This window comes from Camelus ferus, chromosome 12, assembly GCF_009834535.1.
Source record: "Camelus ferus isolate YT-003-E chromosome 12, BCGSAC_Cfer_1.0, whole genome shotgun sequence".
Taxonomy (NCBI): domain Eukaryota; kingdom Metazoa; phylum Chordata; class Mammalia; order Artiodactyla; family Camelidae; genus Camelus; species Camelus ferus.
In genome coordinates, this window is record NC_045707.1 from 49,681,625 (window position 1) to 49,753,713 (window position 72,089).

Here is a 72,089-nt window from a genome sequence, read left to right on the forward strand (position 1 = left end):
CCAGTTCTGTAACAGAAAGAATATAAACGCTCACTTATTTCAAATGCTTCTATATGCAAAGAAAAACACTTAACAGATATAAGGCCAATTATTAACAGTAGGCAGTAAGATTGGAGAAAGGAAACTTTCACATACTACTTTCCACACTTCTATGGTGTTAGACTTTTTACAATAGGCATCACTTGCAATACTTCTGTAAGGAAAAAAAATCTGCTAGCAGAACAAGTTTTACTACCAAAAACTCAATTATGTATTTTGTTTCATTTAATCACATATTCCTGTTGTTTTTGTTGCAATAACTAGGACAGTAACACCATCTGAATAAAAATTAATAAAATAAAATTAATAACCTAGACTGTTAAAATGCTGAAGTCCATTCAGTAATTAACAGATTGCATTCTTACCAAGTATAAATGATATTCATGGTATACTCAGAAAGAAATAAGCCTTGTTAAGGTTTAAATCTAGAAGGGGAGTTAACTGGTTTTGCAGTCTGCAGGTTCTGATTGTAAGATACGATCCACCCATTCTATATGTCATCATCTATATCAAAAAAACATTGCAGGAAAATTTTTTAAATTGCCTTTAGAAATGTTTTTTAAAAGTACTTTGGAATTTTAGATGAAAGGTAAGGTCACATTTGGTTAAAGCCTTGCCTGCTTTGGATATAATTGGATAATAGCAATTGGTCAGGCTTGTGCATTAAGAGGAGTAATCTATAGCCATAAAAAATGAAATAATGCTATTTGCAGCAATGTGGATGTACCCAGAGATTATAATACTAAGTGAAGTAAGTCAGAAAGAGAAAGACAAATATCATATGATATCACTTATATGTAGAATCTAAAATATTATACAAATGTAATTATGTGCAAAACAGAAACAGACTCACAGACACAGAAAAGAAACGTATGGTTACCAAAGGGGAAAAGGGACGGAGGAGGGATAAATTAGGAGTTTGGGATCAGCAGATATAAACTACTACATATAAAATAAACAAGGTCCTACTGTATAGCACAGGGAACTACTTTCAGCATCCTGTAATAAACTAGAATGGAAAAGGGTATGAAAAAGAATACATACGTATATGTATATGTATAACTGAATCACTTTGCTATAAACCAGAAACTAACACAACATTGTAAATCAACAGTACTTCAATGAAAAGAGACAAATAGTCTAGCAGCTATATATAGTGTAAATTAGAGGAGCAAAGAATGGTAGCAGGAAGGTCCATTAGAATTGTCCTAGAATAAACCAGGAAAAAGGCAGCAAAGGGGATAAATAATGGTAAAGAAGGAAGCATTTGTCCAGTCTTTCCCATAGGATCTGGCCTGTGGTAACCAAATAGTACAGGAAGACAGTGATGATTTTAATAATTAGGAAACATACAGGAATTACTGTGGAGATGAAAACTAGTAGAAACTACAGGGATAGAAGGGCTGAAGGAGAGAGTGTGGTCAAAGATGACTGAGAACGATAGTGACTGATTTAGCAACAGTGTTGAATTAGTAAGAAAATGCTGAATTTTAAATAGAGGTGGATATAGACATAAGGATATTCAGCAGGCAGTGGAAATAAGTGCCTTGAACTTTTGAAGCAGCCAGAAACAAATTTGAGCCATCACTAGTGGGGCGATGGTAGAAGCTGAAAGAGGAGATAAAGAGAGCAAAGGGTAACAAACTAGAGAGAAAGAACAGGGATGGGAACCATGGGCGTGGCCAGATCTGGAGAGAAAGATCCTGAAAGAGGCAGGGAGGAGAGGGAGATGGGCTTAAGAACGTGAAGTGTCACTGAAAACAAGACAGGAGGCCAATCCTGGGAAATGTCAGGAAGATAGAGGCAGAATACTCTGTTGATTGTCACTGTTAGAAAACTGAAAGTTATAAAACAACCTTATTTCCATCAATTTTCACAGCTCAACAATCAGAGTCCCAGAAGAAATCAAAAGTATTTTTTATTCTATATAACCAAGAATTTATATAGCTAAAAAAAAAAGTATTGCATTTTATCTGGCTAAAGTTTCCCCAGAGAATACAACTCTGTACTTATTCCATATTTATTTAAATTACTCCTTTTATCCTCAATGACAAAAAAAAAAAAAAAATCTGCAATCTTCAGACCACCCAGGGAAGAAATTAGACCTGTTCTCTTGAGTCATGAAAGATTTCATGGACTTCAAGTATAATCCATGGTAAACCCCCCCAAAATAAAGCAAGCAGTCATGATTTGGTTCAGGTAACCAAGCAGACATTGAAAACACAACTGAGGTGAGCAGATACAAGAAGTTAGGGGAGGATGCAGGTGGTGTGTACCAGTTCACAAGCCATGGTTAGGTATAGGAGAGAACACAGCCTTGAGAAAGAAGGAAGAGTTTCGCAGGTGAGAGCACACATGCCTAGTCCAGCACCTGAATGACCTTCATGGCCTTGGGACCATGGCCCCTGTGTTCTCACTTGCTCTACTCCCAGCACAAGGGCTTACTTACTTCCCTATAGTCTCGACCTGCATTGTTCTAAATTTCAGGAGCCTTTAAATTTAAGTATTCAATTTATGAATTGTCCTCAGATTACTAATATTTGTTCCTGTTTCATGCTTTTTCAGAGCAGCTCATACCCTGATCCAAAATGTGTTTATACACACACACGTGCACACACACACACACACACACACGTATTTTAAAGGTTGTGCTATTAACTATTTTCAGAAATCCGATTAAACCTTAGACCCTATATTTAAAATTTAATTTTTTAACCGTCACCATTAGATTGTTCCTTGGTATAAAATGACCCAGATTTTCAACATGAAATATATTTGTTATCCTGGCTATTTGCAATTTGGGAAACCATTTTCACTGCTCAGTGACTTGTATCATATAGGTGGCATTTGTATTATTTTAAACATCTACACACATTCCTGTTATGATTACAGTGATTAAAATAAATATACTTCCTAAATGTTTGCAGGAACTTAATAACATTGTTCCAGAAACAACTGTCCACGCCTCTGGACTCTGTGTCTATGCCTTATGGAATGGGCTACACTATACCTGAGAGTTGAATTGTGCCAGCCATTTGGCTGAGATTTTGGATGGATGGAGTGATCCTTAAAGATGATCAGTCACTTCATCCTACTCATTTCACTCTATGGAGTCAATGCATTCTCTTTGGCATTCAGTGTTATCAAGGAATCAGAACCAATAGCTTTATACAATGTATTCCTTTCTTTTAAGAATAAAGTGGGAGGAAAAATTGGATTTTCCCATGTTATTGTCCTAAAATAAATAAAATTAATTCTGTGTAGATCTGAGCATGTGTAATAGGAATAACAATCATAAAATTATTCAAATTATTGATTGCTTTGGCAGGGACCATTTATTAATTTTTATGGGGTATATTGATATGTCACTGACTTGTGGTCAAACCTTTGTAATTTGACTCCATCAGGAAGGTTCTTTGTGGGAGATAAGGTGAGGAATACAGTGGAGTATAAGAATCTACCCAAAGAGTTAAGACTTTAAAAACTTTAGTTGATCAATTTCCTGTAGTAACGTGATTGGAGTAAACAGCAAGTATCTACTAATTTTCTTCCCTTAGTCACTAATAGCTTCATACTCTCATCAGCACATGTTTCCACCTACAACAGAGGTCAATAAAGGGTTGATGGAACATTGTAGATTGAATGCACATATCTGTCACTACCCCTACCCAAACCCATCTAGAATGACAGTAAAGAAATTTATTTGAGTTAAAAACAAAAACAAACAACAACAACAACAACAAAATACAAGGACAAAGAGAAAGGAAGTGAAGACAATAGTTGATAGGGCTTATCAGCAAAATTTTGGAAAATGGAGAGAGAATAGATATGAGTTAGCTGACACTGCTGATCAAAGAAAAGTGGAAATAAAAGCGCTTATGGAGGAGAATAGCAATGAATAGGTCAAACCCCAGAAAAGCTCAGGAAAGGAGGTGTCAGTTACCACTCAGGAATCAGCAAGCTGAGAGTGAGGATGGGGTAAGATACTGAATCCAAGGGAATTCAGGGGAATTCCATATTAGGAAAGATGAGATTTTCTAACCCCCTTCCTTTATCACCTCCCAGTTTGCTGGCAGCCAGGATTACACTGCCAGAATATCTCCTTTTAGCTCCAGAATATAAGAATGGAATATTCCTCTCTGGAAAGAATAAATAGACAAAGAGAGGGAAGGAAACCTAAGGACACTGATTGATACAGATCAAATATCCTTCAGCAGAGCGTCCCCATTTAACAAACACAACTCCCCCAAAACACACACACCAACCAACACACAATCACAGAGCCTCTGGTCAGCTTTTTATAGTGCCCCACTCTAAGATAAGAATACACATTCAATGCATAAACCTCTAGCATGGAACAGAGAAACCAAAACAGACAAGGTGGGGGGAAGGACCTGGAAGAAACAGAGATAATACAGGGAATGTGAGGTGAAACTAAAATAAGCAGATGTAAATCTGTCCTTAATATTCCCAGAGAGATATTCCATCCATAAATTAAAAGCAGATGGATGTTTTAATGAAGCATTAATTGTTATAAACAGCTCTTGGAAACTGAAAATATAATTTAAAAAATATTTTAAAGTCAGTAGATGTTTAGAAGTCACATTGAGGAAACGTAGGAAATAAAATAAATATCAAAGAGCAGGGAAACAGGAAAATGAGGACACGATTAGTATGGTAGTCCAGGGGATCTGACATTCAAAGAGTAGAAGTTCAAGAAAAAAAATAGAGAAAATAGAAGGGAAGAGATTATCAGAAAAATTATAAAAGAACATTTCTCACATCTAAAGGAAATGAGTTTCTTGGTTAAAAGAATCTACCATTTATCTCCAGCAAAATGAATGAAAAATACCCACACCAGGATGTATCAGTGTGATGTTTTGGATCACCAGGGATAAAGACGTTAAAAGCTTTCAGAGGGGAAAGAAAAATCAGATCATATACAAAGAATCAGAAATCAAAATGGCATCATACTTTTCAGCTGTATCTCTAAAAGGGAGAAGACTTTGGAGCAATGCGTTCAGAGCTTTGAGAGGGAACTGTCCAACCTGGAATCCGATAGTCAGAGAAACTGTTGATCAAGTGGGAGGGGTGAATGAAGACATGGAAGAGGATGAGGACTCCATTCCAGGCAGAGGGAGCGAGAGAGTAAAGCCTGAGGTGTGACTCATCATCGTGGCTTCTGACGGATTCAATACCTGGAAAGGGAAGACAGAGTCTTACCAGGTGAGGCCTTTAGCTGAGGAGTTGTTCATTTTCCTGCTAGTCCAGGGAGTCGCCGAGGACTTCAAGAAAGAAAGTGATGTAATCTGATTTCTATTTGGAAAGTCTCAGCTGGGTAAGAGAGGATGGAGGAGTGTTGGTGGCAGAGAAAACATGTATTCAGAAAAGAGTTGACGGGGGCCTGACCTAAGGCAAGAGCAATGAGGAAAGAGACAGAAGGACTGACTTCCAGGCAGTTTCAGAGGAAGGGCACTGTTAGGTGTCTGTTTGGAGTGGACATTCAATGAAAGTGTCCAGGATGATTCCCAGGTTTGCAGCTGGGGTGACTAGATGAACGATGATGTCTTTCCCTAGCAAGAGGGAAGGATCTAGGGAGAAGTAGAGCTCCGTTTGGGACATGCTGAGTTTGCGTTACCCTGCACTCCACTTCCTCATTCACCCTTGTGCTTCTACATTGTTCTATATTCTACTTGGAATTCCCCCTAACCCTTCCCTGTTTTACCCAGGCACGCCTCAGAGGTTCAGTTCCAGACCACTGCAATAAAGCGAGTATCACAATAAAGCAAGTCACAGGAAATCTTTGGTTTTCCAGTGTCTATAAAAGTTACATTTACACTATACTACCATCTTTTTAAGTGTGCAGTAAGTAGCATTATGTCTTAAAAACAATGCACATACTTTAATTACAAAATGCTTTACTGCTGAAAAGTGCTGACCACCATCTGAGCCTTCAGTGAGTTGTAAGCACTTTGCTGGTAGGGTCTTGGCTCCATGTTGATGGCTGCTGACTGATCATGGTGGTGGTTGCCGAAGGTTGGGGTGGCTGCAGCAATTTCTTAAAATAGGATAACCAGTGACATCTGCCATATTGATTGACTCTCCCTTTCATGAACGATTTCTCTGTATCATGCGATGCTATTTGATAACATTTTACCCACAGTAGAACTTCTTTCAGAATTAGAATCAACCCTCTAAAATGCTGCTGCTGCTTTATCAATAAGTTTATGTCATATTCCAAATCCTGTGTCGTTTCAGCAGTCTTCACAGCATCTTCACCACGACTAGATTCCATTCCAAGAAATCACTTTCTTTGCTCATTCATAAGAAACAACTCCTCATCTGTTAAAGTTTCATCATGAGATTGCAGCAATTCAGTCCCATCTTCAGACTCCACTTCTAATTCTGGTTCTCTTGCTATTTCCACCACATCTGGAGTTACTTCCTCTACTGAAGTCTTGAACCTCTCAGTCATCTGTGAGGGGTGGAATCAACTTCTTTCAAAACTCCTGTTAATATTGATATTTCCAATGGATCACAAGCATTCTTTATGGCATCTAGAAAAGGATAGTTGTGGGTGAATAGGGTAGGATAGGTAAAAAATAGTGAATCCTTTTGAGGTTTTCAATTTACTTTGCCCAGATCCATCAGAGAAATCACTGTCTATGACAGCTATAGCCTTACAAAATGTATTTTTTAAGTAATAAAATTTAAGGTCAGAATTACTCCTTAATCTGTGAGCCGCAGGATGGATGTTGTGTTAGCAGCAGGAAAACAACGTTAATCTCATTGTGCGTCTCCATCAGAGCTCTTAGGTGATCAGGTGCATGTCAATGAGCAGTAATGTTTTGAAAGGAATCTTTTTTTTCTGAACAGTAGATCTCAGCAGTGGGTTTGAAATGTTCAGTCAACCATGTTGTAAACAGCTGTGAAAGTCCGAGAAGTCATCTTCTTCCAATATAAGGCTGTTTTGTCCTACATTGAAAATGTGTATTTAGTATCATCACCTTCATGAATGATCTTGGCTTGATCTGGAGAACATTCTGCGGTTTCTGCATCAGTGTTTGCTATTCACCTTGCACTTCTATGTTATGGAGATGGCGTCTCTCCGTAATCCTCATGAAGCAACCTCTGCTGGCTTCAGACTTTTCTTCTGTAGCTTCCTCACCTGTCTCAGCCTCCATAGAACTGAAGAAGTCTAGGGCCTTGCTCTGGATTAGGCTTTGGTTTACGGGAAGGTTGTGGATGGTTTGATCTTCTATCTAGACCATTACAACTTTCTCCATGTCAGCAACGTTGTTTTGCTTTCTTATCATCCATGTGTTCACTGGAGTAGCACTTTTAATTTCCTTCAAGAACTTTTCCTTTGCATCCACAGCTTGGTTAACTGTTTGGCATAAGAAGCCTAGCTTTCGGCTTATCTCAGCTTTTGACATACCTTCCTCACTAAGCTTAATCATTCCTAACTTGATTTAAAGTGAGAGACGTGCGACCCCTCCTGTCACTTGAACACTGAGAGGCCATTGTGGAGTTATTACCTGGCCTAACGTCGGTATTGTCATGTCTCGGGGAATAGGGAGGCCTGAGGAGAGGGACAGAGATGGAGGAACGGCCGGCTGGTGAAGTGTCAGAACACACACAACATTAGATTAGGTTTATCACCTTATATGGGTGAAGTTCATGGTGCCCCAAAACAATGACAATAATAACACCCAAGATCACTGATCCAGATCACCATAACAAATGTCGTAATAATGAAGAAGTCTGAAATACTGCAAGAATCACCAAGATGTGACACACAGACGTGAAGTGAGCAAGGGCTGTTGGAAAAGTGGTGCTGCTGGACTTGCTCAACACAGTGCTGCCACAAACCAGTTTGTAAAAAACATGACTATCTGTGAGGCACAATAAAGCAGAGCACGATAAAACCAGGTATGTGTGCACTAATCAAAGCTTGGGCCAACATAAGGAAAAATCATTCACATCTTACCTGTTTGTGACCTCCCTCCCAACCTGTCTACCTACATAGCTTTACATAGTTACATACTTTTATGCTCTGCTTCTTTCACTTAAAATACTTTAAGCATGCTTCTCTTCTTTTCCATAGTCTTTATAATTATCACTTTTCTGACTGTATACTATTAAACAGGTGGTTCTTCCTTATTTTACTGGTCCTTTCCACTATTGTTGAACAATTAGGCAGTTTCCAACTTTGTCACTATTTTGCTGAATAATGCTATAATGAGAATCTTTGTGCCCATGTCTTTTTTCATTTTTTTCCTGCAATTTGTCCTTGTGGATTAGGAAACAATGATTTTTCTTTAGCCCCAATGTAGTACGATGACTCAAGAATATGAGAAAGTTTTATGGCTGCATTTTGTTCTGCATAGGCTCGGGAACATTTTTTTTTTTTCGTGCCAAGTCTCTGTCCCTCCTGGGTTTCTCTCTGCTCACTGCCGATGTCACCACATAATAGATGATAGTACTGCCTTCTGTGGGCCCAGGACCTTACTCCAGGCTCCTCTGTCCACCTCTGCCCCTGGGCCCTGCATCCTCCCAGCCCTTAGCCTTTCACACCAGTGGCACAGCTGAGCATCTGCCTGGCTTTGGTTCTAGCGTTTACCATTTGGGTTGGAGGGTGCCCACAGCTCTATAGAGCACTGCAGTTGCAGGCAGCTTGTCAGTAATCCCAGTCTGAGCCCATGGCCAAGATACCCTACGCAGCTCAAGCCCAGCCGCCTGGAACTCAGTAAGTTTAAGAGGAGGACTCAGACATAATGAGAACAGTAAGACCGGCTCAGAACTTTAGAGCTTCTTACTTAAACTGCCCTTCCAGCATTTCCCTCACCGCAGTGGTTAAGATCGTGGGCTCTGCAGTCCGCTTTGAAGTTGTATCCCCTCGGGCAAGTTTGCTTAGCCTCTGTGGGCCTCAGTTTCCTCACCTCTAAGTTGGGGCTCTGTGTGTGAGTGCTTAGGACAATGCCTGGCACAGGGGCAGTCTTCATAGGCACTTACTCTGATTAGTCCCTTCACAAACCTGGGGAAATAAATATGATTGACAAGACACCATAAAAAAAGCATAATTCTCACTAGAAAAATAATAACTAAAGATGTAAAGCACTTGTATGAGCGGCATTGATCTCAGGACTCTACACACGTCTGTTAAACTTCTCAACGTCACCTGAAGCAGGTGCTATGACCCCCATTTAAAGATGAGTAATGGGAGGCACAAGGGTGGTAACGCCCCCTGGGATCTCGCACTGGGGTCAGGATGCAGGGATTCGGACTTAGGAGTATGGTTCCAAGGATACAGTCCTAACTGCTAGACATACGGCCTCTCTGAATAAAGCAGCAGAAATTTAGTGGTTCATGAAGGAGAGAGTAGCTAACAAATTACCTAATCTTTAGCAGTGTGATTCCTCTGTGGCTGCTCCAAGAGAAAAAGTTGAGTTCCTGGGCACTAAAAACTACTTGCAGCCTCTACCTCCCGCTTTACTTGGTGCTTTGAACTGCATCCAAATTAAATTCAACACTTACGGTTTTCCAATGCCATTGTGAGTTAATGGTTCTTTTAATCTACATCTTATCTCCCAGCTGTAGTCTTTGTGGCTGTTCCTAACTCTTAAAGTGCCAGATCAAGGGATATGAGACTTCAGTAAATCCTTCAGAATTTAAGATTAATGAGAAGGAAAGAAATGTCTGATGTCAGTTAAATGATAATGTTTCTAAATAAAGAAGGAAAAAAAATACTTTGTCCTCTGCTTATTATGCAGATCAGGAACAGTAAGGAAGCATCTGTATAGATAGAAGACAAGTACCCAGGAAGGACCTCTTTGAATAAAGGAATTAATAATAATATTCTCTCTACTATGAGTGTACTGCTGCTGGATCACCACTGGCAGGGGCTGTGTGGTGAGTGCTTGATTTCTCATCCTGGTAATGTGAACAAGGAGGAAATGGTATTGTAGGTAGAGGACGAGACAGTGGAGGTGAGTTTTGGAGGCCATGGCTGCCCTTGAAGAGAACATCTCAAAAGTTCAGGAATATGTGTTAAGTGGGGAAGGAAAGAAGAGAAAGAATGAAGCTGGAAATGTAAAGAGAGGCCAGATTGTAAGAGGTTTGTAAAGTAATCCAGTGTGCTGATGGATGTGAATATTCCGTAGGAAATGGGAATCCACTAAATGATTTTATGGTGGCGTGACCGGCATATTTTTTCCTGTATATATGTGTACACAATATGTGCATACAGTTTCTGGAAGGCTCATTAATCTCCTGAAATCTTCCTTGAAGCCTCTAAGAGTTTCCAGAACTGAGACGAAAAATCTTTATACGAGTGATGGTTGGATCTTGGGATAAGTCTCCCCACTCGGGCAGGGCAGGGTACGAAGAGAACAAAGCTAAGGAAAGAGCCTGGGGATGTCAATATTTATGAGACAGACTGAAGGAGATGCTCTTCTAAAGAAAAATGAGCAAAACGGTCATGGGGGTAGCAAGGAATGGGCATAACTCAATCAAGGAAGGAGATTATTTCAAAGAAGAGGATACAGACTCACATAATGTAGAGACAAAGTAAGATGGTGATTAAAAGACATCATTTGGATTAGTGGACACTTGCTGTTTGTTGCCCACTTTTTATTCTTCTACTTTCTGGGAAGAGAAGTCCGAATTCCTCTGAGAAATCTATGCCTTGCTTCTCCCATTCTCAGACATATGAATCGTTTGGGATTGACCCCAGACCTAGTTCCAGAGGACTGCATCTTCCCGTGATAGTGATGGGTTCAGAGATGGGCACATAAAGACGGCCTGCTGAACCTTAGGATCTTATTAAAAATTCTGGGACATGGAGGCTCTGGATGTGAACAAGAAGACAAATGGCTTTGAGAGCTTCTGATGGCCATCTCAAGACAGAGGGCCAGAAAGAAGCCAGCCAGGTCATTGGTCATCTTGATAGGCCCTGGGTCAAACCTTTCCTAAAGCTAATCTACCTCTGAACGCTTTAATTTCATGAGCCCATTTAAATCAGATCTGCTGACACTTTCAACGGGAAGCATCCAAACTGATGCATCTGTTTGCAGAAACCCAGCACAGGGATGATGACAGAACTAAGACTGCCGTAGGCTAATGAATGACTGAAAGACGCAACACTTCAGCAACCCAAACTACGCACTTTATTTCTGCCGCAGATTTATTGTGGCCATGTGAAACAAAATACAAGTGTTTTTTGTTTTTTTTCATTCTTTTCCTCATACAGGCTTTAGGGAACATCAAAGAACAATGTATTCTCTTTTGGCTCCTTTTCTAGGACACAGGTGATAGCTCAAAATCTTAGGAGAAGAATGTAAGTGATTCTTCCCCTAACTTATTAATGTAACCTGGTCAGCCAACATTGAATTTTACCCACCACTGTTCTTCCCCCTTCTTAGTAAGCTATGCAGTGTAGCTCTATTGACTTCAGATTTTCCTGCCCCCAAAAGCAAATCTAGACATTCTTCTGGAAACTCCTTATCCAAAACTCACCTCTTGCCTCAACCATTAAAACTCACAATGACCTGCTTCCTTGTTTCCATTCTTTCAGTCTAGTCTCTGCACAGCAACCAGAGCAATCTTTTTTTTAAATGTAAAGTAGATCATTTTCGGAATTGCCCAGTTGCTTCCTACTGCTCTTAGAATTAAATGTTTAACAGGGTTTCTCTGATAAAAAATTAGATTATATCTGTAAAGAGCTTAGAACAGTGCCTGGAACACGTAAGCACCAAATGACTGTTAGGCTCATTATTACTTGTTCTCTCTGCCTGAAAAAAACCTTCTCCCACCACGTTCACTTAGTCAAATCTGTCTGTCTTCTTTAAGATTCACGTCAAGTATCTCCTCCTCTTTTCTAAGCAAAGGACTTTCTCCGTGGTGCTCCTGTGGAATCTAGCTCATGCCTATGTGATGAAATATACCAAGTTTATGTACAGTTACTGTGTTTACTGATCAGCATCAGTAAGCTCTGGACCATTTGGGTATCCAACACAAATAAATGCCTGTCATTTTGTGGCTGATATGTTCTATGAGTAAGTGAAATTGTGTTCACTGCTATTTCTTTGCCCACAGGCTTATGTATCCCAAACACTAGCAGGTTATCTTCTCTTACGGAACCCACATTCCACCTTTCCTAACTGGGACTGTTCATTATCATGGGTTCCTGACCATTAATACCTACCCTTTGTTACAGTTTCCAACCACTGACCAGATGTCAAGGTGATCTTTACCTGTCAGTAGTAGCAACATCACTTATCCTCTAGAGCCCCTATTGTGCCAGAGAGGCCCTAGGTAATGTGGCAATTCTCTCTGACATGGGTAACTGGGAGGCAGTGTGACCGAAGGGAAAAGGTCCCTACCAGGATTTGGGGAAATTCACTTACTATCTCTAAACTATCTCTAAACTTGGCTTCTTCACTTGCTGTGCACTTCAAGTGGAATAACAGAGACCATAATTCCATATAAATGTCAAAGGACTTTGACCACCCAGCACTGCACTCCCCATGCGGCAGCCATGGTCTACATGTGCTACTAAGCACTTGAAATGCAGCTAGTCCAAAAGGAATGGTGCTGTATGTGTAAAATGCACACCAGATTTCAGTGACTTAGTATGAAAATAGGGATGCAAAATATCTCATTAATAATGTTTATGTTAGGAATATTTTGCATATCATGGATTAAATAAAACATATTAAAATAATTTCACTTATTTCTTTTCACTTTTTCAATGTGGCTATTAAGAAATTTTAAATTATATATTTGGCTCACCTTCTATTTCTATTTCTACTGATCTAGAAAAGGACTCCCAACTTCTTATGCATCTGAAAACATGTTGCCATGAGCCTTGGTGCCAACAGCACCCTGCAGTTGGCTTTTCTGACTCCTACCAGAGCGGGTGGAGGACTTGTGCTATAACGTCCTTGTGGGTACCAGTGCTGCATTTTCAAGAAGACTGGTAAACAGGAGGCAGAGGTGATACTGTGAAAGTCCTCTAGGCTAGCCTGCTCGCCCCGGGACTAGACCCCATCGCTGAGCTCATTCGCTCACTACTCGGGAGTGTTTATGTCCTCTCTTGGCTTCTGGCAATTCCTGTAATGTCTGTGTCCCTGTAGGTTTGAAATTATTTCTGATTCACAGTAGAGAAGTATCTTCGCATTGCTCTAAACATGCACAATTAATAGAGCAAATGCTGATATGATAGTAATGAAAGTAAAGTTTCTTTCTTATTTTGCTAGAGTGTTGTTAAATATCAGCAGAAGCAGATGTGTTTTCTGGTGGCTGCCTTTGGAATTGCTCCAGCAGCTATCTGCACTTCCTACTTAGAGCTTACCTCCCCAGAACATTAACTCGTTCCTTAACCAGAACTAAAATGGAAATCTAGTCACATCTCCATTTTTCTATTGGACACAGAAGTGAAAATAAGCTTCTGATAAAAGCCATGGAACAACCATCTGAAGGGGGAGAGCAGCAGTGACTCAGTCTGAGCACAGGAGGGTAGAAGGAAAGACCTCACCGGTGAAAGGCCGGGCCTCGTCGGCCGTCAGTGCAGTTCCACTGGAGAGGAATCATAATTTCTTAATTAAAATGTAAGCAGAGAAGCATGACTGCAGAGGAATTGCAGGCATCTCAGTGACCAAAGAATGCATGCTCTTAGTCATCACTGTCATCTTATCATATTATTGCCTGTGTAGTTGAGGGAAAGAGGAGGGCGAATGAGGTGGGGGAGAAGCCTGTGTGTGTTTGGGGTTTGTTTGGGGATGTATATATGAGGATCCTTACACCTGGGCCATTTCTTTCATTCATTCACTCAATGAGTACTTATTAACATCTACTACGGACCAGGGCGGTAACCTAAGCCCAGAGGATATAGCAGTGAACAAAGTCCCTGCTCCTAAGGACCTTATATTCTAGCGGAAATTCCCTCAAGCGAGCTGTGTATCCCATATGTGTGATCTAAAGTTCTCTTAGTGCCTTTGCTTCAGTGGCCTGCATTTCGCATCTTTCTGAAGCCTTATGAACTAACACATAGCATAAAATCCAGATTTAGAATTCAAGGGAGGAGGTGAGGGAGACTCAATTCTGAAACCCTCTTCTTACTGACAAAACCTTTAGAGTTCCATAAATAACTCCTACTGAAAGAAACCTTTGTTCTTTCTTTAAGACCGATAAGAAAAGGTAGCCCTTCTTACAGTTGGGTAAACAGGAATCACCTTGTTCCATATCTTCCTCCCTCCTCTTGAATCCACCTTTGATGCTTTTTCTGGTGTCTGCATCCCTGGCAGGGGACACACAGAGTGAACACAGTGCTGGAGGATGCAGAGTTGAACTGTGGCAGCATCTCAGTGTGGAGACGGCTTTTCTGTGGGAGACAAAGGTCCATTTAGGGGGAGCAGGGGAGTCCTGCTCCTTCCACAAACTAACTCTGGGACGTTGGACAAGTCACCAACATTCTTAGCCAAGTCACCAACATTCTTAGCCCTGGTTTTCCCTTCTTTAAGGTGCAGACATTAGAGTGGAGAATCTCTAAGCCTCCTCTCCGTCTTCAGGGGTATATGCCTTTAAATAATTGATGTAACACCATTGAATAAAGACAGAGGAGTTAGGAAGTAGAATAAAAGGTTGAAAAGGAATTTGTGGACTGTAATTGAGTAATTGATATTTATTGACAGCAATGGAAGATCAGTAATGAGAGAAAACCAGTGTGTCCTCTAAAAAGTGACTTGAGCAGAGTCACCTAGCAAACAGAGAATTATTCCTGCAGTGTCTTCTTGCCTTATATTTCAACAAGGCTTGACCTATTATACTTGGCAGTTTCTCAATTGAATTTGTCATATCTATATAAATTAGTCTACAGCTATAGCCAGCTGTTTTATCAGAAGTAACAGAATCTCTAAGCATATTTCCTATCAACCAATATAAAAGCTAAATCTGGTATCTTCTAGAAACAACTTTTTGCCATGAAACCACAGACCTAAGCTAACATTGCTGTCCTTAGACAAAATGCACACACACTGAGGGCATTTACCCTGGAAATTCGGAGGGGAGGGGAGTGGTATTACTGCTACCTGATCTGCATTATGATTAGTGACTCAAAGATCGGGTAAAAATATGGCAGGAAAATTTCTTTCTACATTTTTCCCTTTCCTCCACCCCCAAATTGGAAAATATTCACATGGGGAATCCTTAGAAACGAAAAAACAATTTTAAAAAATAGCCTAATTTTTCCAGTCCTTCATATTTCTAATAATGGTGGGCCTGGCAGGTTCCACCAGTGTTTTCCAAACACTGCACAGACCACATAACTGATATAAATAGAACTAGGTCTAAATAACTTATGAAAATAGCACTCAGGGCTCCTGCAGAGGCCATCTGTGAGGTGATCCTCTTCTAATGAGCCTGACTTCAGGGAGTCACAGATTCACCCATTCTGATTCAAACCCTTTTGAGGGGATTGGATAACATTCTTTTTCTAGGGGAGAGGGGCCGGCAGAATTAGAAGAGGGGGAAGGGACGAGGGCTCAAGAATGGCCAAGAGGAAGCCAGTGTCTGAGTTCCAAAGACTAAAACCCATCGGGAACAAGCACAGCTTCTGTGATGGAATCCTTCTGCCACTGAAAACACTCAGTTCTGTGGTCCCTTCTCCCTGATGCTCAGTAAATACTGGACATTAAACACGTGGCATTTATTAAAACTTCCAATATTTACTTAACCATCAGCTCTGTTTATTAGGCACATTTCCTGATGGAACTGGCACAGAATTTTGCTTGCCAACGCTGTGTATGATTTCTAGCCACTTGTTGATCAGAGACTAAACCTAGGAGCCAAAGGAAGGTGAGGGGGAAGTTGGGGTTGGCGGTCTCGGGGTGAAGAGCAAGGGCGGAGAAGCCAGGGAAGGTCTGCTTAAATTGGAGGTGCTGTCTTAGACAGCAGGTTTAAATGGCCAGGGCAGTGGAGTCACTGGAAGCTATAAGAGAACAAGGGAAACGTCTTCATAACCTAATTGCTGATTTAACCATTTCATTCTTTTTCACCCATTTTGTAACTTGGCAAACTCTGAGAATTCACCATAACAATCCCATATCAGATAAATGTAACTCTCTTAATTCCTCTGAGAATGCTCAGTACTGAAAGTATCCTTAAACAAATGTGTTTAGCCTCAATCTTGTAAAATGTTAAGGAAAATTAGACATTTGACTATAAGTATACTAAGATGGAGATTGTCTGTGGGCATTTCCATTAAGGTTTTGGGACTCTACGTTCAGAGGCACATGGCACTCTGATTATTGGACCTGATTTATAGTGACATACATTGAAAAACCTGAAATTTTTCAGACTACAGTAAAACCTGACAAAGGGATCAAGAATCAATAAGATGTGCACATACACAGAAATAAATTTTAATTCCCACTACCTTGAAAAGTAGCAAAGAGAGCCACAGACTTCTATATTACACCCATGTACATAAATGTTAATCATTTAAAACCTCAAGAAAACCATGGATTCTCAGCAGAAAGGCACTACACACAACATTTCAATATTTTAAAATGTTGTCATTTTAATTTTGTTTCAAAATTCAAAGATCATATACTTTTTAAAACTGATTATAAACTCAACATTATTCAAAACACTTCCCTTAAAATTATTGAGGACCTAAGCTGTGCAAAAATTTCAAACTAGAAAAATCTAAGTGGGACTTGTTTTGTCTTGCTTTTTTGTTCTTAATACTCTCCAGCCACTGAAGCACTATCCCCATCCAGGGCTCATCTAAGGCACAAGCTTGCCCTCCCTGTCAGTGCTCTGGTCTTCCCTTCTTTCTTATTAAATCTGCCTTCACCCAGGTCTCACCACCCCCAGAAACCTCTGTTCCACTTTATACCATGATAATTAATCATCGAATAAACTTATCCATGGTATCTAATATCTTTTATCCCAAATGTACCTAATGGTGAGAATCGACTCACTGGCTGATAAAAACATGGATTCCTGGACCTCACCTAGACCTTCTAACTTAGACTCTCTAGGAGCCAAGCCTACCAATGTATTGTTTGATCAAGCATGCCTGGGTAACCTTGTATCATCCCGCAGGTTTGGGCTCCTTGGGTCAGTGGTTGGTTCTCAGCCCTGACTAAACAGTACATTCAACTGGTGATGCTCAGGCATTATACTGGACCAGTCACATCAGACTCTCTGTGGCTGGTCCCGAAGTATCAGTAGACTGTAAATGCTCCCTGGATGAATCTGTCATGCAATGAAAGATGAGAACTATAGATCCGTGTTTTTCAATATTTGGTCCACAAACTTACGCATCACTGGGAGTGCCCTGTGAAAACACAGATTCCTGGACCTCCACCTCAGATCTACTTAATCTGAAGCTTCGAGGGTGGAATCTGGGCAACTGAGTATTTAACAAGCTCCCAGGTAATTCTTTCTTACACAAAGTTCTGAAAAATCCTCCGCTTGGAGCCAGTGTTCATCATTAGGGCACATACCAGAAATTAAGAGAGCCTTGTAACCTCTGCACTAGCTATGTTGCCTTAAGAGATGTAGAAAGGGTCCAGACAAGCCCTTCCATGCCCTCTCAGGTGATTTTGGTATGTGTTCTCCATTGAACACACTTACACTGAATTTTAATAGGTGAAAAAAATTCCCTAGGCTAGTAAGTTTGAGAAATGGTCAATTCTAGTTCTCTTTGATTTTCATAATACACCTTGTCATCATAGGACTCATTCTGGGGAACCCTGCTTCAGTAAAATTCTTTAACTTTGATGGCTTTGTACATTATTTTACAAAATCCATAAACATTTTCTCAGTGAACCCTTGAAGCACAGTTAAGAACAAGATACAGAAAAATTCAGTGATTGCCTAAAATCTCTGGTGGTAAGTGGCAGAGGGCTCCAGAACACAACGCTTTTGACTCTCCGTTGTCAGAAGATCCTGTTGGTCTCCTTGCCCTGCAGCTGTGATTCAGGTGGTCCAGGAAGAGCCACATAAAAATACAATGATGAATTCCATTCTGAATTTCTTTTGTAGTTATTTTTTTCTTCTGAAATATTCCTTTGAACTGACTTTTCCTCTACTATGAAGAGAAGGAGGAAGAATAACACCCCAGAACAGGTGTTTGTCAAAATGGCAGCCTCCCACCACCAGATGACCCGTATCATCTCCCATCTGTCACCTCATTCATAGAGAACAAGAAATAATGCATTTTAGAAAAAAAATTCCTTATACGTGATATTGTGTCCTATTGCATTATTTCATTGATACTTTAATCTGTATTTTTAATATGTTCATAATCTAGATAATATCATACAGTGATATTAACTCCAAAGCCATTTTAATGCATGCCAAATAGACAAGTAGACAACTGCACATGCAATACTACAACAAAATGATAAAGCCCAGTGAAATGGGCACCATAGTGCACTTCACCTTCTGGCCCCCTCTGTGATATTCAGACTGGGTATAATTAATTATAAAGTTCATTTGAAGGTGGTAGGAAAGCTATTCAAATGGTTACTTTTAAAGCAACCAATTAATAGCAGGTCTGGTTACCAGCTAGCTAATCAACTGATTTCCACCAATTGTTTTCAAAACATTTATAATAAATATAGTCTTTTCCAATAGAAAAAAAAAAAACTTCCACATGTATGTTATCTCACAACAACCCTGTGAAAATTAAATGAGAGACTCAAAGAAACTCAGTGTCTAGAAATAAGTGGTACATCCAATATTTAATCCAAATCCATTGAATTTGTGTCTCTAAGTTCTTTTATCTCTAAAGAGACACAGGATACCTGATTACTTCTGTGCAGATTATTTTAGCAATTTAGTGGAGAGGAAACTTTTTTTTATTTAAAAATACATTTTTATTACATCTCTCCTACTATTTTGTTTCCTGATAAAATTCTTTTGAGATGTATCTCACTATTAATACATTTGAAAGACAGTAAGCCTATTTAGTTTTATCTCTTACTTTGGGGTTTCAGTGACTTAGTGTCAAAGAAGTCTCCTGTGTTACTAGATACTGCTTTCATCAGACATAATGTTCTAAGTATGCTCATGCAAAAGTGTGCTCCTGAGATTCTGGAAGCTTTTGGAAAACCAGATCATATTCCAAAATGCTCTAAAAATGTTTGATATGAAAAGCAGACTGGTGATGACTCATTTTATAAAGTAAAATGCCCCTTTTTTATTAGGGGTTCTGCAGGACTGGCCCAGAAAGACTGACTGAATCTGAGGTTTACCAAGGGTGCCATCAGAAATGGACACAGCACAGGGCATGGCATTAAGTTAGCAGGAAGAGAAAAGAAGCCAGATAACCAGTGCTCATTCATTGTGAAGTGCAGAGGATGGAGCTCACACAGGAGGACAGACGAGGAAAAGAAAGTACCCATCAGTAAGATGAAAGGTTTAGCCTGCTCTTTATTCACCAGGTATTTATTAAGAACATACTATGTTTTGAGCAGTGGGCAGACTACTACAGACAGAAATACAGTTGTGAACAAGAGAAGCATCTGATTTCATGGAAATTACTGTCTCAACCAGTGTTTCTCAAACTTGGGGAACGTAAAGGTCTTCTTTTTATGGGCAAAAACAAATCCTCCCAGACACCTAGTGTTGATATAAATTAGTTGTGTTACAATGTTACATAAAAGTATATAAATATAAAACTAGATATGAATATATTCTGAGTCTAGTTCATGCAGTTATAAAAACTTATCAAAATTACAAAGAAAATGCAAGCACCAGTAAAACTCTAAGTAGCATCATTGAGTGTCTTAAAAGCCGTTTTGTTGAAACCAACAGTGACTTACGTGTGCTTCAGTTCTATAACAAAGTGTGCTATTTCCCACATATGTCCTCTATAGGAACACCTATAAATCTTTGTTTAGGTGGCACAACTGTGAAACTGTTTGATCTTTGCTTGGCACAAATATTAGGGTTTACATGTTGGGATCACCTCTGTTCTACTCTGATTAATCCATGACAATTCAAAGGCCACTATTTGGTGCAAACATAATTGAAAAAATACTTATCTATATCCATCTGTCTATCTATACGTATGTGTGAGTGATTATAGTCATAAGGAAAATACAAAATTTAACTAATCTTGATGATGACTGATAGACCCCTCCCTCAAGAATACATCTGTTCATCCCTTTTACCAAGAGAGGTAGGATGAGGAACTTGACTAGAAGAGCAGCGCTCTGGTGGGGATGACAGACTCTAAATGAGCTACTAGAGATATCGTGGGCTTCACTGAAAGGGACATTGTTATGAGGACACAGCAGAGAGAGCACTGGTCAGGCCCTTAGGGGATGGGCACCTTTTGAAGAAGTAATATTTAAACTGAGACTCAAAGAAAGAATTTTATCTTAACCAGGAAAAGAGTAGGGGGGAAGAGGAAGGCTAATTTTCAACCTGTTAGCACCAGGATATCTATGCACCACTTCGGATTTGTCACTGGCCTTGTGGGACTTGTTAAATATTTTGTATTTACCCGTCGGCTGAAAGAATCCTCATATATGGAATAGGGACTGTAATACCAACTCCATTGCATTCTCGGGAGCATTCAGTGAGTTAGACTCTGCTGGTACTTGGCACAGTGCCTGGGATAGAGCGGGCGCCTTTAATTGGAATTGAAATCATGGTGGTGACGATTAGGATGATCCTGAGTAATTTAGTTAGAAGTATATGTGGTTAAAACCGATGGTATACTTGTTAACTATAAAATGAGAATTCAGTCTGTGTCCAGGGTCTATTTTTCCATCGTCTCCATGAATGAGAAGAGGAAACTGGGACTCCACTATTTCATTACAATACCCATCCCAGAGCACTCTTATGTAGAATTTGGGAGGGAAAAGCAGAATACCTTTCACCTCTCAGAAAACAAATAACGGTCAGGACTTACGCTTTAACTTACAGAGGCCAATGTATTTCTTAGTCTGTATGAAGCAGTTGCCCTCTGGGTTCCCTGTCTGTCTCAGGCAACTACTAAAGAACTCTGACATGTCAGATCCTGTCCTACAGGTGTTTGTGCCTTTTAGCAAAATACCAGCAGTCCTTCGCCCTCCAGCAGGCCCCTTCAGTCTGAGTGTCGAGAGACAAAGTTGAGGTCCACACACTCTGATCCCCCAGTCTTGGTAGACCCCACACCTCTGGCCCACACACATGGCAGCCCGTCCTCATGTTGGTTCCTAAAGGATGCTTCAAGGAACCTGTCCAGGTTTTTCCTCACGCTTAAGAATCTTGGTCCAGGGTGAGAATAAGAGTTGCTCCCACATTTCTAATGTCAGTAATGACAGATTGCTGGTTTCCTAACAATTTCCTATTGACTGAAGGTTGACAGTCAGCTCAACCATGAATATAAACTCTGACCCCTAAGGTCAGGACTAAAATGAAATAAGCATATAGAGTCATAGCTAAATAGGGTTTTAGATATAGGAAAATTCCAATGACAGCTAAGGCGGGACTCTGATTAGAATCTGAATGCAAGTCTGTGGTCTGTTCATCTCAGAAGCTCGTCCGCCCGTGGAGCACAGAGCATATCATAGTAGGATCATACCGTACAGCTACTTGATGGTACCAGGGCTTCCATTTGCCATTGATTTCTTGGTATAAAATGACTTGCTAAAGGTCACTCAGTTAGTTTCTAAACTAGATTTATATTACGGGCCTTTTGATTCTTAATCCAGTGATCTTTCTAGTGCTTATTGTTGCTCCCTACTTTCCCACGTGGTTTGACTGAAGGTTAACATTTTAAAAATCTCCCACCATTTGCACCAGTTTGCATCCAGGAATCTTTGCAAGCTCTGCTTCCCAGTCCTGAACACTCATGTCTCTCTGTTGTCATCCCCTCATAACTGGTTGCATTCTTGCTCTCTGCCTGCTTGCTTCGGCCTGACACCTCACACCTCCCTTTATTGCCTGCGCTTTATGCCCCTAGTACGTCAGCGCCAGTACTCTTGGCTCAATGCCCTGCACCAAAGGCCAGCATCCTTAGTTGAGATATGGCCTTTCACTTCTAAGTAGGCACAGAAATAGCCTCACAAACTTTCTAGGCTGTTCCTTCTCTCAGAATTTAATTGCTTTGTCATAGTGTAGACATAGAGTCCTAAAATTCAACACCAGCCTGAATGGTTCTGGTCCAGTTCTTGGCCATGTACCTAATGCCTGCATCCCACAGTGAACTCTGCAAATTTCCACTAGGGTTGATACCATGTCTATTGTCTCCTGACCTTGACTCAGTTCTGACGCCTGCTACTTCCTTGGCAACCTGTCGTCTCCAGAAGGGGCATGGCAATCAAAGAGCCCAAAAGCAGCTGGCACCTGACCCAGGCTCTTGGCAAATGCAGTTTTCTACTGGCCCATCAAACTGGTGAGCAACAGAACCATCTTGGGAGGAGCGTGAGGTGGCATTCACAAATGTGAATGTGAGTAATACAAGTTTGTCAGGCCTTATGCTTCTGAAAAACAGCTTTTTGTGGCAGAATTAGATAAACGTTTATTTCAAACTTGCACAACTCAGCATTATGCCGTACAAGTCTTCATGCTTTTAATTTCCTGCTAAATTTCATGATTCAAAAAAACCAACAGATGCCAACAACTATATTTATGTAAAAGAGCTTCTAATCCAATATGAAAATAATAAAAGAATGAAGACCTATTTGGGAACTCAAAAAAATCTGGGCAGAATCTTGAAGTCCAAGAGCTCCCCTTTTGGGGGTTCCAGCATGTTACACAGATGAGATGCTACTGACGCAGCCCTCCCCGACACAGGCAGCTCTTCCCAACACCAGTCATTGTCTTCGCAACATTCGGCTTCATCCCTTTTCCAGCAATTTAAGTATGCGTGGTGCTTTTTTCATCATGGCCCCAACTTTGATTTTTATCTTCTCTAAACAATTACATTTTTAAGAAAAAAAATATTTCAAAAACATAGATATCCCCCAGCAAGCCACTGGCATTTATCTTACAAATAAGTGCTATTGGACTCAAAGCAAACTTTAGAAAGAGTGTTAATGTCTGTATGGGTTTTGATACATAACAAACCACTTCAAAATGTAGCGTTTAGAACAACTGCAGTCACCATTTTATCCCTGAAGACTCTGTGAGTTAACTGGGCTCAGCTCGGCAGCTCCTCTGCTGCGTGTGCCGTCAGCTGGGGCTGCACTGCTCCGGCGGCCAGCCTGGACTAGCATCCAGGGTGGCTCACTCGCACGTTGCTGGAAGCTCGGCTGGGGGCTGTTGACTGAGCACCTGAGTTCCCCTCCACATGGTCTGTCCGTGCTGCTTGGGCTTCTCACAGGTTTCCAAGAAGTGTCGTTACACAACATCACTTCTACTACATTCTGTTACCAAAATTCATCAGAATCAACTCAGTTCAAGGAGAAAGGAAAGAGACTGTCTCTTCATGAGCCATCACGCTATTCAAATCCATCATATCTATGGAGGAAAAACAAACCAGAGTTTTATTGTTGGGGACTAATTCCATTGCTGTCTATAAAGAATCGTCCCCCAGTAGACTCAGTCCCAACAGGGACCAGAGGAACTGACTCACTGCTTTTGGATCTTCTTCAAGGCAAGAGTGAGAACTTTTCAGATTATTTAGGTTGGAATCTGACTTCAAGAGGGTCTAGAGCCCCTTGGGGCTATTTAAAAGATCAGGGAGTTATGTAGGTTTCAAAATCCCTATGGTTTATAACCCTCTGGGGAATTTACTTTGAAGTATGTAAATGTCAAAGCAACCCAAATGATTTTCCAACAGATTCTACCAAATGAAAGCATACTGAGCCACTTAGGTATAATTGTTAAGAAGGAGAGGACCACACTGATTTTTCTGTCAAATAGTTAAATTTAAATATGGTTTCTAAAATCACAACTCATTTGTATTGTTGTTATATTCTGTTAGAATATAAGACTAGAGAGGAAAGGGCTGAGGACTCAGTTCCCGAGAGAGAAGTCAAACTTTGCTTTCACCACACCGCTAAGCCAAACTGGCCATGTTGTAAACCTGCACCTTGATTCATCAGTGGACCAAAAGAGGGGGCAGATCAGTGTTACTCCTTCCTTGACCCTGAGGACACCTCAAACCACAGGGCCTTCTCTTGAATGCTGCATAACTTTTTCCCACTTCTGTTTATCCCAGCCTTCCTCCCTCATGAAAAGTCAGGAAAGAAACTAGTTGTTACTGAGCTCTTGCTATGTGTCACCCACTGTGCTAGGACTTTTTTTCCTTTTCTTTTCTGTTAAACCAACAGCGTGTCATTCAACCATTACCGTGCAGGGTTTTGCGCACTACCAGCATTTAATAAATAGTTCTCATTTGACTTGCTGAGATAAGTTATGAGGCTGGTGACCAACTGTGGCATTAGCAATGTTTCACTGGGTGAAAAATCTCACACATTTTTAAGGACAGCCTCCCTTGGTTCTCAAGTATAGAAGCTGAATACCCTTGCCAGGCATAGAAATATATTGTTTTTGGCTCATATACCTCAGTATATGATATTAAATTTGCAAAATGTGGTAGTAAAACTCTGAAGAAATAGAAGAAATTTTCGTAATTATACTTTAACCTATGTAAGATGTTCTATCATGAAATATCTGTACAAAATGCCGTTTGACCATAATTTGGAGATGTTGCTTATTGCAAGCATTTTACAAGCTAATTTTGGACGAATCTACTACTTTAGCAAATTTGCAGTTCTCAAAAATAGGAATTCTATCCAGAATGGAATGGCAATTTTCCCTGAGGGTGTGAATGATCATTCTCATTCTGTTGAAATATTTCAATATGCTGAATTTAATCAGAGTGGTTTTAATTGTCCCCTTCCTCTGCCCCCATTTCCAGTTCTGCCTTCACCCTTAACTTCCAGATTGTCTTTAGCAGAGCTTAATATCCACACATTTTTCTTTCTTCATTTACTGCCGATTTAGTCTACTCTTGAGTTCCTAAGAAGTTGAGAAAGATTTTCAGATTAGAATAAATGTGAAATTTATTCTAATCTGAAAATCAAAGGCGTTTTAATGACAGGACAACTTACCTGGCCTTTAGAAAATGAGATCGCACTAAAGAAATCTATTGATCAAGAAGGCAGAATGAAAAGTGTTCAAAGGGTCGTTATCACCATATCAAGGATGTAAGTCAAGACAGCATGTGAAGGGAGGAGAGTAAAGATGGAGCAAGCATCAGACCACAGAAAGACTTGTTAGAGGCTACCATGAACATAAGAAGTTTGAATCTAATCTTATCTTATTTAAAACATCAACATCGTTTGCTTACTTTAATCAACATTTTCTTCAAAAAAATTCTATTGTCTTGTGTTTAACAATATCCTGTCCTCTAATTAATACAGATTCTACTTGGTTGGTTTACTATGTATTATATTCCTAGATGATTGCCATATGCATGGTGATATTTAATGTATCTCAAATATACAGATATTTTCTAAACAAAAATACTCCACATTGTGTGTACAATATTTGAAAGGTTTGATTGAGGATTCAGTCTCCTTTAATGGGCTATCAGCTTTTAATTCAGTATTCTAGCTACTGCAGAAAAAGCTGCCCAGCTACTCACTATTTCTGTTCTGTGTCTACACAAGGTACTGAATGTCATATCCTGTACCAAGTTGGAGCCATCAAATACTGTGACTGAATCCCTGTTCAAAGTTGTTCTGTCTCCCAGAATCTGACCTCTCTTATCATATGCTGACACTGGTACTGGTACCTTATCACGGCTACCTGACTCCTGGTGTTCAGTCAGTAAACTTTCCTAGTCTCTTTGAAGAAAGATGTACTCTGAACCGAGTCTATACATACCATCTATGTGAGTCTAGTAACTTTGCGATGGCGTGTTATAATACAATATCTTGGAATGGTGAATCAAGGTTCAGAGTAGTGCTTTTAGAATAAATATTTTCAGTTCTTCAAGTTGAATCTTGTTTCTGAGCATTCACGTTCATAATGGAAATCATCTAAGAATTACTAGGAGCCTTGCAGACATCTCCAAAGTGATTACAACTCACTCCTTGAGGCCTCCTAAAAATAGGCACTCAGGTGCCAGGAGTAGATCATGCAGGCATTCTGTGATGACTCTCACCATGCCAAAGAATGCCTACATTTGTCCTAAATCTATTTTTAGAAACCAATTGTCAAAACAGCCCACAATGTGTGAATCTGCCAGTGAACCCTATAAACAGATGTCATTTTATTTTTCCATCTTAAGTCAAGTACCGTTTGCTCACTACCAAAGAGAAGGTTACACAGAAGTAATAAGAAACAGGCTAGCTTATCCTTAGTTTTGTGTTTAAAACCCATCAACTTTTCGGGGCATCTCATTTACTACAGTCTTTGTATCACAGTGCCTCCACTTCTTTGTGGCAAATTTCTTGTCAAGATTTAAAAGCAGCCCTTGAGAAGATTAATGAGCTCAATCTATGAAAATGAGCCCATTGCCATGTTTTTATTCTCAGTTTTTCTCCAGTAGCTATCCCTATAACGTACAACAGAACCCTGCAGACAGACTCTTCTACCCTCTTACCACCTGCCTTTGTGAACTTGCCACGCACGAACAATGTTTCATTTGTATGACAGGCTGCTTGGGAAAGGACGTGCCGTGTTATGAATGGCTGCCACGTTTCTTCTCAGCAGAGTTTCACTCTGTGTTAACAGCAGAGCAGCCCTCCTTTATCGATAAAGCCTAACAGGCACATCATCAAAGAGTTAAGGTATCTGTGGTACATGCCATTAAGGCTGATCTCATTTTCAGTCAGCTGCCATACTCCACGGAGAAGATGGCATCCGAGGCCCGCTCACGGGTCCCGTGAAAGGCTCCCAGATGCAGCTCTGAAGAGGCTTTCTGACTGTCTCCCCGGGTCCCTAAGAAAGCAGTGTGAGATCATCTGTACAAGATACCAGATTATGACCAAAAAACAAAAAAAAAAGATTATGTAAAAAAGTACTCCTCCCAATGTTTTCTAGCTTCTGATTAGAAATTATAAATAGAGAAAATATTTAAATGACCCCTATTTTCAAGAGTTAATTGACTCAGACTTCTATATCCTAGAAGAAAAAAATTTCTTGGTTATGTTCATGCACTGGAAGAGTTAATCCAAAAGACAATGTTTTCCTGAAATCTTACATATCATCAGTAGGGTAAAGATCAAATATCCTCTCATTCCCTCTCTTCTGTTGTATTCAGGATTGCGTGGGGGAAAAAAGTTTAATCTCCAGATAAAAGAGAATAGATAAGTATTCTGCAGCATAAAAATAAACTGCCTGTTAAGTATGATCTTTTAAGCAGTATAAAATTTATATAAGCTGGTATATGGGTTACATGTGGTTCAAAGATGGTCCTTCATTTTCCACCAATCTGGTTTTTAACCTGCTGTTCTGAGGCCATAAACTCTCAGAGGGAAGTCCTCTGTAATTTTATATGGAATTTGATGACTGAAAGGCCTGTGGCATGAATTACAGAGAGAGAGAGTTTTCTCAACTCCACAGCCCTATAGAGAGACTAAAGCTTGTTATGTGAATCTTGGACTAGTTCATTTTACAAAGCCATACAAGAGCATAAGCTTTGTTAACTCCTTCAGTTTCATTCTTTGGGTGAAACACTCTATACACATTCTAGAAATGTATATTAGATGCTACCGGATAGAGGGACAGGAAGGCTAAGTGTGCCCAGAACATTGGAAGGACGTATAGTGGAAAATCAGAAGTTAGATCAGCCTAGTTTTTCATGGGAACCATTCTTCAAGCTTTCCCAGGAAATAAAAGGCTTCTAGAGAGAAGAAACAATAGACCTGAACAGCAGGAGTGTTTGGGATGGAAGCCAGAGAGCAAGAGTCACTAACAGAGAGTGGTAATTTGGAATGAATTGCTGTTTTGTGTTGTGAAGCCCCAGGACACAGCTGGTGTACTGGCTAACCTGAGGATTTGTAGTGACTGCATTGAAATGGTAATGAAGTTTTTATTTTATGATTGCAGATGTTTGTGGATTATTGTTATTAAGCTTATTAGTGTAACAGTACAAATATGAGATTTTTATTTACTTGGTCTCTTATTTATGGGAGCTTTGTTAAAGCCTTTTTAACCGAAGTCAAGAAAAGAAAAGCCATGCAGTAACCAAAATGAGCTGAACCATCAGGCAGGTCTTACTGCGTGTGTGGGTGCTGGCTTAATTTGGGGCTCTCCTCCAGTGGGAGATAAATCTCAGCATTCCCACTGTGGTTGCACCTTGGGTCATGTTGTCAAGTAATCTGCTCATTGGTAAAATGATCAACCATTATATTAACAGCGGTCGCTCACTCATTCTGGAGTTGGATTGCCTAGCCCATTCTGCCATTGAGAAGTGCATAACATTAGGCACTTAACCAACCTCCCCACTCCTCAGTTTCCTCCTCTGTAAAATTCAGATTTAAAAATGCTGCCCCTTTTGTAATGTCATTTTGAGGATCAAATAAGACTATCTGAATAGAACACTTGTCAATTAATGTTAAGTGTTATCTAAAAACTCTTTTGATGTGGAAGAATTATTAAGCATTTTCTTCAAAAGTTCTGAGACAACGAGTTCTGTTGGAAATTCTATTATCTTGCAGAGTGATTTGTTTGATCAAACAATTCAAAGAAGGTACACACGTGTATACTATGTGGATAACTAGTTTTCAAGCAATATGATAAGTAATATTCAGTTGTTAGCTTGCTGTTAGGCATAGTAAGATCTCTTTTAATGATTCAGAGACTGCTGAAGAATCTTGGAATTTCTCCAGATGCTGATTTATCAGTGAATATCAAGTACTGTCATGGAGTGGATTGATCAGTGTTTGTGATTCCAGTTATAAAAATTACACATGATTTTGCCTTCAGTATAGTTCTCTCCCTAGCCAGCCATAAAGACACAGTTAATATGTACTAAGAGAAATGATCTTCTCTAGGAAAATCAATTTCTAACTTGATGGAATAATTTCCTTAGGTTAGAAAAATCAAAATCCCTCAAAATATCCCATGTATAAAAATAGAGTCATTACCATTATGCATTTCAAAATTAAAATGATTACTAGTTGACCAATTAAAGAGAAGCCTCTTTCATATTGACTCCTCAGCAGTTCCTGCCAGTGTTGTGATGTGGTGTTGATGATTTAGAGCCAATTTGGGGCACTAATGAAGAATCCTGTGATTCTCCAGTCGATGATATCTGGAGTCTAGTCCTAGATTTACAGTAAAGTTGACAACTAATAAAACTTTTCAAATGGGTATGTCTTCTGTAGTTTTTTAAGAGAGTACAATTAAATAGATTCATGGTTGGAGATAATAGAGTAATATAAGAGTATATCAAGCTTAAGATTTTTTTTGAAGGTTTCACGTTAAATTCTGTATGTCGTATGTAGTTTATAAAATCGTATGATCCCCTTAGTGTGTTGATAACCTACTTCCTTAAGCTGAAGCAGTTCTTAATGACTTTGGAAGCAGTTAGAAAGCACTGTGTAAATTAGTAAGCACTAATCTGGGGTGTGGAAATGTCAGGGAATTGGGAAGCAAACTGAGTTCTCCAACACATCAACCCTTCTGCGGGACATCTTCCATTAGGCAGTTTCATATCTTAAACCAGCATGCACCAGTACCACAGGTTGTCATCAAGATTTTTATATAAAAACAAGGTCTTCAGAAATTACATTTCATGACTCATCATTATAAATTAATTGCTAATGGTTTAAATACTTCTATATTCAAAACCAATTCACTTAAATAAGTGCTCTTCTCTAGTGGAGATTTTTCCCAAGTAGAATCTGTAATTATAAGGACAATGTAAGCCTGGAGCTGCCGGGGACCATCCAAGAGAGAAAGACTTCACGAGAACAAAGCGAACCCAGAGGGAAGCTGAGCCAAGAGGTGGAAATAGGCAGACGCTGGTGACATCGTCTGCGGCCTCCTGATTCAGCCATGCCTAAGCCTCTCGGTTCTGTGAGCCTCTGAGCCCGCTTCATAGGGCTTATGCCTGTTGAAGCTGGATCTTTGTCACTTAAAAACCAAGCGAATCCTGACTCACACAGGCAATGTGGTCAGAAATTTTCAGGAAGGGCTTCCAACTATACCTGCTTCTTGCAGATTCTCAGTGTGCACTGATTTATTAAAAGATCTGAGAAAACCCACTGAAAGACATTTGTTTATCTTTGTTGACCCTCTGTTCCCCAGACTTGGCTGATGGCAGAGCCTCTTTGTACCTGACACCTACGAACATCAACTCCACTGAGCACATTTTGGGATATGATGCTCTTCCAAGGCCAGCAGGAAAGAGGGTTGTTGAAAATGAGTGGGGACAACTGTGTTTGACCTCAGCAGGACTCCAGAGACTCACTGGAACGGGAGCCATTAAGTGAAGTAGTCTCTTACTGATGAGCAAGTCTAAGTGGGTAGGGGTCTCCTCTGCACCCCACCCTCAATTCCCTGCAGCACCAGGGCAGTGACAGTGGAGACCTCCATCATCTCTTTAGATGGCAAATTATGAGATGCTCACTGTCACTGCTGGTTCTTCCTCTGCCATGCTCCCATGTTTTGGGAGTTTTTCCTGGCTTCATTCCCTTCCACATGGATCTCCACTACCTGCAAAATGAAGTCATGTCAGGCCACTAGGAGCTTCTTTATTTGTTGTGGCAGGGACCTCATCTTCCCGGCTCCCATCAGATTTCCCAACTCCACGCTTGCAAGCTTCAGCTTCTGAATAAGTCTCAGCACCCTTCACTTCTGTGGATATTGGCCATCTTTTCCACAACCCCACTCAGGTCTGAAGACCTGCAAAACAGATGATCTGATGGTATAAGTTCCAGTCCAAGTATAGGAGAAAAACCAATGTCTCAGCTTGAAGAGAAAGAGAGAGTTCTCCCTTCCCCTGCCTCTTGTTCTACTCAGGTCTCCAGGGGCTGGACAATGCCCACCCACCCACATGGAGGAGCATGGTCTTGTGCTGCTCAGTCTGCTGCCTCAAATGTTAACCCCATCCAGAAACACCCTCACAGACATACCTAGAAGAATGTTTAACAGGATATCTGAGAACCCCATGTCCCAGCGAAGCTGACACATAAAATTAGCCATCAAAATAACAAAATCATATGTGCTTCTGTTTCACTGAGTCCCGAGAATTTGTGCGAGAGGCATGAGCTCTTTGAAAGTTCACAGTGCCCTCTTGTCATCATGGCCTTTGATATCACCTCTTAGTTCAGTGATTCCCAGCCTTGCTTGACATCAAAATCTACAGCATTATAAAAATATGGATTTGGGGGCTCCCATTACAACCTTCTGGGTCAGAATCCAAGTTTGGGGCCCATCTTATATCAGAATATGAGCTTTTGGCCCAGGCCCATTTCCGAGAGATTTTAATAATCAACCTCACTAGGGAATAACTGCTTTAACTATGTTATAAAGTACAGGGTCACTGGATGCAGTGACCCTCCAAAAGCCAGAACAAGGATATAAGCAATTTCTAATGATTTAAGTCTCTCCATCTAATCTGGAAGACTGAACCATTTGCTGAATTACCAGTATATGGCAAGAATTAGATTATGTATTTTCAGGTACATTATTTCATTTTAATCCTCTAGTCAGCTCTGTGACTAACATGGGTCTATTTTATAGATGAGAAACCTGAGCCTTTGTGGAGTTAAGTAATTTTCTGAAGAGATTTATTAATGAAAGAGCTGTAAACTGCAATCGTTTGATTCTAAACACCATAGTTTTCTCAGCACATCACACTGTGTGGTTAGTTTAGGAATTCCAGATGACCCCAGATTAGAATGAATTAAAGATTCAGAAAAGATATGCATCTGTGCTTGGTAATTGGTCAATAATAGGTTCAACTAGTTGACTAAGCATGGAGAGAAGCAGGAGATACGGCTGCTTTCCACTCCATTAGGAAAACTTATAGCACCCTGGACAGAAATGTTCAAAAACATGATCATACTCAACAGGGGTATCAGACACTTTTATGAAATTTGCAATGTCCCCGTCCCACATCCATATTCAACATAATGGATGACTCTTAAATAAAAATGATACAGTATTTACATACTCCTTATATTTTTCAAGGAAGAGACTCTTCAGTAATTTCTTGTTTGTTCATTTTCATCTTGAGAGTGAAAATAAGAATACTAGACATTTGCATAATCTAATCTTGAGAAGAACTCTTCAGGAATTCCCTATTCAATTTATTTTATCTTTGATAAAAAGTGAAACAGTGTTAAGTGTTTTAATAAGCTGTTCTGAAAGGTATCATACTTCTCCCATTCTGAGTGACACAGACAATAAGTATTTGGCTGGTACACAAGTATAGTCCTGAAGATTATTCTTTTTTCAGAGTTGTATACAGTTCATCCTTCGGTTTTCAATAAACTTGCTGCTTGATTGAGGAGTAGAAAGACTTTTAAAAGTGGGAAGCATTCAACTGGTTGTCATAGAACCTGTGTTCTGCTTTTATTCCTTGTCTTTTTTTCTTAAAAATCTCCTATTTGCTAATAATAGCGATATTAGCAACACAGAAGTGGAGGTTTGGAAAGCTAAGAGTACATAAGGTGCACGTGAGAAAAGTATTGCTAAATTGCACACAGTATGAGTATGATACTGAGTCAAAATTAGTATAACAGAACTGATCAAAAATTCACTACATCCTCTAGAACCTGGAGAATCTGGAGGATAGGGCTACTAATTAATAGGTGAAAAACCAACTTACCATATGATCCAGCAACCCTACCCCTCAGCAGATATCCAGAGGGAACTCTAATTCTAAAAGATGCATGCACCTCAGTGTTCATAGCAGCACTATTTACAATAGCCAAGACATGGAAACAACCTAAATGTCCATCAACAGATGACTGGATAAAGAAGTTGTGGTATATTTATACAATGGAATACTACTCAGCCATAAAAAATAGTAAAGTAATGCCATTTGCAGCAACGTGGATGGACCTGGAGATATCATTCTAAGTGAATAAGCTAGAAAGAGAAAGGAAAATACTGTATGATTTCACTCGTATGTGGAATCAAGGGGAAAAAAAGGAGGAGGAGGAGAGGGAGAAGAAGGAGAAGAAGAAGACACAAATGAACTTTTTACAAAACAGAAACAGACTTACAGGCATAGAAAACAAACATAGTTACCGTTGGGGAAATGGGGTGGGAAGGGATAAATTGGGAGTTTGAGATTTGGAGATACAAACTACTATATATAAAATAATTGAACAAGTTTTTTTCTGTATAGCACAGGGAACTACATTCAATATCTTGAATATTGAAGTAACCTATAATGAAAAAGAATATGAAAACAAAAAAAAATTCATAAAAAATTTAAAAAAATAAATGTATTCTTGTGGCAACATCCATCTGAATGATTTTACTAATCCTGCAATTTATGGGTTGTAGTGAAATGTCCAACAATGATTAGCATTTTCCTAGGCTCAATAAAAATTCTGATTTGAAGTATCAGTAAGGACACAAGTCTTAGTCAATAGTGGCAGTTCTTAATGGACACTCTTTGTTGGATCCTGGGTAGTTATTTAACGTGCAAGCATCCTGGCAGATGTTGCAGTAAAGTTCTGTTTCTAAACAAGGATTCAGCATTGTTGATCCTTGGCTTTATCTCTTCTAATCCAAGAACAAAATTACTATCTTTCTTCCCTCTTTCTCCTCTTCCTCCCCTTCCTTCTCTCTCTCCCTTCTCTCCTTCTCCCGCTCCATCTCTCACACCCTTCCTTCTTTCATTCCCACAAGAATCTCCTGAGTCTTTATAATAGGCAAAATCTATGTTAAACCTCAAAAATACAATGATGAACACTATAGTGTCCCTGAATTTAAGATGCTTACAGGACATCTTAAACACAACATAAAAAGAGATGGAATTCAGAGTGTAAGTCACTGATTACTTAGGGAGATTAAATGAGGTGGTAAAATGTTATCAGAGTAGAAGATAATTCAGCAAGTTTCAGTGGTAGCAAAGAGTAAAGAAATTTATTCTGTGTTTGAAGTTATATGTGTTCAAATAAATTGGGGCTGATGAAAATTTATTGAAATTGCTCCATTTCTAAGGCTTGACAACTTTGTAACTGGAGAAAATCATAAAGCAGGTATTCATAATATCCAAATTCCTCCTAACATTGTATTTGATTATCAGAAATACTTTATTATTTAAAGCATAGCAAAGAATCTTACTACCACTTTGAATATATTTGAGTAGTGTTCATTTATCTCTTAAACCTAAAATGCACACTATTTTTTTTAATTCTTAACTATGTTTGTATTATATATACAAGAAACTTTTTTCCATGGTTAATTCATTTAATAAATATTTATTGAATACTTCCTACCTACCAAGCACTGTGTCTGCAATAAAACAAAACAAAACAAAACAAAAAAAAACACATGATCCCAGTCCTCATAAAACTTGTATACTGGTAAACAGCCTCAAATTTTGTATTATAAATCATTGGGAAAGTAGTGTTTCCTTAAAAAAATTTAGTTTATAACAAACTTGGCTAAAATGCAAATATCCCAATAAATAGCGCATGACTGCCTCTGCTGTTTTAGAACCACAGTTCTGAAACCACAAAGCACAGGCTTAAAGTGAAATGGACTCAGTTCAAATTCAGCTTTGTACCTTCTTGGATCTCTGACTCCACCTTTAGAATCAGAATAATAACCCCAACTTCACAGTCCTGTTGTGAAAATTACATGGTATGTGTGCAGGGAGGACCTGACACCTGAAAAGTGGTAGCTCTTGAAAATGCTACTTCTGTTTGTGTCGTACTTAGTAACTAAACCAGAAGATTGAATTGAAGTCACTGCTTGCAAAATGGTATGTCCTGGTATATTTGTGTATTTATGATTGACTGAGGGATATCTGAAATTTTTTATTTTAAATACACTTGTTTGTGAAGTCTGTCTTAATTATAAGAATCACTATTCTTGTTTTAGTACACTTGGTGTAGTCTGAGAATAATGCAGTATTTATCAAAGAAATTCTGGACCCTAAATTGAAGGGTGCCAGGTCAGTAAATACGTGAACTTGTGATTTGGGGGCTGTGTATATAAGGGGGTGTATGTTTGAGGACATTTCAGTGCCTCTGTGCCAGGATCATAAATATAAGTTAATGGATTAGTAACAAAAATGGTATAGCAAGAGTCAAGCTGAAAATGAATTCCCAGAAACATACTCTGATATCAGTAATTGCTTTTAGAAAATGAAGTGTTCTATGTGTCTGTTGATGATGGTAAAATCCCTAATTTTAGGATAGGTTTAGTAAATTGCTTAATTCTTTTAGTTTTTGCTTACCTGTGAAATTGTTTATCTCTCCTTCTACTCTAAAGGATAATCTTGCCAGATAGAGTATACTAAGTTACAGCTTTTTCTCATTCAGGACTTTGAATATTTCTTGCCACTCCCTTCTGGCCAGCATTGTTTGTGTAGAAAAATCAGCTGAATGCCTTATGGGGGTTCCCTTGTAACAAACTCTGTTTTTCTCTTGCTGCCTTTAGAATCCTTTCTTTATCTTTAACTTTGGCCATCTTAATTGTAGTATGTCTTGGTGTATGTCTGTTTGGGTTCTTCTTGTTTGGGACCCTCTTTGCCTCCTTTACTTGGATATCTGTTTCCTTCTTTAGGTTTAGAAAGTTTTCAGTCGTGATTTCTTCAAATACCTTTTCAATCCCCTTTTCTCTTTTTTCTCCTTCTGGGACCCCTATTATATGTAGGTTGGCACACTTTATATTATCCCATAGGTCCCTACAAATTTTTTTAAAAGGCTATGAGAGTATGGAGAATAGAGTAATCCCATCCATTCATATATGTGATTTATACCCTCCCTTTCAGGCTATCTTAAGGTATAGTCTAATCTGATGCCATCTGTATAAAATTTCAGTCAATGGATGGCAGCAAGGAAAGTCATAAAATATAATTTTCTCTGGATCATTTTTGTACCCTCAATACTGCCCTCACATTTGAAGGGCACCTTGCCCCATCACCTAATGGCTAATATTTCCCAAACCTGGAAACTCTCACTAGTGACTAGTACTTGTGGGTAGGCTGGGCCAGCAGTGTCATTGGTATATCCTTCTCAACAAACACCGTGACAAGTTTAATTTTCTTTGACTGGGGCCTCCGAATATCAGTGACAGAGATAAAGCACTAGCTCTGGGGTCTGTGGGTCGGTAGTTCCCATCTATAAGTAGTCATTTAATTGAAAAGATATTTTTGACTTGTTAGAGGGAAAAGTGACTGGCAAAGTTCATCAGGAATATATTAACATAAAACATCAATTCTCAATTTGTAAGTGATAATGTGAAAAGTGGCAGATGATTTATCCTGACTGATTTATCAGTAATACTTGAGTAATTAAAAGTTAGGAGACATTCTGAAATACCCACTGGTGGATGTTAGGCAATTTAAATATCTTTCAGTGTACTTTGAGTACTTTCACTCAGATTTGTGCGTATGTCAAACTGGTGGGCAACATGTCAAAATCAAGACGGATTGATACCAATGGAGCACTAGGAATTAAGGTAGGGTTTCTTAGAGAGCAAAGATATCAATCTGGTGTTGTACCATTAGTAAGAGATGAATTTCAACCAAAGGAAAAATAATTTTATAATCTCTTGCAAATTGTGGTACCAGAGTTGATGCTAGATGACCTTAATTTCATTCATTTTCCAGAGAAGCTTACTCCTTCTTTCAGGTGTAAGTTTTTGAACCTTTTGGCTGAGTTTCTAATTCTGAATGTTCATGAAAGTTCAAAAACATACTGTCTACAGAAGGACCAAAAAAGACTAGATTTTTTTTCTAGTAAAAAGTTTAGTAAGTAGTCAATTTGAAGAAATGCAGATTGGTACGCCACTATGGAAAACAATATGAAGGTATCTCAAAAACCTAAAAATAGAACTATCATATAATACAGCAGTACCACTCCTGGGTATGTATCTGAAAAAAAGTGAAAACAGTAATTTGGAAAGATACATGCACCCCCATGTTCATAGCAGCATAATTTACAATTGCCAAGATATGGAAGCAACCTAACTGTCCATCAACAGATGAATGGATAAAGAAGATGTGCATACAGTGAAATACTACTCAGCCATAAAAAAAGAATGAAAATTTGCCATTTGCAACAACATGGATGGACTTGGAGGGTATTATGCTAAGTGAAATTAGTCAGAGAAAGACAAATATTGTATGATATCACTTATGTGTGGAATCTAAAAATAAAACAAACCAATGAATGTAACAAAAAAAGAAGCAGGCTCACAAATACAGAGAACAAACTAGTGGGAGGGACAAAAGAGAAGTATGGGATGAAGATATACACACTTCTATATATAAAATAAGCTGCAAGGGTATATCGTATAGCACAGGGAATGTAGCCAATATTTTATAACTTTAATGGAGTATAACCTTTAAAAATTGTGAATCACCATGTCTTACACCTGAAACTTATATAATATTGTACATCAACTATACTTCAATAAAATAGACACATAAATTAAATGAGTAGTCAATTTGATATCACAAGATACAATAAGTTACCATGGTCTTAAGTTTTTAAGCACTAAGTAGACTTTCCCCTGATCAGTGCAGAAATTATTATTCCATAAATTCCTCTTGAATTCCGACAGTGCTCATTGAGAAGGAACTCCTTGTTGACATTAAAAACATCCTAAAAACTGCAATCAGGTGATACCCTTACCCTTTTCTACTCATGGCTGAAAATTACATCCTTACATGCAACATATCTCTTCTTTAGGGTCATTTGTCCAAATTGGCTGCAAGAAGAAAATTCACAATATGAGTAAAGCAGACACACACACACACACACACACACACACACACCCTGGTATTAAACTTAAGTTGATCCTGACAAAAGAAGTAATTTTCATACCTATGAGTATTTCACTAATATTGCACACTAATCAAACCCTTGCCAAGTATCTATTTGCTGCATTATAAATGCATCTATGAAGGACTTTATATTGATCCAGTTGTTTGTTTTTTTAATTTGTCTAATGACCAAAACATCGTATTCTCAATCACTGAAAGTCTGTGCTCTCTCAGTAGTTATGAATCTGTATAAGAGGGGGAAAGCTTAGCATAGTGTGGTATATTAGTGTTCTCCAGAGAAGCAGAACCAATAGGAGATGTGTATACAGTCATATGAATTGGCTCAGCCAGTTAGGGAGGCTGAGAAGCCCCACAGTCTGCCACTTGCAAGCTGGAGACCCAGAATAACCTGTAGTGCACTTTGGTCTAAGGTCAAAGGCCCTAGAACCAGGAGTGCAGATGTTGGAGGGCAAGAGAAGATGGATGTCCCAGCTCAGGTACATTCTCCCTTCCTTCACCTTTTTGTTCTATTCAGGCATCAACAGATTGGATGATACTCACTCACATTAATGAAGACAGTCTTCTTTACCCAGTCTACCAACTCAAATGCTAATCTCTTCTGAAAATACACTCACAGACACACCTAGTAATAATGTTTTGCCAGTTGTCTAGGCATCTGTTAGCCCAGTCAAGTGGACACAAAAACTCACCCATCACGGGTGGGATTATCAGCTTCATTAACATCACTTCTGATACAGCCTTTTATGTGGCTGACATTATGCTAAAGTAAGCATTTTATTTGCATGATCTCAAGCCTCTCAACAATCCAGTGTGACAAGTGCTATATAATAATTATCTCCATTCTTCAGATTAGGAAATAGAGGCTTAGAGAAATTCAATAACTTGTCCAAAAACACAGGGTAAGAGACGGGAGGAATTAAACACACAGGTCTCCGTAACACCAAAAGACCACACCCAAACCCCTCATCCTATAATTGCCCGTGTCTAATTTGAAAACAGAGACTTGATTATTATAAAGCATCCTATATGTGTAAGACATGTGAAAGTCAAGGGATATTAATGTGATTTAGTTAAGTAAACAGGGTGATTTGTAGAGTTCTGGAATTGAGAGTTTCTTTTATTGACTTATTATTTATGCCCTATTTTGTTGTAAGGGTAAAACTACGATTTAATACAAAAAAAAAAATCTTCATAAGAAACAGGTGGTCAGAAAACCAACCTGGCAAAAACAGAAAATGTTTGAAGCAGAGTTACACTGGCTGTCATGCACACGTCACTCTACAGCTTCTTTCTTCCCAGCGCCTAATGGGAAAACATAAAGTTGACCTAAACTTCAGGTTTCCCAGGGTTTGGCAGGCCGTCTCTTTTTGAGGGCTGGTATGACCACACAGGCAGTCCAGACAGCTGCTCTGGGGCCAGGCCACTCAGAGTGTGGCCGTTTAGACTGGTGTGGGTGGTAGCAGTTAGCAGACCACAGGGCCAGGTTCCTGTAATGCTCCTCTCAGAATCCAGGTGGTCAAGGGGATTCTCTCCCACCCCTTCCACATACCCCACTTAATCCAGAAAGGTTGGTTGGATAGGGAAAGGCTTCCACTCCAAGTAGAAGAGCAAGTTGAGGAGGCAAACTTGCACCCCAGTGTGGGGGCGTGCCAGGCTTCCAAGCAGCTGGGTGCTGATTCGCAGGAGTGCTGGGGTATGAAGCGGGCCTGTCAATGTACATGTCAGCCTCCAACCCACTGATGTGACTCAGCTGGGAACACACTCTGCTGTGGGGGTGGCCCTGTCCTTTTCATTCCTCTAAGGATTTCCTGGGAGTTGAAGTATCACGAGGAGCTGCCAGAATGAGCATGTGCAGATGGCAGGTAGGGGTTCACGTCAGCAAAGAACAAGCACTTCTGTTTTTTTCAGTCATGGCAAGTCAAAATGCAGCACTTAACAGGGGAGGCTCACTAGGGAAGTCAAAAAGAAAAGCACATAGGCCTTCACATTAGGCAGAAGAGAATGCACAGAGCTGTTAGAAAGCCCGGAGGGAAATAGAAGCTGAAGAAGTGTTCCTACTTACACACTAATGATGTTTATCTGCATGGAGACTCCCTCTGTGTTAGTCCTCTATACACTATTTGGGGCCATTAACATTTAAGATAATTCATTATAAATGTACTCTGTATTCGAACTCAGAATAGTAACTCAAACATTTTGGAAATCTGTTTTTACTTACACTGTTTTTTGCCTCCACCAGGAAGTGAACAGTTCAGTTATGATAACCCGCCCCACGATAATTGACTTCTACCTCCAACCTTGCTTCTGAATATTCAAACATACAGCTTTGGGATGAAGTGAGAGGCAGGAAACCTGACGGGCCTGCGGGTGGAGCAGATGAGGGGGATCTCTCTGTTTTACGTAAACTCAGGCACTTTGGAGGTTGGGAGATGTGTTTTCCAGGGTGACCCTTGACCACCCGGATTCTGAGAGGACCATTACTTCTTCAATCCTAATTAAGAGGTTGTTATCAGCATCCTGTAATGCATCCTGTAATGCAAATGCCGAATTTAAACATCAATTTGAACAGGAATGAACAAAGAAAAATTACAAACACACTCTAATAGGAAAACTGCAACTTCCTAGATTATCTGCATTGATGTATATGAGTAGTTATTGAGGTCTGTATCTGGATACTGCATTTTCAACATGCAGTAAAGGAATAAACATGAACATTCGAATCATAAAGATCACAGTCAAATCTAGACCCTATGACATTGGATGAAGCACTTATGCACTACAAGTTGTGGCTCCTCATCTAAAAAATGAGGGAAAAATAATACCTAGGTAATACAGGTAATAGAGAATGTAAATTCCCACCAGTTTGTAAACTTCATGAGAGCAGATAATCTGAGGTTTGGGGAGTTTTCCCCCCAATTGCTGTATCTTCAATACCTAAGACATTCCCTGGCCCTCAAATATTTGTTGAATGAATGAATGAATATTATGCACAAAAAAGAGATTCCGTATATGAAGTGTCTATCCCCCATTTAATTAATAAATGTTAGCTCCTTCATTAACCTCCACCTGACCCCATCTACTTTCCTACCATACTAATTTAAACATTTAAGGCTGAATTATTTTGACTCAATTCATACAATTGGTTCGTGCTCAGGTATTCTTACACATTTACACTAAGAATTGTCTTTGAGTCTTTCTTTTCTATATTCCCTTATCAAGCTAATTAGCAGGTACTATTAATTCAACCTCCAGAATATACCTCAGATCCATCTATTTCTGTCCACCTCCACTGTCACTATCTAATCTAAGCCATCATCCCCCACACGGACTCTGGAAATAACCTCCTGACTAGTGTCTCCCATTCCACTGCACCTTTACACCCACAGCTGGATCTCCAGTCTTGTACATTTTCTTTTCTCCTGCCCATGTTCGAGCCATCCAGTCTTCCTTTCTGTTCCTCACATATCAAGCTCTTTCTGGTCTCAAACCTTCATGCTTGTTATTCATTCTGCCTAGGAATGCCCTTCTTCTGGCTCTTGTGCATAAGGTTCTTGCACGTGCACCAGGTCTCTGTTCAAACACACCTCTTCAGAGAGGCTTTCCCTGTGTATCACTTTTTCTCTACCATGTTTCTTCATGTTCATTACCTATTTGCTCACTGATTTAATCTAGGCTAAAACTGGCTTTACTGGCTGTGAGGACTTAGGTGAGATCCTTAACCACTTAGTATCTTCACCTGTAAGATAAACCCTTATCTGTAATAATAATACCAATCTCACAGGGCTGTTGAAAAATAATAAGATATTACATGGGAAAAGCTCTGAACATTACCTGGAACGTGTACTTGCTCCCTTAATATTAGTTATTTCTATAGTTTTATTATTATATTCACCTGCAGAAATATAGGTTCCTTGAGGCCCAGGATTACATCTGTTTTTTCAACACTGCATTATTAGTTCCCGGAACTGTGCTGGCACTAAGTCAGTCATCAATAAATATTTGAATGCTACCTAAAGAGGCCACATACATTGCAACTAAAGAGCTTCTTATAAATACAAAGTCATGTTTAAATATGCATAGGTTAATTTGCTGCAACAGCTACATGATGTGAGAAAGAAAAGGGAAATTGCTATCTGACCACATCTCACTAGTGCTACCACTACTACCCTGGCCAGGCCACTGGGATTATTCTAGTAGCCAGGAGGTCTCCTTTCTTCTGTTCTCACCTCTCACCTACAAGCTATTCTCTACACGGAAGTCAGAGTGATTCTATTAACACACACATCAGATCATGTCACTCTTGTACTTAAAACCCTCCAGTCGTTTCCCATCACACTTGGAATAAAGTCTAAATTCCTTGCCATAGCCTAAGGCTTATACCATCTGGCAGCTGCCTGATTCTTCAAACTCATCTTCTACCACTCTGCTCCCTGGTGCCACTACATGCTGACCTTTTCCCCACCAGCCCCACTCATGCTGCTCCAGTCAGGAAAGAAGAAGAATTTTTAAATCATATTAGAAATTAATGTAAAATTGGAATGATCAAAAAGAACAGACATAGCAAAAACACAATAAGTAAGAAAGCAAACAAAATGAATGAAATTAAAGAACTGAAGAGTAGTAGAGAAAAAAAGGAAAAGTGGAAGACTGACAAAGGAGATCCAATGTTTGCATGGAGAGAGTACCCAAAGAGAAAAGTTAAAATGTTTAACAAAACAAATATTGAACATTACAGTTTAAGACAATTTTCCCTAAATATAGATTCGATCTCTATATTGCAAAGCCATGCTGTTTCATGACCGAAAAAAGATTGACCCATAATGGTCAATAACTAGTCTTACAGTAATAAAAGTATTGAATGCTTGAAATGAGAGGGTCAGACATCTAGACAAAAATATCAAGTTATTTATAAAAAAAGGAAATCATATTTGAATCAGACTTACTCATAAGAGTTATCAGTACCAGAACAATGGAGCAATGCCTGCAAAATACTCTACCAAAAAAGGGTGACTCAATAATTCTATATCCAGCCAAACTGACCCTCAAGAATAAAAATTACAGGTGTTTTAAATGTGCAAGAATTCATGGAATATTGTTCCCATGGGCACTTTTCAGGGAGACTACTAGAGGAAAACTTTAGTCAATCAAGATGCAACTGGAGGAACTGCACCAAGAGGACTGGCAGTGATCACTGAATGTATTTAACTGTAAGATTAAGACTAACAGAAACTGCAGTTTATGGTGAAAGAACATAGTGTAAATTGTATATGCCTGACAATAAAATAAGAACTCAACTTTTTTTTAAAAAAATGAGAGAGAAAAGGGAAAGCATATGAGTAGAATGGTGAACTCTTCCATCTTCAATGGCCAAGAGTCAAATGCTATAATTTAAAACTGACTTACAAGCATGTGTAACTCTACAAAAGAGAACATTAAGAAAGATAATTGACTAAAATTGGAGAATGAGAGGTAAGGAAAGAACAGTAAACAAACTACCTTTATCATTGTTCATAAAAGGAAAGTAATAGATTGTATTTGAAGACGATTAGGACCAATGACATTGTATAAAGATATAATTATGAAAATACTAAAATAAAACCATAAACTTATATCCTAGCAAAATTTCACAGTGAAGACAATTAGCAAAGAAAACAGACCCTATGGTAATAAACTTTTTTTAAAGTTAAAAAAAAAAATCAAAAAAAGAAAAACATCATATAAAATAATAACAAAACTATGACCCAACACTTCTGTCAAGTCAATAAATGTATGTCATCTTGATGCATCTATATAAAGGAAAATTTTTACAAATTAAATCATAAAGTAAAACCCTACTCCATACCAAATACAAGGAACGACTAAGACAGTTTTAAAATAAAACAGAGGTCAAAAGTCTACCAAGCAAAAATAAATAATATAAAGTAGAAGTCATAATCTTAATAGCAAACAAGGTGGAAATAAGGACAAACAGATTTAAATAAGACAAAGAAAGAAAAGACAAAGAAAAGAATTTAATGATGCTAATAACATGTTCAATTCCCAGTGACAGTATTACAACGAAGTATATCTGTGCAACAAATAACTTAAACATTCATTGAGCAGAAATTACAGGAGATATTAAGAGCAGTAAATACAAACATGATAGTCTTGGGAGACTCCAGTTCACCTCTCCAAGTGCGTGGTTAATCAGACAGGCAAAAATTAATAAGAATAAGGTGGCCTAAATATCATAATTGATATAATACAAATGATTGACATAAACACCAGCACCTGAAAATACAGAATACACTTTTTTTTTCAAAAAATGACCAACAGAGAACTTAAATGAAATCTAAAAAATAGAACCATACATATAACATTCTTTGATCACACTAACCAGAGACTAGTCACTATTAATAATGATGCAAATATTCTAAATAATATACTAGCAAAAAAGAATGCAGGAGCTCATTTTAAAAAATAAAAAAATATTAATACCAAATGAGATCATAATGGTCCAGTACTAGAAACTCTATTAATGCAGTTCATCATACTAACAAATCCAAAGAAAAAAAATTACAGGATCTTTCCATAGATGCTGAAAAAGCATTAGACAAAATTCATCAGTCTTCTGTGATACAACAAACAAAACAACCAAGAAAACATTCACTGAAGTAGAATTAGAAGGAAGCTGTCTTTTCATAATAAAATGTATCTATTTCAATCTATAGCCATCATAATGCTTCTGAAATGTCTTCATTGTGTTGGCTATGGAAATGGAAATGTCTTCATTGTGTTTGCTAGTAGCCACTAGTACCACTACCATTTAACATTGTTCTAGAGTCATTAGTCAACATCATTACCCAGGAGAAAAAGTTTTTCATTTATTCAAACAACCAGTTATAAGATTTAATGGAAGAAAAGAATGTATACATAACAGCAGCAGAAAAGATAGAATACAAAAACATACTGTCAAGAAAAGTGTGAGACCTGTTAAAAATAAGATAATACTGAAGGCCACAAAGTAGCATTTCTACAAATAGAGAGACAATGTTATTGGGTCGGAAGGCTGAGCATCACAAATGTGTCAGTTCTCCCTAAATTAATTTAACATGATCTCGATGAAAGCCCGACAGCTTTAACCTGTATCACTCAATGCTAAATTTAGTAAGAAAAATGAACGTGGAAGGGGACCAGCCGTAAAAGACATTAAAAGCCTAAATAACTAAGAGTGTCATACTTGTCCATTAGCAAAATAGAAATTCCAGAAGAAGTATATCAGGTACATAAAGGAATTGAATGTATATAAAAAAAAAAATGCCACCTCAGGTCAATGGGGGAAAAAAGAGACTGGTCAACAAATGGCTTAAGGATAAGTAAAGTAGTATCTTACCTCATGTGCCAGAATGAATTCCAAAGGTGCCAAAGATTTAAACTGTTTAAGTACAACTATAAAACAGTAAGGAGGAATCTTGGAATGATTTCTTTATAAATTTGGGTTAGGAAAGTCTAAACTTTTATGACTCAAACCCCCCAAGTCATAAATTATTTTATTGATGAATTTGGACAAATAAGGATTTTTTTTTAATTCACAGAAAGAAAATCATGAACAAAGTTTAAAAGAAAAAGACAAACTGTGGGAAATATTCGAAACTCATCACAAAGAGCTAGATTCTCTCAATATATAAATTGATAAGACCATTGCCCATTTTAAATACAGAAAAAGGAAATGAAATTTACTCTTAAGTAAGTGACAAGATAAAGAGCCTCCCCCATAAAAAAGAAATGTAAATTAAAACCACACAGGATATCATTTTCTACCTCTCAGTTGGCAAAAATCCTAAGTTAGCTAACACACTCTGTTGAAGGACTCTGAGGGAAAAAACATTTTCTCATAAATTGAAGTTAGGAGTATAAATTGGGCAGTGTGCTAATATCTATACAGATTACAAATGTATATACCATTCACCCCAACAATTCCACGGCTAGGAAAACCCAGATACCCACCAGTGATGTGTGGAATGCTGCATGTCTAAGATTACTCACTGCAAAAAAAAAAAAAAAAAAAAAAAGGAAATATACAAACGTCCATCAATGTGTAACTGGCTAAATAAGTAGTAGTATGTCCATATAATGGAATTATAAGTCGTTGTTAAAAACTGAAAGCAGAAACTCTCCTTGTACTGATATCAAGTGATATTCAAGATATATTCAGTGAAAATAGTGTTAATTGAGGAAAAGGAGAAAAGTGTTTGTTTAGTGAAAAGAGAATAGAGTGTATATAATATATCATCATTTGGGTAAAAAAGAGGAAAATAATGTTTCTGTATTTTCCTGCATTTGCATGAAGGAATTCTAGATGAAGACTCCAGGATTAGTAATAGCTATTCTCCAGAAGGTTGGACCTAAGGGCAAACCTAAATAAAGAATGAAAGACATGGATATAAAAGACACTTTTTACTGGATAACTTCTTATGTTTTTTTGAACCCCAAGAATACCTTATCTATTCAAAATTTTTAAATTTAACTTAAAAAAAATTTTTTAAAGAGCAGTTTATTATGAAGCTAATACTGGCTTATGTTTTTCTTAATTAAAATTTTTTAATTTTAATTTCTTAATTTTAAAATTTATTTTTCTTAATTTTTTGCATTATTTAATATAGCTAATAAAATTTTGAAGACATTAGTTGGGTCTTCATCTCACTATGCACTATTTCCTTTCTAATAAAACATTAGCATTTCCATAATCCTTGATACTTCCAGCAGGAAAGTACATAGAAGAGCCAGACTATAAAAGTGATGACTTTTCAACTGCAAATGGTTTTATTCCCAGTAGTTTGTCTAATGTATAGTTTCCTTGCATTTTTTTCTGATTGGCAGAATTCTTATGATCAAGGTATCTTTAATAGTAAATAAAAGCTCACTTAGAACACATCTACTGACAATAAACTTCAAAGGCAGTGAAATCCACAGCAGTACGGAAGTGTTGGAACATGCTACCTAGTTTTTAATTAATCAGTGTATATATCTAGTGTATTAAATGTGAGAAACGACATTTATCAATCGCTCACCCCAAAATTTTTCAAGGAATTTCATTGAAAATAGTAAGAAGGGGTCAATCTCTACTGCCCCGTTCAAGCGTGCATAGCCATGCCAATTCCAGTAGAGCCACTGGTGCCACATTCTTCTCTCATGAAGTCTGCAAGCCAGTGGAGATCCTTCACTTCCCATGTCCTATATAGCTCAACCAAGATCAGAGCCAGCCCTAGCCTCTTTTGATAAAAATAAGAACATAACTCAGTGCACAACATAGTGATTTGATATTTCTATACATTTCAAAATGATCACACCGATAAGTCTAGTTTCCCTCTGTCACCGTACAAAGATAGTGTTGTAGGTCAATTATACTTCAGAAACATGCAAACAGACTCATAGAAAAAGAGATCAAATTTGTAGTTACCAAAGGCAGAGGGTGAAGCAAGGAGGAATTAAAGGCAATCAAAATGTACAAACTTCCAGTTATAAGATAAATAAGTAGGGATGAAATGTACAACATGATAAATATAATTAACACTGCTGTGCGTTACATATGAAAGTTGTTAAGAGAGTGAATCCTAAGAGTTGTCATCACAAGGAAAAAAATTTGCTTTCTATTTCTTCAATTTTGTATCTGTATGAGATGATGGATATTCACTAAGCTTATTGCGATAACCCTTTTATGAGGTAAGTCAAATCATCATGCAGTACACCTTAAGCTTATACAGCACTGTATGTCAGTTATAACTCAATAAAACTGGAAGAAAAACATTTAAAAAATCAAATAACCCAAAGAAAACATTCCTGTTTTTATCGTTATTGTATGTACTTTAACTTTAGAATCAATATTCAAATAGCTAAAAATGTAATAATTCTATGACAAAGATGAGGAGTGCTGTGACGATTTAGCCTTAAGCATTCAATTTTTTTATAACAATTGCAACATAAATATTTCGTCTAGCCAAATAATGCCTGTCAGAGTTTCAAAAACCACCTGCAAAACCTAGCTCTGAGAATAACATCCAGAGACAAGGTAATCTGAGGCCACGGTGGGCACCGTTTGCAGAAGGATTCGTGACGTACACAGTCACTTTCAATTCAGCTTCAGTTTCAGTCTGAACTTGAGCAGCATCATGCTGACACAACACATTCAGAACAAGAGAGGAGTTTCCTGTTCTTTTTATGAAGCTTTGTAACCTTGGTTTCTGAGACTCCTTGTTTTGGAAAAAAAAAAAAAAATCACTTCCTGATATCTTCTCTGTTGAATTAAAAAAGCTAATGAAAAGAATATTTGGGAAATGAACATGCTTTACACAAAGATATGCAAGTGATCATCTTTTTGTTTTTAGTTCAACTTAAAATCTGACTACACGTTGTTGTTCTCTATAAGTATGCACAAGGGGGGAAAAAGTAAAACACCACTGCTTGCTGGGTGCTTCTAATAGGTGCTCAGTATCACAGAGACCACACAAACCACATGGTTGTGACAACTACTATGGCAACTAACAAAATTTTCAAATCAAAATATCCAATAGGTCAGGCTGCCCACACAGAGCTCTTAGGTCCCGCACCCCTTTTCACTTCAATGTACAGTGTGCAAATTTGGAAGCCCCTGTCATCTTGTAACCACAGTGTAGAAAGCTGCCTATGTTAACTCTGCTGCGTTATTTTCAGTTGACTGTTATGTCAGGGAGCACCTCTTGCAGCACTCCATTCAGAAATGAAGACCAAAAAGTTGGCTGCCCATCTAGAAAACTACAGATAGAGCCTGAAGCAAACATGGTACTAAATTAGGAGTATCACCCATATGTTTTCTCCTCTGTGTACTGAGAGCCATGAAAATAAGTTCATTAAAAATAACTTCCATCACATAGTATCTTGTTCTCTTCTGTAGGCTCAAATCATCATTTTAATGTCTGATTTAATTATGTAAAATCAAGTCCCTAATATCAGAGAAGGCCTTTTCTCAAATAAATATCACATACAAAAAAACTGATGTGTACTATACAACTGTAAAAGGTTTGGTCAGAAAGTTCTGTTTTGTTTTCAGAGACAACAGAATTTCGGGGATCTTTTGGCCTATTATCATGTGCTGGTGAGGAAAGTCTCAGTGTGCACATCAAGGCTATTTGGAAAAAAGCTGAAAAGACAAGGAAAGTGAAAAGAATAATCCCTGTTCTGACAACACACCCTTTTAACTGGGGAAAAAAAAAAGCAAATCGTTGGACAGAAGTCTGCTGTGTTCAGTGAACGTCACTATGTGATTTTCTCTTCCTGCTTCTACTTCAGAAGAAACAGGAACTTCGAGGGGAAGAAAGCCAGATGAAGTGATCTGCATCTTAGCAGGACAAGCACACAAGAAAGGCAAACGGAGGTCTCTCCTGCTAGGAAATGCAAAGTTAGGACGTATGAATCCACTGTTGAGGTAGAAATTTTCCAATTGGCAGCAAAGACATCATCATCCTCTTAATAATAATTAGCAACCCAGCACTCACTGTTTATACATACCAGGAATTGTTGAAAGCGTTTTACGTGGACAGACTCATTTAATCCTCGATTTCAGTGTACCACTCTCATCTCCAAAGGCTAAGCAACTCACAAGGTGTAGGGTGGAGCCAGTATTTAAACCCCAGCAATCTGTTTTCAGGTTTGAAAACCTGAAGAGAGAATAGGTGTCTGGAAAAGTGTACAGTATTTTCCCTTGGCATCTGTTGCCTTTCAAAGTCTGCACACAAAAATGAAAGCCATACTTTACAATAGTGATGTGAATTTGATGGGACTGGTGTTTAATGAGAAGATGTATCTATAGTTGGAAAATGTCACCTGGATGTGGTCCCAGCTGGGAGATCAGAAGAGCTTGGCTCCCACAACCAGACCCTGGCACCGTACCTTAGTGTCCAGAGCAGCGTGTTACAAGGTGAGGGAGCCGTAAGTTAGTAAAATGAAAGCAAACGGAGGCAAAATACAATCAGCTCTTGATTGTTTGTGATTTCTGGCTAGGAAATACGGGTCATTCAAATAGCCACCTTCTCCGTTAGGTTCAACTTTCTGTCCATGAAAACTTTATGCATTCATTTTCTATTTCTGCTGTTAAAAAAAAATTACCACACATTTAGTGGCATAAGACAACACAAATTAAGGACCTTATAGTTTAGCAAGTAAGTAGTCTAGTACAGATCTCACCAGACTACAGTCTGCAGGCTGCATTTCTTTCTGGAGATTTTAAGGAAGAAGCAGTTCCTTAGTCATCTGGGTTATTTGCAGAATTTAGTTCTTTGTAATGGGAGGACTGAAGTCTTATCTTCTTGCTTCCTGAAAAATGAGGCCCATTCCCAGCTTCTCAAGGGCTCTGCATTCCCTGGCCCACGGCCCCCTCCCACCACCTTCAAAGCCAGCAGGTGGCAGTCTGAGTCCTTTAAATCTCTGAAGAACACAAGGGCTGTTGGTGGGAGCAGGCTTGTGGCCATAGTTGGCCTCTGGTCTGCAGAGACTTCGTAAGTCTTTGGAAAGCATCTTAGAATCATTCTCCCTTTCAGTAGCTAGAGATTTAGAGTAGCTGAAATCTGTAGGAATGAACCTCTCAGGGCTAAAAATGTGACATATTTGGGAACAATTCTTAAACTCTAATTAACTACCTGTAATACAGTTTTGTGAGTTTATTGCATGGAAGCTATAAAACCTAGACTTTGTGGTATATCTGTCCCTAAGTAGTGGCATATTTTCACTCCTTCAATATTGCTGTAAACAGTGGCACCCATGTAACATATGTTTGACTTTTCTTTTTTAATGTTTCTATGAAAACTACAAACTACCTTAATTTACATGTTTCCTTATATCCTTTTCACTCATCATCTCATTTGGCATCTTGGCATCGTTTGACACAGTTGTCTCCCTTGGCTTTGATAACACAACTCTTTTCCTTATGGTCCTCTTAGCTATTTCTTCACAGTCTCCTTTATGGAAAAAATGTGTAGCATGGTGCCTAGCATAAAATAGGCATTTTAAATGGTTTGTTGAATGAATGACTGAATGCATAAATGAACAAATAATATAGGATTATATTCCCCTACCCACCAATTAAATGTTTGAGTTTGCCAAGCTTCGGTTACTACCTATACGCTGATGATTTCCAATTTTATGTCTCCAGCCCAAATCTCTTTCCTGTACCTCAGGCTTGTATATGCAACCTCTGACCGGACTTTGTTCCCTCTGACACTTCAAATTCAACCTGTCTGAGTCTGATCTCATTAACCTCACTGCCAGAACTTCTTTTCTTCCAGATTCTTCCACAATCTGCCCCGTCACGCAAGCACAAATCTAAGTGTCATCCTTGGCTCCATATTATTGGTCACTAAGTCCTGTTGCTTCTTCCTTTTGAAATCTGCCCCCTTATTTCTAACCACACTGTTTCTACTACTTTTGCTGAGGTCCTCCTTCATCCTCACCTAGATGCCTGTGATTACCACCTAACTCAGTATTTGCAAAATATCTCTGAAGACAGAAATAATCTGAAGACAGGAAGCATATGATTTTATGCTCGATAAAGACATAAATTACTGTACCTGCCCCCAATCTTCTGAGTAATAATCTCCCAGAAAGGAGCCTGGAAATATGTATGTTTAAAAAGCACCCCAGGTGATTCTTGTTATCAGGGAATTTGGGAAAGCACGTTTTTGCCTGCCAGACTCCAGAGTTGCCTCCCACTCTGCAGTCCACCCTCCACAGCATTACCAGAGTGACCTGTTTAAAACATGAGTCTAATCTTATCATTTCCATGGTTCTTCATGGTGTCTAAGACAATACTTACATTCTTTTAACAGAGCTTTCATACGTCTCTAGCCTTATCTTTCAACCCTTTTCAATATGGACCCTGCATTCTATTCTTAACTCTCTCCTGAATGCAGCAGGCATGCCCTTTCAGGCCACTGCACCAGCTCCGCCTGCTACCAGGACACTCATGTCCCAGCCCCTTTGTTCACTGTACACTTATGTAACACTTCAGTGAGACAGACACTGTTCTGAGTGCTTTCGAAATATCAACTCATATATTCATCTGTACGACCCTGGGATGGGTAAGTGGTAGGTACTGTTGTTATCTGCACTCATGGAGAAAAGTGAGGGGTGTGTGCCTGGAATCATACATAGTTTCTGGAAAAACTAAGATGTGAGCCCAGACAGCCTGACTATAGAATTTATGCATTTAGTAGCCATGCTCTAGTGCCTCTCCTTCGTCTGGTTAAACCCATTTTTATTCAAAGCACAGCTCATGCATTAATGCTTCCTGGAAGTCTTCTTAGATCCCCTAGGCTGAATTTGGCTGAACCTGGGACTTACTTTTTTTGTCACTGCATTCATAGCACTGTACAGTTAACACCTATTTTCTTGTCTTACAAATCAGACTGTACATTCTTTAACAGAGGGAAACACAGTTTTTGTATCCTCAAAACCCAGTACAGCGCCCAGCATGAAGTACTAGCTATCTGTTGAATAAAAGAATAAAGAAATGAATTAGTGAATAAATGCATATATTAACGTATAAAGAAGCAGCAGGGAACATCAACAACAGACAATCTAGACATTCTGCCCCTGCATTGTGAAGTCTTCTGTACATGATTTCAATTTGGGGCATATGAGATGGCCTACCTTGTATCAGAAATAAACTTTGGAGTCGTCTTACCAATTCTACAAATTTTCATGGAAATTCAAATTAAATGCATATTTGGACTTTGAGTTGTTTAATCTACTCAGTAGATTTCTTTTATTTCTCTTTGTCAGGCATGAAGGTTAAAACTATTTCTAGACCTTTCATCTTAGTTCAACTTTCCCCTTAATTTATTCACTCCAAAATGTTGAACAAAACAGGTCCCTTTTTGTGGTTGGAAAGTTTGGCTTTACATAGACCCTTTCAACACACAACTGTCAGCACCCGATTATGGGTCATTTTTTAGCCCCTGACTTTCACTTCCTTCTTTAAATAGGTCTTTCAGATGAATCATCTTCAGCCACTCTGTGATTATGCAGGGACAGTTATGCAGCGTATAAATGAACAGGATGCACTCAGCTCCTTCCTACCTTGTATCCTGTGCTCTGATTTTGGGGGTTTCATTTTTCGTTCAGTAAAAATTTGAGTGACAATTGCGTGCTGGATTTTGTGTGAGTCCTCAGATCATTAGCATTTCCAGCAAGAATGACAGGAAAAGCCCACATCCACCAGCTTTCAGACTTTTAGCTTTGGAGAGGAATTTAGTGGGAAAAGACTTGGATGGGATTTTTACATTTATGCAATTCTTTTTCTATACCCAATGCCATTATTAAAGCAATTGTGTGTGTGTGTGTGTAATATGCATATATTATATATAAGTAATCAGTCTACCAACACAGTAGCAGAGCCCCCTAACTACTCAAAAATTTATCTCTCAGCTCATAATCCTTGAATACTTTAACAAATTCATTCCAATAACACACATGCCAGTAGTCATAGCTGTTTGCCTATTGTATCAATTTTGGGAAATAATGTATTTTGATAAATAATCTCCTTAATGATGTTTCATTGATTGTATCACAACATGGACACATGTCCATGAATATTAATATGAAAGAATCCACTTTTTCCATGTGAGACCTATAATACTGGAAAATACTAGCGTGAGTTAAAGAAAGAGGAAGTTTACACAAGGGATTGTTGTCTTTCATCTTCCACATGAATGATACTCTAAATATGTATGATCCTCACCTACATTTCTACAGTTGAAGGCTGTTTCCTGAGTGAATCACAGCTGAGTGAAATGTGCAGCAAGGGACATATGAAAATGTATAGGCAACAACACTCGGAGTGATCCTATAGGCAAGAGGTTAAAGGACTAGTGTGCAGGACCTCAGATATGGTAGGTTTTAGGAAAGATTTTGTACCTTTGTACTACGTATGTAAGAGTCTTTCCATCCTACGTGGGAAGATTCTGGCTCTTTGCTGCTTCTTCCCTTCTGTCTTCTGAGAAGAGAGGAGAAGAAATGTCAAAAGAAAGTAATGCTTTGGGCATCAGCAATGGAGAGTCGTCCGAGAATGGACAGAGACAGCAACGCCTGCAAGGTGGTAGGAAGAGAGGAGACTTTACAGAGTCAATCTTGATAAAGAACAGGAGAGAGTGGGCAGAGAAAAATGAAAACAGCCCAAACCGGGGGCAGAGGAAATGGCTCAGAAAAGAAGCCAGGAGTGAGAATAGCTGTAGGGTGTGAAGGCAGCTTGTGGGAAAGAGAAAAGGGGAAATTTGAGGAGATTTTCAGAGAGCTATTTGTACCCTGCATAGTGTTTGAGAAATACAAGTGAAATATTTGAGATGTTCTGAAATGACTGTTGGTCACTGAGTTCCCTTGCATGCAATATTGCCCTCAACAGGACCACATGGTTCATGGCTTTATAAACATTACACGTCTTGCAGTGAAATGTTACGAAAACCACCTTCACTGTCATCTGGCCAGCAGAATTCGCAGCCTCTGCATGACTTGATAGAACCCCTTTGGAGTCTTTAGACTGACTCATTCTACACTCAGATCACATTATCTCTTCTTTCCCCATCTTCATTTACTGTTATTTGTGTCCTTGTTGGCACACAAATATTGTACTAGACTTTAATACTCTTGATGCCAGGAACTGTGTCTTTTTTATCTTTGTATTTCATGTGACATCCAGCAGAACACCCAACACATGGTTAGAATATTCAGTTAGTTAACAAATGGATCAATTAATTTTAGGATACACATGAAGTTTTGTTAAATAAAATGAGTGAAAATGCATGAAGAGAAAGTCCAGTGGCTTTGGTTTTGTTGGTGGCATTTTAATTATTATCATTTTCTTACTGATTTTATGAAACATTCTGATTCAGCAATATATTTGGAATCTTAGAACTATTATGTACATTTGTCATTGGTGATTTAATTACTACAGCTTTACTTACTGAGCAAAATGTCTCACTTCAGCCATGTATTTGGAATTCAATAGCTATTACTACATTTTAGCAGTAAAGAAAATATCACTAATTTATAAGGCTCTTCTGCTAGGAAACAGTTATATAAGTAGCATTAATAACACATGCAATTTCCACCATTTTGTCTACAAGTTAGCTACAAAATAGGCCAATTTTAATTCTGTCCGTTTTATGAAGGTACACATGAGATCATCGCTGTAACTCTCACAGTAATCGTTTTGATTGTCTGGAAACCCTTGTTGTCTCATTAGCTATTATCCATCTGCATGATGTCCTAATATAATGACGTACACCAAACCATCTCTAGATCCAGCATAGCAGTGTGCCAGGAGTAGTGTGTCAGCCTAAGATTTCATAGCTACATGGAGCACCTGCTGAGACTCTGGATTGAAGGCATTGTATAAGGGTAACTGGCGGAAGTTAAAAAGGAATAAAAAGCATTTGTTTTCTGATAACAAGGAGCTTACATACAACATACACAAAGTAAGTTGCTGTGGTATAAAATGATAAGCATTAAAAAAATGTATGTACTCATACATTTCTGTCATGCATTGGCAAATTTACATTTTCAATTGCATGGTTGTTGTCTAAGTGCACACACATTGCCAGATACGTGTGTTAAGGACCAAGTGAAGTAGAAGAGGCCAGTCAAGAAAACAGGCCTGGAAGAGGCAGCACTTACTAGCTGTGTGCCCCATGGTAAGTCCTGTGGCCTCACTGAGCCCCATTCTTCACGAGTGTGAAGGAGTGAACATCCACCTGTTGCATGGGGTCTGAAGGTGGCACGCAGTAACCCATGGGAGTGCCTTGTGTGGAGCGCCCCGCAACCACTCGCTCTCTCTCATCTTGCGTTTTACTTTGATTTCTGACTGCGAGCTTAGGGTCAAGCCTGTACCTTCTGGAGAGAGTTCTGCTTCTTAGATGTTGTTAAACAAACAAGCAAACAAAGTGTCTTTCTCTTGATTGTATTCCAAGAAGCTCTATAGATGGTTTACTACAAAGAAAAAAAAAAAAAAGAAGAAGAAGAAAGAAACTATTTACACAAGTCACAAGGAAGTAGCATGAAATGTATTACTACTGAGAGCTGTTCGGATGTACATATAAATGCTTAGCTGTTTGAAAGTTACAAAGGGCAATGAATATAAAGGAGAGGAGGTTTCTGGGAGATTGTAGAACTAGAAGCTGTCGCTTGAAAAGGTATTATAAGGTCTGATGAAGCAAAGTTTTTCCCTTTTTTATGATATAGTGCACACTTAAAAAAGAAAATTTTGAAAGCATAGAAATTTAAAAACCTCATAAAATCAGCCATAAACTCATATCAGATATAAATTCTGTTAACATTTGGTGTTTTCCTTCCAGTGTTTTTCTTCGTATGTAATCTTTGTTGCCACCTATTTTAAATTACACAAATTATGTGGCTTTGCATCTTGTTCTTTTCTCTTAGACTGTGCAATAAGCATTTCCTGTGCCATGAAACATTTTCTGAAATCATGATTTTTAACGACTTTAATGGCTGCCTGTTATCCATAAGATACACGCAATATAATCCTGAATTTCACCACTTACCTCTATTAATCCTTTATATTAATCCCAGTTTTTCACTTTTAGCAGAACTTTAGTTGATGAAAATGATATATTTGAGTTAAAAGTAACATTTTGACCAACATGACATAAACCTTACAGCCGAACAACGGAGAGAGTTGAAGGGGAGCAGCTCAGGGTAGAAAGCCGGCGTGGAGTTATGCTCTCTCTGTGTGCTGGCGGGTAATAATGCAGTAGGACTTCTAAGTAAGTTAGAAACATCTTAAAGGAGTCAGCATTTACTTACATCGAGGAATGGATAGGAATTAAACAATGCAAAAGGTTATGTTCTTTCCAGGACACTGACGAATGTGAGACATGGACTGGCTTTTGCTGTCACATTTAGTCTCTGGAAAGTGTCCTCTGTAATAACAAGACGCCATATTTAATAAACATCAAATGCAGAATGACATCTGGGTAATAAGACAGATAAGGAGCCCATCTCATTCACAGGTTGAGCTCAAGTGAACTCTGGCATAACCACCAACGAAGGTGGGCTAAGAGGGTGAGGACAGAAGGGAAGATTTCTTCCATTTAGAACCACACGATTCCACCTCACCAAGTCTTTCCTGGTGATCTCCTTCTCCAGTGCCTCCCCGCATCAAGAGCTCTACACACTGCAGGCTGGCACACACTGTCAGTTCACGGGCTCAATTAAGTAACAACAATATAAGGGCACTTAGAAGAACAAATTCAATGTTCATAATTGTCACTTCTCTGTTCCTCTTTTGTAAAACACTGAACAGTCCCTTCTGAGGTTTTGTAGACTCTCCTCCTTTGTTACTTACACCAAAACTTGAGCAACAGTGAGTTGTGAAATGAAAGATTATAAACCAAGACCAGAAGAACTCCAGCAGAAGATGAGCTAAGGGAGAAGACAGAACCAGATTACAGGGACACATTGAAGAGATAGCCTGGAGACAGAGATACACGAAAATCTGAAGACAGAGAGAACCAAGGAGGCAAAGACAGAATCAGAAGCCAGAGAGACCAGGTCAGGATAAGGCACTAATGCAGAAAGAAGTCAACACTCAGGAAGACCAGAGGTCACTGCTTCAGCGACACAGTGTCTTAAACTGAAATCAGACCTGCCTCAAATGGAAGGACATTGTTTATTCCTCCTGATAAATCAAGATCCACAGATTGGCATCCTGGACATAGAACCCAGAGACTAAGATGAATGCGTTGGGTTTGGCAAACTAGCACCTCATTCAGCTCCCTGAAGCCTGGCAACTTATCTGGCCTGGGGGTTGGATCTTTCTCTCTTACCTGCCCTCCCTCCTGTTTTCCAGCCTCACAACAGGTCAGACCCTCTGTTGATTAATAGCTTTGGCTTAAGCTATATTCTTCATAGGATCTTTGGTTTCTGGTTAAAATTACTGTCTATAAAGCCACCTTCTCACTCATACAAGAGACATCTCAGTCCTTTCTGTGGGGAAGAGACACATGAAGAGCTGTAAGGAAGGAGCAGTCCTGGAACAAGTCTTATATGTCCTCAACCCATTTTGGACAAGGTCAGATGCCTCTTTCCATTCCTTCCTGGGTGTCAGAGTGGCGAGATGACTCTGGTCTGCTCCAAAATTTTCTTCCTATTTTCTTTGGAATTGAGGGAGAAGGGAATATAGGAAACAATATGGGGAAGACAGCACACTTGGCAACATCTCAAAGCACTGAGAGCTCCTTCTAAGAGATGCCCCTTCTGCCCGGCAGGACTGCGCAGCCCTGCCTTATCCCACGGGCCCACGTGTGGTGCATCGGCTGCACCCCAGCCTCCCCAGAAGCTTGGAACCTTCTCTGCCCTTGGTCCTCTAACTTTTTACTTACAACAGAAAACACTCTTGAGCGCTTTCTATTCTCCAGGCCTAGCTGAAGCTTTCCTCCTCATACCATATATTTTTCTTAAAAAATTTCTCATTTTGTGGGTTCACAGAACATATTTACATGGGAAAGGCAGCCTCAAGGGGATTATGGTATACTTTTAAAATTCTTAAAGAGAAGTATTTACATTTTAGTGTGAATGATAATGTAGTTCATATTTACTGAGTCCTTATTAGATGCCAGGAATTCTGCTAAGTGCTTTAGAGTATAAACTATATATTATGTACTATATAATTGATTTATCCCAGTATTTTCAAAACCCCATGATTCTTTCCAGTGCATCTATTATTCTCATTTTTAGAAGAGGAATTTGGAGGGTGTAGGGTATAGCTCAGTGGTAGAGTGCATGACTAGCATGCATGAGGTCCTGGGTTCAATCTTCAGTACCTCCATTTAAATAAATAAACCCAATTACCCCCCCCCATAAAAAGGGGATAGAAAATTGGAGATCACAAATGTACGTGATGGAGTTAGGACTCAAACCCAAATCCGTGTGACCACAACATCTATCCTCTGGTCCACAACATCCATCCTCTAGTCAGCATTCTGCATGGCTTTTCGCTCTGGATAACTCTGGCATTGCTGTCTTTGGCGTTAATGTGTCAAGGAAGGTGATGTTTTCCAACCTCCTGTGATGAAGACATAGCCACTACATGATATGAAATCTTGGTCACAGAATCACTTAGATGCTGTGAAATGGTTGTGTACGAGGCTTGCTAGTCTCCAGAGTTTCATGCTTATCACCTTGTGCGGTGGGGGTGGAAAGGAAAAATTAAAATCATCCCTTGACTGCCATCCAGGGAAGCAACATGGCATTTTGAAGTCTTTCAGTCTCCTTCGGAGTCTTCATCACAGGAATAAAAGATGTTTTTTCCATCAAAAAGCTCCTCTCACTTCGCTGCCCCTCTCCAGATCAGCCTTCTTGTTGTTTACATATAAAATTGAAGCCAAGTCCCTGGGCTGGACCTCAGGACCCCACAAGCTCCTCCTACAGCCTCCATTGCCTTTCATTCTGGTTTTGAGTTCTCACTGCTCCTGGGGCGCCTGCTGTCCCTCATGCATGGCTTGTCACCTGCCTCTGCCCTGGCAGTGCCTCCCTGCAAGGAATGTTTCCCTTGTCTCTGCCACCCACCTTCCCCGTCCACTCTTATCAGACCTTCACTCCACACCCTCTTGAGTCACACTCACTTCATCAGAGCCCTACTTTGTAAAAGGGCTGAAGCCCATATTACATTCATGGATTGTGTGTCTTTCCAGCCATCAAGTAAGGTCTTTGGGAATAAAGATTCTATTTTTCTTATAATACAGGAGATAACTAAATGGATACTGGTCTGAGGAAATAGAGATTGTTTGGTGCCTGGCACAAGTAAGCATCCGTGTATTATAACTTCTGTACTAAAGTAGTAATTCTTGGTTTTGGGGCTTCGGTTCATAGAAGTATCTATATGTATTTAAAAGGTGTTGAAATATCATGACAACTCTGGTACCTCGGACACAGGTTAAGACAGAAAGCCAGAGAACCAGCTAGTTCCCATAAGAGCAGTGATTCTCAGCTGGACACAAATACCTGGAGACATTTCTGGTGTCGGGGATGTTACTGGCATCTGGTGGAGAGAGGCCAAGATGGTTACTAAACATCCTGAATTACACAGGAGGACCCCCCCCCCCCGGCCCAACAAAAAGGAAACACCCATCTCAAAGTGTCAGTAGCACTGAGGTTAAGGAATCTTGGTCCAGGAAAAAAAAACGGTTATCCTGAGTCAGGTTATCAGCCATGCCTGGTTCTTTTTTTTTTTTTTTTTTTTTTTTTTTTTTTTGACAGTTCATTGTCTGCTGCAGAGAATTTATTTTTAAGATCGAGACCACCACCATTTACAGATCTGTCATTTTAGCTAAATACACCATGACACAACTTGTTTCATCTTTACATTCAAAATTACCATCACAACTTTTAAAATTATTTTTTATTAGCTTTTCTATTTTTGTATGCAGTATAAATCAGCTTCCAGATTCTTAAATAAAATCTTTGAATAGGGAGAGACCTTAGGAATTATGTGGCCCAAACGTTTCATTTTACACATGAAGAAACTGAGACCCAGAGTGGTCAAGGGACTTTTTAATGACAGAAGCAGGGCTGGATCCTAGGTCTCCTGACCATAGTCTGGTGGTCTTGGCAGTATCACACGACGTGACCATGATGTAAGGGGGAAGGCATACACTCCTCTCTGGGAGATTATTTCTCTCTGAGGACAGGTTTTAGCCTTCCTGTATCTAGTGACTTTGCTCTCTACCTAGTTCCACTAAATCGTCAGTTAGAAAAGAGTTGCTCTAGTGATATATGATGAAACACGTGTCCTCTGAAGAAGCCATATCAAACATTAAAACTTTGGAAATGGAAATCCTAAGGCCATCTTGCATTTTTCACTTTTAAGCTCATTTAGATAATATATTTCAAAATATTATTGTGGTTGATTCAAATAATTATGTTTTAAGACTTTGTTAGATATTAGTTAATATTTTCTTGGTAAATAGATTATTATAAATGTTTAGATGAGGAAATCTTAATAAAAATCTTTCAAGGACAGTCTCAGTAAGTATTTTTGTTCTACACAATAACTTTGGTTTTCACTTCATTGCCAAGGGAATTGCTGGGATGGAGAGGTTAATTAATTTATTTATAATCATGCAGCATATTAGTGGGAAAGAAAGGATTCAAGTTCTCAGTTTTTGTTTTGTTTGGGTTTGATTTTTTGGTTTTGTTTGCTTTGTTTTGCAAAACAAATGCTTTTAAATTATGCATTTGATGGAGTTCCCAGTTTGTTGTTCAGCCTACATCTGTCTGAAGAGTGTGAGCTTCTGAGCTCTCGGACGAGGTGAAAGAAATGAGTAATGCAAATGGGTATCACTATTTCTTAATTTTTACTATTGAGTTAGATTTATTGAAATATTTATTATATGAAGGTTACAGATCAATTTGCACCTTTACCCTCTGCCATTCGAATTAGAATTTGTGCCGTTTGTTCCAAAGAATGTTCAGTGGAAGTGCCTGGAGAGATCAGTTTGAAATGAATGCTTCAACTCAAGGAACAATTCAAAACAAGGCCCCACTAATCAAGGAAAATGTCACTAGTTCCTATTTTGATTAAAAATGAAGAGCAGAGAGGAGAGTGAGCAGACTGGAACTTCTTGCAATGACTGGTTTGGGATTTATAACAGAAGGAGGAAGTTACCTTCCAGAAGTTGTGTTTGAAGTATAAAGAAATGTGTTACTGGCATATGAATACCAGACAGGCTGACAGCACTATTAGAGGTAGGAATGATGTGCAGAATAAATAGCCACTAAGCGTAGTGACAACTTTGAGTGACAGGTGAAGAATAAAAATGAACAATTTTTCTGATGACATGTCAGGAAACAAATGCCTCTTTCTTTCAGAAGAAAAAGATACATATGGTTGTGAATTCAAACAGCCCTCCATCTGGTGAACTTTTTCTCCCTTAACAAAACTATAATTTTGGCCTCAAATGGAGCAATCCCTGGGTGGAAATTGTTACTTCTTCACTTCATTGAAGGTTTACAACAGTTTATTCTGACTGTTTCTGTCCAGTTTTAACAATACGTTTTATACTAACACCGTCCTGTCTACTGAATAATAAGAGACCCAAGAATAGACTAGGCATTTTGTCTTCTGTAGCAGGCCAAAGGCTATCATAAGTTCAGATGTACTACTCAAAGCAAATTCACATGAATTTTTGTACCAGAAATATATGTTTTTTAGGAGTTATATTTTTATGAAATAATAAGAGAGTAAAATTTTGTTTCATTTAACTTTGTCAAAAATAACTCAAGGAGGTGATACAGAAAAAAAATTAGAAATTATACAGTACAAGTCTGTGTACTTTGCCAACAAAATGAACTTGAATATTATTTAAATTTCCCCCAAGAAATATCTGGTGTGGATCAAAAACCAGAAAAGAAAATAATGGGCCTCCACCTCGGGCTCCGGTGTATGCAGTTTCCCTAGATGATGGAAACCTCATAGTGACAGTCTTTCATCATGGCGAGAGGTGTTCCCAGAGATTCAGTCCTATAAAGGTCCCTCTGAACTTAGGAAAGGAAATATTAATTGGATAGTATGATGTACTGTGATCACTTTTAATTGTCCGATGCCATCTGAGAAAACTTGAATCTAACATCAAACCAATATTTGGTTTTAACTAAGGAGAGTGGTATCTGTTTGCAGATCACAAAGATCTGTGGATCCAAAAAAGTGAAAGAAAGCTAAAGCACACTATGGGGTTATCAGTCCATTATAGGAAGTCTTTGGCTATACAGAAGACAGTTTTGATAGACGGCTCTCCAGAGACCTTTTAAATTTTTTTAAATAATTAATTATGGCCATGTTAACACGTGCTTTTATTTGAGAGTATTCTCACTTCCACCCAGAAATTTCGAGATATAAGTTGAAATGTTACTTTCATATGCTATTAAAGTTCACTGTTTCTGCATTGAGGTTTCATGTTATGCATCATGGCAATCCTCTCACTTAGTAAAACAATCAGAAATTCACTTTGCCCAAACTTCAGTTTTGATCTTTGCATAATGTCAAATTTTCTCTTTGCAAAAAATCCCCCAGCAATTGATAGTTTTTCTTATCTGTTTAGTATTCATGTTAAGAGTGTACGATTTGTAAGGCAGAGCCCTGGCCAAGAACTCACCTCTCCATCATTAGAACTTCGCCTTACCATCTCATCTCCTCAGCTACAGGGATTTCTCATTGATTTCTCGGTGACTTCCCAGCTCACACTGATTCCTGTATACTTAGCATTTGGAAGGACCAATTAATTGACATGACAGTTGATCATCTGACCTTTGGGTCTCACTCACAGAATCTAGACTATGATGTCATCAATTCTATGAATAATTGTGAATGTGATTTATTGAGCATTTATCATATGCTGGGCACCATGATAAGCCTCTCTATCCATCATTTAATTGAATTCTCATCACAAATCCTATGAGTTATTGCTATTCCCTTTGACATATAAAGAAACTGAAGTTTAGAAGGTGAAGGGAACATGCAGGTAGAAGTTGCACAGCCTGAATTCAAACCCAGGACTGGCTCATTTTTGAAAGAGAAAGAGTGGACCACTCCCCTGACCTTTTCCCAAGGTAGAATCTGAGAAGAACAGTAGACAGTGGTTCAGAATTGAGTTGAATCTTTGCTAAACTAGAGATCTCTAAGGTTCTGTTCATGTGACTAATGAAGTGAGACCTTCTGGGAAAATGAGCCAGTGAAAGATCCCTTCTTTTGTTCTCAGGACACACAAAGGGCAAAGAATTAAAGGGACCAGACTTAACAAAATGTTAAGAATTTTTGATTCTGTGGAAGGAGAAACAGTTTGAAATTTTTAAAATGTATTTAATAAACACTTAACATAGCACAAACCGTATGTGGGACACTGTTCTGTGTACTTTCTAAATATTAGCTCTTTCTGTTCTTATAATAACCTATGAAGTGGGTACTATTATTATCCTCATTTCACAGATGAGGAAACTGAAATACAAAAATGTTAAATTACATGCCCAGAAACCTGCTGTCAGGAGGGGACAAAATTAAAAATTAAACCCAGGTAGGCAGTTAGGCTCTAGACCAAGCACCTAAGCACCGTAATATACTGCGCCTGACAGTGAGGAAAATATTTTCTTCCTTTTTATGGGCTTAGGGCAGTGTTTTTCAACCAAAAATTCAAGATCCCCTGGGTCCCTCAAACATTTTTCGAGAGGCTCTCATGTTCTCTTGAAGAACATTTTATGTTTAGTTCTTAACGAAAGTGAGCTAAGCTGTAACTAACATAGTCTTCCCATTCTTTGGGAAAGTTGGTTAAGAGGGGTTTCGTGTTAACAGGGGCCTCACTCAGGCTCTGCCAGCTAGAAATGAAGCAGCAGAGGGGACTGAGGTAGGCAACAGAGTGCGAGGTCCTACCCACCCACCAGGTTGTCCTCAGATGTCACTCCTGTCGAGAAGACATCCTGGTTCTTCCCCTGCGCTTGCTCTCCGAGAGCCCGGTGTCCTTTGTGTGCACCTCTCTCATGGTCCTTCACTCGTAATGCCCAGAATCATCCTTCTCTTTTTGCTGACCACCCAGCTTCTCTGTTGGAACTGCCTTGAGAGTGCCATGTAAACTGCTGGTTGCCCTCAGTCTCCAGTCTCCCCTTCTTTTAGAACAGAAACTTCCATTTTAGCTGGGTACATTGCGGGGCAGCTGACAGACTGCATCTCCCGGTCTGACACACACGTATGACTGTCCATAGGACTAAGTTCTGGCCAAACGAGGGGTAAGCAGAAATGCCGTATGAGATTTCCAGAAAATGTCCTTAAAAATGAGAAGAATGTGGGGCCTGTTGATAATGGGGGAGACATGCACGTGTGGGAGCTAGAGGTATATGATAAATCTCTGTACCTTCCACTCAGCTTTGCTGTGAATCTAAAACTGCTCTTTAGTGGGAAAAAAATTAAAAGGTCTAATAATGTTTTTCTCCTAATCAGGATGTGCCCATTTCTTCCTCGTTTCTCCTTCCTGCTGCTTGTAGACACAGGATGGGATGGCTAAATTCCTGAACCCATCGTGAACCATGAGGTGGCCTTGGGAACAGAAGCCACACGCAGCAGAAATGCAAGGGGAAAGAAGTGAAGCCCTTTACTAGCCCCAACTACTTACCTAGACTGCTGTATTAGTAGGAGAGAAACATATTCTGTCTCATTTAACCTGAGGTTATTTTGGATTTCCCTGTGGTTTGCAGCTAGACTTGACCTTCAGTGGTGTAGAAGTGCAGAGATGATGTTTTATGTACCTTTCATTGAAATATGCAGCACAGTCTCAATAGGGCAGGTGCAACTGAAAAATACATTTATTGACTTGAACCTCGAAAACCGTGAAAAGGTGCAGAATTCTCCACTAAGCTGTACACCAAAGTACCTCCTGGCCTTCTTGTCCACATCTAGTTAAACTTATTCCAAATAAATTTCCTAATTGTTTCTTTTCAATCGTTCTTGACTTTAGGTTGCATGATAGGAAAATTTTTATTGAAACGCTTTATGAATATTCTGCATGCTTAAATATGTTTTACTAGGTTTAGAATAAATAGTGTGACCAAAGTATTGCTTTCTGTCTTTTATTGAAAACATAAAACTTTAGCTCTGTTATTAAAGATTAAAATGGCTTTGGAAAGAAGGGCTAAACTAAAACAATTCAGCATTTACAATATATTTCCTGTAAGAAAATTCACTCTGAGGTTCAACCTTGTGAGTTACAAGGAAACTTTTAGAAGATAACATATTGATAAATTGATGGATAGGGCTATCATAGACTTATAAACTCTAAAAATCAGTACTATAGTTTCTGGATTTGGGGACCTATGGAACCTTAGGGTGTTCTTTACTTCTTTAACTTAGCTAATTGTTTGACTTCTATCAATCTTAATCAGTGAGATTTCATCACTAATGAAAACAATGTCCATAGTTTTAGCATTCTTAAATAAAAGTATTATTAAATCCTACATGTATTTTAGACTTCCATATTATACAGGTATTATTAAGTCTTTTATATAGTGTTTAAATATATGTAACGGAATACAGCTGACCCTTGAACAACATAGAGGTTGAGCACCAACTTGAGCAGTAGAAATTCCTCCTACTGCTACGTCTGCCTCAAAAACAAAGGAGTTGATAAATGACTTTCCCAAGGGCAGGAAGCTGAGACAGTTTGGATATAATCAGAACTCAAACCCTAGCTCTTTTGATTCCACAGTACTGTGATCTCTAATCGAACATAAAGTTTTCCCCACACTCAGAGTTCTGTCAAATGAAAATACAGGTGCTACATTTTTTGAAAAAGATCTGCAGGTGGACCTGCACTATTCAAACCCATGTTGTTCAAGGGTCGCCTGTGCTTGTCAAACCTCTGAATTCAAATAGAAAATGTTCAATAGCTCATTAATATTTCTTTTGAATTTCTTACAGAATCATCTAGAAACATCTATTTTCAAATTTTAGCCAGTATTATCTAGTCTAAGCATTAATAATTATCATTAAAAATAACAGTAGTCGATAGTTACTGAATATTTAGTATGTTCTAGACACCATTTTAAGAGTTTTGCCATTTTAAGAGTATTCCCCAAATAGAATACTGAAACTCAAAAAAGACAGCAGTATGCCCCAAATCCTAATGATGAAAGATAGAACTAGGATTCAAATCCAAATCAGTCTGATCCTGAATCCAGAGTCTTTACACCAGCTTACACTGTGCTGACTTCCAGTTAATTACAAAGGGATTTTAATTCCCTTCTTTTCGTTGTATCATTTTTCTTCAAGGAAGGGTTAACCATATTAGTACCAAAAGATTTGACAGCCAATTTCCTAGAATCAAGAGAAATTTTAAGTCTTTCTGGCATGTGGGTGGTATAGTCAGTATGTGCAGGTAAGAGAACACAGTAGCTGGCATGATGTATCAGGGTCTGTCTGATTGGACTGCTTTTGTATGAATGAGAAAACAAATTACTTCATTATGTAAAGACTATATCATCACTCTTATTATTGATCTTTGAGATTCCTGAGAGCCAAAGCAATAAAGCAAACATGATGGACTGCATAATTCTTACATCAAGACTTTGAGAAAAATAATTTTTCTGATTCCAAACTCTAAAATCAATGTATTATATTAGATTTATGACATAATCAATATTGTCTTAAATGTCAGTTTCACAACGGAAAAAAAAAAAACTGCTGTTATCGCCTGGCTTTTGAGTCATGAAAGCCTCAATAAAAGCCAATAAGGTGACAGTAAAGCATAATGTAACAATCGTAATCACAGTCAACATCTGCAAATATTCTACACGAATCAAATTTTTCACTTAGCTAACCATTACACTATATGTATAAGATGTAAAAATAACAAGCTATATCTATCAAGCCACAAAGTAATGTAGTCATCCAGATGTTTTCCATGATGCTTGCAGTTCAAATTAGGCTCAGCATTTCTTTGAGTTGTATGACACTGCACCACATTACACAGAGTCTGTGCTCCCTTTGAGCTCAGAAACATTACCAGCTGTCTATATACCTAAACAAAGCATTCTTTTGTCCCCCTACAGCATCTTCCCTTCATAGAGCTGGCACCTGAACATACAGGTTCAGAACATTATGGCTCTGTGTCCATTGGCTCTTGCCAGCTCCCAGCTCCTCCCTGGGCAGTAACCCCAGAGACAGACGGGGCTGTAAAGAAAGTGCAGGAGCAAAGCCGCCCGACTGAACCTCTTGTGTTGAAAGTGCTTCACCTCCCCCACTTTTAGCAGCTGGCCGTGAGCACACACAAACCACCCTCATGTATGTTTGTGCTAAAAGCTGCCTTTGCCTGAGCATTTGCTTTGTGAATGAGGTCACTTTAACTAACACAATGGAAGGGATAGGATGAAGAGATGTGGTTCTTTTCCTCATTAAGACACCATGTAAAGCACAGAATTAGACATGGTCCCTCTTGAGGATACATAATTAGATATTTTATATTCATTGTTATCATTACACATTCAGAGAGTCAGCGGCAGCAGCCTTGCCTTGGATATACTGAGGCACAGAGAGAAAGCAGACCATAGAAAATTGCTTACCTAGTTCACAAAGGTACAGAGAAGCATAATGCTTCTAAAGCACTTCGACTGAAGAAACAAAGCATTATCTTCTTACCATGACGTTGTAACAGATGTCCATATGGTCATATCTTCTATTAATTGGACTTAGATGTTGTATGCATTTGATGATTGTGATAATGGGTGATATGATTGTAAGATCTCCTCCACAGGGCATTTTGTCCACAAATAAAATTTATCCTATAGGAGAAAATGGTTCTCAGCTTGAAATAATTTGATTTTGTCACCGTAGGTTATAAACTGTGCCTTAGGCTTGTGGTGTGCAAAAATGTCTTTGAGTCAAGTGCCTGTCTTAAGAAGTTTCTTTTAAAAAAAAGAGAGAATGGAAGCCTCCATTTGTACCACGTGACCTGATTTTATCTGTTATCTAGACTGTGTTACCAGTTCAGATCCCTTACTGTTGGGCGAATTGAGTTCAAAGGTAGATAAAACGAAGCTATCATTACACTATGTAAACTGATCTGGAAAAGAAAATTTAACAGGCAGCATACCTGCCATGACATTGTTCACAGTACTTGTGTTCATTTACTTAGTTCCAGAAATCTTACATAATTCATACTCAGCGTGAATGTGTGAATATGGTAATTACTCTATGAGGACAACAGGGAATCAAAAGTTTCTTAAGCTTGCTGTCTAAGTCTCAGATTGTGAAGCAGATAGAAAGGTCAAGTTTTGAGTGCTGCATTTTTTTAAAACCTGTCAGTAAGAGGGAAAACTTGTAATACCTTGTGACTCTGCAATTTTTCTATTAAATTTTTTATTAAAATCTGGAAATTTAAGTTAAAATCTACACTGCTTACAAGCTAGTTTCCTTTCAAGAACTACATATGTATGTATATATAGTTCAACGTTTTCATTTCCATCTAATAGTTTTGTGAAAGTATCTCTGTTTGAGCATTGAGTATTTAACAGTAGTTGTCTTCTCCAGTGCCACAGCCATTCAGATAAGAGTTTAAGAGATGAATTAAGGCCTCCCTTTCAGCGAAGCGGGTACCGATGCTGCCCTGTATATCTCAGCGAACGACTGATGTAAAACCTCCTTGACTCCTTTCCTCGGCCACTTTTGAAAAGTAGAAGTCAGGCCCTCAGAAAAGGTGACCCGGTCTCCTTGTACTGGAAGCAAAAGACAGATACAGAAACTCACAGAGCTCTCCCTTCCCCCATCAAAAAAGAGACAAAAGACCAAGTAAATTGATACCATTTACAGCCTCTTCCATTTTCCTCAAAGGGGAAAATACACAGTAACTCAAAATGAGAAAAAGGCAAATTCCTGTTACTTTCCAACAAAGTAGCACAGTACAGAAAGACTGGGGAAGATCTTTTTGGAAAAATATCTGCATAAATCCAATCAGATTTGTTTCCAAGAATTGGGCAGATGTGGAAAAAATCAAGCTAACACAATAATTAAAAGATACAAGACCTTGAAATATATGTAACTATTTGAGGACAGGTTCTTAGATTTTTCTAGTAACAGAGTTATATCTTTGCCTAAAGGTTTATTGACCTCAATTAGCTAAGTATTTGGAAAGGAATCCCAAGACTTGATTGGAAAGGAAAGATTAAAAACGTGGAGGGAAAAAGGTTCATTTCATTAAAAAACCCTTGACCTGTGTATGGTTTCTTGTGGGGTCTGACTGGTACTGGTCATCATTTCTCTCTCGCTGCTTTTCAAAACGTAAACTATAGTGTCATTCTTAGAAAATGTCTTTATGACTATGGGGTCTCCATCCAGCTTTGCCTCTTAGCTAACTCAGCTTTATTATTTACTATGGGTGGGTCCATAACTGGTGAAACACTTCATCCTTTGTAATTTTTTCTTATTCTAATCTTTATCTTCTACACTCAACTTCATTAGAAGTCCATTAATCAACGTTGTACTTACATAGATACCCACAGGCCTGGCAACCAGCTGTTGTTACTGTGTTGCTGCTAAAGGGAGGTTTTAAAATTTATTTAGATTTTAATCCTGGAAATGAAGATTGTTTCCCTTCTGGAAGGGTCAGTCAGTGTAGTCCTTGTGTGTCCTGTTTAATGAACGTGAAAGCTCTAGTCGTTGAAAAATGAATAAACTGAGCTTGGACTCCTAGACCACTTACTTAGCCATGAAGACAGACCACTATGATCTGAAAATGTAAGAAAATGATTTAAAAATGACTGACTGATATTAATTTTAATTTTCTACAGTAATCCACTATTCATAGTTTATTTTTAGGTTTTTAATCTTAAACTGTGTCCTGTAGGAATGTTGCACCATTTGGATAGAAAGCATCAAAGCTATAGTTTTGTCAAATTACTCCATTAATATTAGTCCTACAGATAAAGACCCAATGGTGAAAAAGGAGATAAACTTCAGGATCTACTGGTATACTTCTGTTACATTCACCATCAATTATTTCAGTCTTCATTAATTAGTTATATGAGACACAAACATGTGTTCTTCAAGGACCTGGCCCCGTTATAATTAGAGACTTGTGGCTTCATAAGGATCCACTCAGCATCCTATCTAACTCATACGCAGGACAGCTTGTAATAACTCCACTCCTTACTATAATTTCACTGTACTGTTAAATCAGAATCTCATTAATAGAGAAGTAACAACACAATAAAGTTTTCTTGGTGTAAGATAGAACATGTTTGAAATAAAGAGAAATAAAAGAATCGTGGGAGAAAGTTTGGAGTAGACAAGCATCAAACATGTTATCATTTTTCATGTGCTTTAATAGCTGGGTTATACATTTAGCTGGACGCTAACACAGCTTTAAACCTGATGGCAGGTGATTTTTTCCACAACTCTTACTGATAAGCTGAAGTCATTGGTCTTTTCATTCCATATTACATATATGCCATACATAGGTAAATGAGTTTTTAATTTATCTAAGCAGCCTTTGAGCTTTCAAACAACCTTGGACCTTGCTCCAATTACTATTTAATATTAGAATCATTCCATTGTGATTGTTATCCAGTTAATAGAAAAGACAACCAATAGCTTTTAATGTGTGTATGTTGGGGGGGTGACATTTAAGGAAATAAGACTTGTACAGATATTTCTCAAGTCACTTTGAAATCTACAGTCCACCCACAACTTGTATTTAGAACCCTGCCACAGGCCAAATCACAATGGTCCAAGGCAACGTCATTAGACATGACATCTTCTTGCACCAAAGGGGATGAAACCTTACCTGAGAGGCTGGGCTGTAAACGATATCAGCTTCCCCGACTTAGGATGCAGCTCCACTAAATTGTCTTCTCTGTTAAGTATGACATACACTGAAGGGTAAAATCGATTGGTAGTTTACAGGAGAAAGATCGCATAACCAGAACCTTCTCAGAAATTCTCTTCTGGAAGTCAAGATCCCCTTTGATAGTCTCAGCAACTGATGATTAGCTGAAAGATTAAGATGTTAATAGGTTTTTCCCAGAAGATCAGTTAAAATGGTGTTTATTTTTCCCTTTTTTGTCCAATAAGCCAAAAGGTAAAATAGATCATTTAAAAACTATTAACATTTTAAACTCTTTCACAGAAAAAGATAATTAAAGTCATTCTCAATCTATTTTAAATATTTTTAAGATTTAGTACTTACAGAAATACAAATATACATTGAACAATTCATGTTAAAAATACCTATGTAACCATGTTAAAGAGACACTACATTCTGTCCCCATAGAGAAAATAAGAAACAATAGCCAAACTTTTTAGCAGAGTTTACGGGTTTCATCTTTGCAATTTCACTTCGTACTTTACTCCTCCTCACCCTGGAGAATCCAGCCACATTGATCTCTCAGCTCTGCCACCATAGCTAACCTTCCCCCAGCTGTTCCCTCTTCCTGGAATGCTCATCTTTCCTCTCCTCGAATGGCTGGTTGCTTATCTCCCAGGACCCAGCTTAAATATCACCATCTTGGTCAGGCCTTCCCCAGTAATTTATCAAAAGTGGGAACCCTCCTTGTTAGTTCCTATTTCAGCATCTTGTTTGTGTCTTTCTTAAGACATACCATAATT